The sequence below is a fragment of the Abramis brama genome (assembly GCF_963993115.1).
Source record: "Abramis brama genome assembly, chromosome: 22".
NCBI classification, from domain to species: domain Eukaryota; kingdom Metazoa; phylum Chordata; class Actinopteri; order Cypriniformes; family Leuciscidae; genus Abramis; species Abramis brama.
In genome coordinates, this window is record NC_139984.1 from 2,471,534 (window position 1) to 2,543,622 (window position 72,089).

Here is a 72,089-nt window from a genome sequence, read left to right on the forward strand (position 1 = left end):
TGGCGTCCACTATCCAGTGAGACAACCTTTGCTTGAGAGCCTTTCCCTTCAGCTTCCCACCATAACAGACAAAGAGCTGGTCTGAGGTCCTGAAACACTGCGTTCTGTCTACGTAAGCACGGAGGGCGCGTACTGGACAGAGCAGTGCCAAGGCTGGGTCTGCCTCCTCCAAGGGCAGTGCTTGCAGGTTCACCACCTGGTCTCGAAAAGGGGTGGTGGGAACCTTGGGCACATATCCAGGCCGGGGTCTCAGGATCACGTGAGAGTTAGCCGGCCTGAATTCCAGGCACGCTTCGTCAACCGAAAATGCCTGCAGGTCCCCTAGCCTCTTGATGGAGGCCAATGCAACCAGGAGCGCTGTCTTCATTGACAGGAACTTAAGCTCCACTGATTGCAGAGGCTCAAAGGGAGCACTCTGCAGGGCAGTTAAAACCACTGAGAGGTCCCAAGAGGGTACGAGAGGAGGACGAGGAGGATTCAGTCTTCTCGCTCCCCTCAGGAACCTGATGATCAGGTCGTGCTTTCCCAGAGACTTACCATCAACTGCGTCGTGATGTCGCACTTTCAGGGTGGAGGGAGACAGCCTTCGCTCCAACCATTCTTGCAGGAAGGAAAGCACGACACTGATCGGGCATTTTGTGGGTTCTTGATGTTTAGAAGAACACCAGTTGACGAAGAGGTTCCACTTCAGCGCATAGGCATGTCTCGTGGACGATGCTCTAGCAGAAGTGATGGTAGCCACCACCGCTGGTGGTAGGGTACTCAAACCTGCCTCGTCCCATCCAGGAGCCACACATGGAGGTTCCAAAGATCGGGACGAGGGTGTCATAGGGTGCCCCGTCCCTGAGAAAGCAGGTCCTTCCTCAGAGGGATTGGCCAGGGAGGTGCTGTCGCGAGGAGTACTAGTTCTGGGAACCAGGTGCGGTTGTGCCAATACGGGGCAACCAAAATGACCTGCTCCTTGTCCTCCCTGATCTTGCGCAAAGTCTGCGCAAGAAGTCTCACTGGGGGAAACGCATACTTGTGTAGGCCCCGCGGCCAGCCGTGCGCCAGTGCATCCGTGCCGAGCGTGCCCTCGGTCAGGGAATAAAACAGGTCGCAGTGGGACGAGTCGTGGGAGGCAAACAGATCTATCTGCGCGTCCCCGAACTGATCCCAAATCAGCTGGACCATCTGGGGATGGAGTCTCCATTCTCCAGCGAGAGGCTGAAGCCGAGACAGCTCGTCGGCCGCAAGGTTCAGGTCTCCCGGGATATAAACGGGATATAAACCCAGAGGGGAACAAGGGCTGCCTCGACGACTTTCGTGAAGACGCGAGGAGACAGGGCTAGCCCGAATGGGAGAACCGCGTATTGGTATGCCCGCCCCTCGAAAGCAAACCGAAGAAACGGTCTGCGCGAACTGAATCGCGTAGCCGAGCCTGATGGTTCTCGCGACCCAGCGGGACAGTCTGGGAAGCTCTTTCTATCTGGTCTAGAAACACACTATCTGTCAGATCACTGCACAGATCAGCAGGGTACTGTGCACTCACTGGAGATCGCCGTCACACCAACACCGGAGAGCTCGCTCGTCTCGAAGATGAAGAGAAAAGAGTAACTCAGGATTTTGGCTTTTGTGGAGTGAAGAAATAGCTCTCGGCTCCGAAGCGAAAAACATATCTGCATGTTGCCAGCGTACTTCCTTATATACCCCCAGGGTGGGGCGGAGTTAAGCTATGCAAATTCCGCAGACCCATGGGCATTTCATTGCCATTGGCTCATTTTATATACTCAAAGGTGATAGGCTTTCTAAGCGAAACCCCATTCGTCGTCATCTGATGTAACTCGGAGTGACCACAAAAGGGAACACAATATATTTAAAAACACCATTCTCTCTATTGCGGAGACAGGACAGTACACACAAATAAAAACAATAACATTCTTGTCATAGTTTGGTCTTATTTTTAAAAGTCTACCTTTTACTACTACTTCTACTTGAAAAGAGTGTGGGTTAAAAATTTTCGCAAAAAGAATGGCTACTCCACCACTAAGTGAAGTATTATGACTTAAAAACGAAAGACCACCCCACTCTCTAGCCCAATCAGAAGCATTTTTTAGATCACTATGAGTTTCCTGCAGCATCACCACATCTAACTTATTTTGTTTCATAAATTTCCATTCTTTTCTTAAAATCTCTTGCTCCATTAATATTCAAGGAAGCAATATTAATTTCATTCATTTTTAAAAGAAAAGAAGAAAATAAAAAACAAACAAAAGCTGATAAAAACAAAACTAGAAACCCATGTGTCATGTTTGGCTTTTTAGCTATTATCATTTACAAGATCAGGGTTCAAAATTCTTACAATTTTCTTTAACCGATAGATTTCTTTGTTTGTGAATAAGCTTTCCGCCATGAACATCTTAGTTTTGTCAACAAATTGTTTGATGTCTGGAAAATATTCACAGACACATACTCCTCTTTTATTTTTCGTTGCTTTGAGGAATATTTTAATGTCTTCTACCTCATAATCACGACTGGATGAAGCTCTTTGAGAAAAACTGGAAAAAAAATTCGTTGCCACTTTCCATCCCTTCCTTATCATCATCAACAAAATTAGTTTTTTTCTGTTTAACACTCTGAACTTCACTTGAACTTTTCCTTTTACCTGGAATCTTAAACTCAGTTGTATCTGATTCTAGATCAACATCATCACACAGTTCGAACGATTGACACTTCACATTATCACTTTTATCCTTTGTTAAAACTGACTCAGTAATGGTATCACTGACTCCTTCACTCACTACAGCAGTAGCATTCAATTTATCTTCCTGCAAAGACACTACTGGTTCAGTGATATCAGAAACTACATCCTGAGCTTCAGAAACACTACCATTATTCTCTACAACAGTCACCTTTTTCACACTCAGAATGGGAGCATTAGAAGTCCCTGCTACAACCCTGTCCTCATCATCACTGTTTAGACTAACCTCCATGTTTTGTCCATCAGTCGATGTATTATCCTCTTTACTCTTTTTAGGGCAAGTCCGAATCAGATGGCCTACCCCACCACAGTTAAAGCACTTCATCTTATCCGTTGTGGCATAGAAAACATAATCAAAGTTGTCAACCTTAATGTTAAAAGTCAAGTCAAGTCAAGTTCTTCGCTATCTTTCAAAATCATGTAGGCAAATCTTCAAAAAGAAACTACATGTTTTAACAGTGGTGAAGCAGTACCAATGAGAATTTTCTTGATCGGTGAAACCAGCTTTCCATAGCGGGAAAGGATCTTAACCAGTGTATCATCAGAAACAAAAGGTGGAATATTAGACAAAGTTACTTTTTTGAGGGTGTTGAAAGCGGAAGAACAGGTGTAAAGAGATTATTTACAACAATTCCCTTTTCCACTAGTTCGTTTGCTTTTTCGACTGACTTCAAAAAAACCACAACAGCACTATTCATTTTAGATGCTGACAAAATACTGTCATGGCCAACAACTTCTCCCATTGCCAAACAACTATCCTCAACACTCACCGCGGCCGCCACTTTAACACCGTGACGACGCGTGAGATTCTTTAGATTTACAGTGGTTCTCAACTCCAGTCCTCGGGACCCACTGCTCTGCACATTTTGTATGTCTCCCTTATTTAACACACCTGAACCAGATCATCAGCTCGTTAGGAGAGACTCCATGAACTGAACTGAGTGTGTCAGAAAAGAGAGACATACAAAATGTGCAGAGCAGCGGGTCCCGAGGACTGGAGTTGAGAACCACTGCTTTAGAACACCAACTCATGAGTCTGCCATGTCCACGCAAGGGGAAACCCCCACGCGACCCCCAAAAAACGAACTAAACAATAAAAAAAAGCAATGAGGGGTGAAAAAAAAGAAAACTCACTCAGAAAAACACGCTCCACACTCACGACGCTCCAAACGCTCACGCTGGAAACGAGAGAGAGAGAGAGAGAGAGACTGTCAAACTGTCAAAATATTTGAACAATGACAGAATCAATACCCATAACATACCCATCCAAAGCTACCAATGAGATCCTAAAGAAAAGACACAAAGAAAATCTCCTCAAGAACAGTCCAGAAAGCCTGTACTCAGACCTGTACAGGACCGGAGAGGTCAGTAACATCATATTCTATACAGAAGACCCAGAAGCCTGGCACTCAGCGATCAGACATCATTACCCCACAGTGATCAGAAAGGGCATCAGTAATGGATGGAAACTGCAGATTAAAGAAGGAGATGATTCAGATTCTGATGTCACAATAACAGCTAACCTATATAAAAATGGGACTGTAATGATTCAGGGGAAGCTGAAACAATTTGAAAAAGATTTCCTCCAAATTAAAGAGAAAGCTCAGCTGAACAAGATCAGCCCTAATACACAGAAGAGTGCAGAAGACACCTCGACCTCCAGCCATCAGTCCAGGGACGACAGTGAGGAGATCTCCCTTCTGCACAGCATCATCAGCGACATGAAGGAGAAGTTCAGGGAGATGGAGCTGGAGCTGCTGCAGCTGAGAGAGGAGATGCATCGAGCAGTGAAGGAGACTGATCCAACAGAGAAAGAAGCAGATTACAGGAAAGAAATAGAAATCCTTAAGAAAGAAACCCAAGAAATGAAAAACCAGGGAGAGGAGTACAAAAATCAGCTATCTGTAATGAGGGAAGAGTTGAGAAAGCTGAGAGAGGACAGAGAGTCAGCTGTGGAGAAGCAGCCGACACAGAGAGGAGAACAGCAGAGCTCAGAGGAGACGGCTCCTCCAGCGACCACAGAGACCCAGCCCAGCGGCCCTCCTCCATCCGACTCCTGCAGGCAGTCACAGCCTCAGATTATACTCCTCATGGACTCCAATGGCAAGTTCATCGACGAAAAGAAACTGTTTCCAAGAACAAACATAAAGAAAATATGGTGCCCAAACACACAGAAGGCCCTGGAGCTCTTGTGTGAAGAGCAGCTGGGTTCCCCCAGCCACATTATCATCCACACCGGCACCAACGACCTCAGAGCTCAGCGAGAGAGAGTAGCTACAGCTCTCATTAATGTGACAGAGAAGGCAACCTCCAACTTCCCCAACTCCAAAATCATCCTCTCCACCCTGCTACTGCGCTCTGATTTCCACCCAGACACCATCAGGCATATAAATGCTAGAGTATCCAGAGACTGTGCCCTAATGCCCAACGTACACCTGGCTCAGCACCCCACACTGAACCTCAGCAGCCTTTACGACCATGTCCATCTCCACAGAAGGGCAATCCCCATCTTCGCCAAAACCCTGAAGGACATCGCACTCAACCGCAGCTCCAGCGCACCACAGCGACCTCATGGACACCCCATAGAGCCACTGCAGGGACACCCCTCAAAACACCACCCCTTCACCTCTGACCGGAGGAGCCCCACGACAGGCCCTGTGTTTCCCCCTGGAAGACACCGCATGACCCGGCCTGCAGCCCCCTCGCCTTCTCATCCACACGAACATCAGCTGGAGCAGCAGCCGGGCAGCCGGAGCTACGCTGAAGCAGCCAGCCGATCACTGACCCACCCCAACACAGTCCACAGCCAGCCGGCCTCATCTCCATCCAGAGACCTCTCACACATCCAGCACATGCTGACTCTGCTGTGCTCACACCTCATGGGTTAGTGACGAAAAAAAAAAAAAAAAAAAAAAAGAGATACACTAGAAATTGTCTGTATGCGTGCGTGTGTATGTGTGCGGTGTGAGTGTTTTATTTCTATTTATTTTAAAACAGATTCTTAGAAACCTATTATTTATTCTTCTTGAGAAAAAAAAAAAAAAAAAAAAAAAAAAAAAAAAGTATGGATGTGTATGCATGTGTATTTATTTTTATTTTATGTCTATTTTGTATCAGATTCTTAGAAACCTCATATTAATTCTTCTAAAAAAAAAAAAATGTGTGTATATGTATATATATATGTATATATATGTATATATGTATATGAGTGTGTATGTGTGGATGCATATACATAATATGAATGTGATGTCTTTGCATATTTATTTTACTTGGTTTATGCAATTAGTTTATATTCTTAGATACATCATAATATTAATATATTCTTCTTGATTTGTCAATTCAATATACTGATGTCTGTCTTGTTTTGAAATAACAAATGTAATTATTTAATGAGCTCATATTCTCTAAAAGTCACATGTTGGAATATTCAAGGACTGAGGTCCTCTGTTTTTGGTATTAAGAGCCAACATTCAGACTTTAAAAAGGAAATTCATGATTCTGACATCATAATACTGCAGGAAACATGGAATGTTAGGGATTTGTCCACTGGCTGCCCGACTGGATTTAGGGAAGTAGTTCTACCATCAACGAAACTAAGAGGGGTGACTCAGGGCAGAGAGTCAGGGGGGATGCTGATATGGTATAGAGCAAATCTCATAGACTCAATCAAAACCATACAAATCGGAAAATTTTACATTTGGTTAAAAATCCAAAAAGACATCGTCTCCACAGACCGGGACATATTCTTGTGTGCTATATACCTCCCCCCAGCCGAGTCTCCCTATTACAGTGAAGAAACCTTCTCCATCCTGCAAGATGAGATTAGCCATTTCCAGACCAAAGGGAATGTGTTAATGTGTGGCGATTTAAACGCCAGAACTGGAAATGAACCAGACTTTGTCAGCACACAGGGAGACAAGTATACAAACACCAGCCACCCTCTGCCCTCATACCAGCTCAGAAATAATTATGACCAATTTACAAACAGAAGTGGGCGAAGTCTACTTGAGCTCTGTCGATCACTGGGCCTGTATATAGTGAACGGTCGCATACGGGGAGACTCTTTTGGTTGTTATACCTTTAATTCTTTCCTGGGCAACAGTACTGTCGATTATTTCATCACAGACATTGACCCAGTGCATCTCAGAGCATTCACAGTCAGTCCTCAAACACCTCTGTCAGACCACTGTACAATTACGCTATATTTAAGACGAACTCATACCAATGAATCACGCAGACAGCCCTCCCATTTACTGAAGCTGCAACAACCCTACAAGTGGACAAAAAACAGCACAGAAAACTATCAAAATGCAATAGAAAGCCAAACTATCAAATTATTATTAGACAAATTTATAACTAACACATATTCACAAAATAAATTGGGCATAAATCTGGCACTAAGTGACATTACCAACATTTTCCACCAAACAGCATCCATGTGCAATTTGAAAAAGAAATCATCAAAAAGAAAACCAAAAAACACCAGCGAAATGTGGTTTGACAGTGAGTGCAAACATATCCGAACAACTGTACGAAATCTGTCAAATCAAAAACACAGAGATCCTGACAATGAAGAACTCCGCCATCAATATCATGAAGCTCTTAGACTGTACAAACAAACTCTAAGAGTAAAAAAGGAAAAACACACAGAACAATTATTTCAAGAAATGGAGGAGTCCATAAATACCAGTAACTTCTGGAACAACTGGAACACTCTCTATAGACCACAGCAGGAAGAACTGGCCATTCAGAACGGGGACATATGGAGGACACACTTTGAAAATCTGTACAAAACACCTGAAACAAATCCTGCTCGAAATGAATTAAAAACCAAATTAGAAATCCTGAAAGAAAAAATTAAAGACAACCAGAACCCCCTAGATTTCCCAATCACTGTAGATGAGCTTACAGAGAGACTACATGCTTTAAAACCCAACAAGGCATGTGGCATTGATGGAACATTAAACGAAATGATCAAATACACCAACGACAAATTCAAAACCGCAATAATCAAATTATTCAATATTGTTTTGAGTGTAGGATATTTCCCCGACTCCTGGAACCAAGGCCTGATTACACCGATCTTTAAACAAGGAGACAAATATGAGCCAAACAATTACAGAGGCATATGTGTCAATAGCAACCTGGGGAAAATATTCTGTTCCATTATTAATGTAAGACTGCAGAACTTTCTTAAAACACACAAAATTCTGGACAAAAGTCAGATTGGTTTTCTGCCCAAACACAGAACATCTGACCACATCTACACCCTCCACACCATCATTGATAAACATGTTTACCAGAATAAATCTAAAGTCTTCGCTTGCTTTATTGACTTTGAGAAGGCTTTCGACTCGATCTGGCACGAAGGACTCTTCCTAAAACTACTGGAAAATGGGATTGGAGGGAAAACATTTGATCTGATAAACACCATGTATAAAAACAACACATGTGCTGTAAAAATAGGGAATAGTCGAACAGAATTTTTCCCCCAAAATCAAGGAGTCAGACAAGGTTGCCCATTGAGCCCCACTCTATTTAACATCTATATAAATGAATTAGCCAAAGCATTAAATAACTCCACTGCCCCCGGCCCAGCCCTGACGGACTCAGAGGTCAGATGTCTCCTCTTTGCAGATGATCTAGTCATTCTGTCAGAAACAAAAGAGGGACTACAACAGCTCCTCGACGTCATAGAGACATTCAGTCTAACGTGGGCTCTCAAAATTAACTTAGCTAAAACAAAAATAATGATTTTTCAAAATAGATCCAGGTGTAGGGAAAATAAATATGTCTTCAAAGCAGGAAACCAAGTCCTCCAACACACCCACGAATACACATATCTGGGACTAAGGCTGAGTTCAACAGGGAACTTTAATCTGGCTGTGAATGAACTGAAAGCAAAAGCAATGAGAGTCTTCTACATGATTAAAAACACTATTCGGCATGAAATTCCAATTCAAACCTGGCTAAAAATCCTAAAAGCAATAATTGAACCCATTGCTCTGTATGGCAGCGAGATATGGGGACCTCTGAAAACCCAAGATTTCTCAAAATGGGAAAAAGAGGAAATCGAAACTCTGCATACCCAAATTTGTAAAAGCATCCTAAAAGTAAACAGAGCGACACCAAACAACTCGTGCAGAGCTGAATTAGGACAATACCCCCTGCTGATCACTATCCAAAAAAGAGCTGTGAAGTTCTACCAGCACCTGAAGCGCAGTGACCCGAGCTCATACCAGGCTGAGGCCCTGCGGTGTCAGGAGCAGAACCGGCACCGGAGCGCACTCTCACAGCTCATGCTGAAACTACAGCCAGACCAGCACTGCACTATCTGGCCCAACCAAATTATTAAATTACAAAAACAAAATTACATTACCTATTGGAAAGATGCTACTAAATCACAAAAGAAGATGGAACTCTATTTACACCTGAAAAGAGACTATACACCAGCAGAATACCTGAGCTGTGTGAAAGAGCATAAAATGAGAAAGACCCTGACCAAGTACAGGCTGAGTGACCACAGTCTGGCTGTAGAGAGAGGTGTGTGTGTGTGTGTGTGTGTGTGTGTGTGTGTGTGTGTGTGTGTGTGTGTGTGTGTGTGTGTGTGTGTGAGTGACCACAGTCTGGCTGTAGAGAGAGGCCGGCACAGGCAGAGATGGCAGCCGAGAGAGCAGAGGCTGTGTTCACTGTGCTCTCAGGGAGAGGTGGAGACAGAAGAACACTTCCTGATACACTGTGATCACTATCACAGCATTAGATCAGACTATTTCACTAGATTCCAACAACTAGAACCAAATTTTATGGCACTACCAAATTCAGAAAAATTAAATCATATTTTGGGTGAGGACTCCAGCTCAATCACAACAGCAGCAAAATATGTGACAGCCTGCCACAAACTACGAGAGTCAGCCAGTGGACAAAACCAAAGTCAGAATCATCCTTATCTCGTCTGAATGTTGGTACTAATGTACAAAGGTGTTTTTTTTTCTTTTTTTTTTTCTTGTTTATATAAATATATTCATACATTTGTTTACTGATTGATTTATTGAATTTATTGATTATTTGTGTATGTAATGTCCATTTATGTAATGGCCAATGCTTTGGCAATACTGTACAAGTCATGCCAATAAAGCTCATTGAATTTGAATTTGAGAGAGAGAGAGAGAGAGAGAGAGAGAGAGAGAGAGAGAGAGAGAGAGAGAGAGCAGAGGCTGTGTTCACTGTGCTCTCAGGGAGAGGTGGAGACAGAAGAACACTTCCTGATACACTGTGATCACTATCACAGCATTAGATCGGACTATTTCACTAGATTTCAACAACTAGAACCAAATTTTATGGCATTACCAAATTCAGAAAAATTAAATCATATTTTGGGAGAGAACTCTAGCTCAATCACAACAGCAGCAAAATATGTAACAGCCTGCCACAAACTACGAGAGTCAGCCAGTGGACAAAACTGAAGTCACAATCATTCTTATCTTGTCTGAATGTTGGTACTAATGTACAAAGGTGTTTTTTTGTTTTGTTTTTTTTTCTTCTTGTTTATATACATGTATTCATGCAATTGTTTACTGATTGATTTATTGACTGTTGATTATTTGTTCATTGCTTATGTAATGGCCAATGCTTTGGCAATACTGTACAAGTCATGCCAATAAAGCTCATTTGAATTTGAATTTGAGAGAGAGAGAGAGAGAGAGAGAGAGAGAGAGAGAGAGACTTTTTTTTTTTTTTACTTTTAGGTCTTCTTTAATTATTCAATATAAACATAAGTGACCTATATTTTTAAGGTAAAAACCATTAAAACATTCATACATTTATATTTTCCACAAAATAATTAATATAAAATAAAATAAAATAAAAAAATAAAAAATCACTCCTGAACACTCATAAATTAAATACAAAATCTCCATGAACATCAGCATCACATATAAAACCATCAACTCCCCACACATGAAAAAAAGAATTAACATCATTAATAAGGCTGAAATATGCATATTCCATCATTAATCTCTTCTTTATAAACCTCTCATCATCAAAACAGTGTCCACGCTTTCCCTCCCTTCTACTTTATTTCTTCTGGTACACCAAATTGCCAACTTTGCTGTTCCAAACAAGAAGTTTAATAACACCACTTTGGATTTATATTTTGTTGAATAATTAGGACCAAAAATAAACAATTCTTGATTAAACCTGCCCATAAGCTGCATACTCCAGCTTTCCATTAAACTCAAAATTTGATCCAAACGTGGACACTCAATAAAAAGATGAAAAACAGTTTCAGATACCCCACAAAAAGGACAACCTTCATCATCTGAGACATTAAGGAGTGCTTTGTGTCTGTTCGTAGCTAAAATCCCATGCACAATTCTCCACTGAAGATCCCCCACCCTCTTTTCAATGGGTCTTTTGTACAGGGACCGCCAGCTACCTTTCGGGGAAGAGCCTGATTCAAACACCATTGTCCATTTAGTGTCTCTCACATCCTTAAGATGTTGGAAGTTGATGTTTTTTACACAAACTCTGTAAAGTGTTTGTCTGCTCAAAATACTAAAAATATTCAGTTCTGGTGTATCCATAGAAAGCAATTGTCTGTCATCTTCCTGCCAGTCTCCTTTTTTTATAGAAACAGTTCAGGAAAATGGGCATTATCTGTAGCATCACAGTTCTCCACAGGATAAACTTCCATAAAATCCCTTATAGGATCAGGGAGGGCCTCCTCAAGATCATCCAGTATCCTCTTGATAAAACATTCAGACCTGAAGCCCACCTTTTGTATCAGTTCCTCTACCGATATCCAGCTCAGTCCCCTGCGTAGGTGGCATATTTTGGAGACTCCTGCTTTCAACATTGCCGACCTCACAGAGGCAGATCTCAACACCTCAACAGAGAGAAGTGGATTGAAAAACAAAGGCTCTCCTTCCCATTCTCTTGAAAATGATAGAGTCTGCCAAGCTTGCAATACACTCTGGTAGAAGACAGTCAATCCTTCCAATGCTACACTGTAAAAAAATGCTGTAAATTTACAGCAGAAATTTACAGTACTGACCCGTTTTCTAAAATTACAGTTTCTTACCGTTAATTAGCACGTGATCTGTGGGGGAGGGAATGAACCGCGAACGACGCACTTTGGCAGTTGGCAAGAGTGACTGACACACGTCTTTCTCGGTGGAAGCACAGCTTTCATGTTGAAACTCATTTACAGGTACCAGACCACGGGTGAATCTAAAATAATTGTGTTCACTGTTAATCTTATTAATTTCGTGCTTTAAGACAGTGGATGTATGTAGCTAAATTTATTGTTCCTCAAAGTTAAACGCGCGCGCGCGCGTGTGTGTGTGTGTGTGTGTGTGTCCGTCTCCGAGCTCGCGCGTGCTTGCAGCTTTGCATATTTGTGTTCTTTCATTGTACAAGTTACCCTAATATAGAGGGAAATGTAAAATAAGTGCGTTCGTTGGATTATTGTATTAAGTAACGTTAGGTTTTTAAATTTACCGCCTTTCGCCAGTATGTTTTTTTTACGCTGTGGGGGATGGTGGAACAGCTAACGTTAGGTTCTTCTTTAGCACGAGACGAGTGAATTGCACACGTCTGTCTCATTGGAAGTTATATGAACTTATTAAATGTCAGTGTTATTATTTTGGCTTTTTTTACAGTATATGAGCACAATAATTTTAACAGCATACTTTTGCACTCGATACATTTGCTCCAACTAACGTTACATACATTAAGTCGTCGTCGATATAACAGAGGAAATTCACTTAAGTTTAATTTTAACTTGTTTCTCAAAGTTAAAACACACATGTGTGTGTTTTATAGCTGGATTGTGCTCTTCCATAGTGTAAAATGTTTACTTGCAAACTTTGTTCACACACATGCAGTACTTTACCTGCATTTGTGAGACACATGCGCATTCATATTCATGTTGCGAATGTCAGGTTTAATTGTGCATTACCTGCTTGTAATAAGAGTTTCAAAAAGTTTTCAGCTTTCAAAACTCACTGTTATCGACACAAAGAGGGGAAATCTAAGCTCAAATCTATGCCATTGACTTCATTTGAATTGACGTGTCATGTTGACTTGTGTCAAGTCAGGTGTGACACTATGAGTAGATTTTATCAGCATCTTAAAACTCACATTAGAGAGGGGAGAAGCGTTTCATGTCCATTTCAGCAATGTGACAAGTCTTTTTCAATTGTGTCCACTTTTACAGCGCATGTATCTAGAAAACACAGTGATTGTTCAGAGGTAAACCTGATTGATTCAGTTGCGCTTCCTCATAGCATGCATGAGTGCTCTGAACAGCATCATGAAATGCCACAGGACTTTCTTTGCAGTGATACTGATACTGATGGTGTGGAACAAGACACCTTTGGTGAAAGTGTGGACGAAGATCAGTTTTTGAGACATCTAGCTCTATTTTATCTCAAATTGCAATCAAAATGTCTGATTCCATCCTCCACTGTTCAAATAATTGTTGATCACCTTCAGGAAATTCATGAAATGAGTCACTCGCACCTGCTTTTTAAATTGAGAGAAAAATTGAGTGCATTGGAGGTTGCAGAAGCAGACATAAATGCTATTTTGGGAATTTTGCACAGTGAAAATCTCTTTGAGACTTGTAATTCACAAAAACTTAAAACTGATCAAAAAAGAAAGACATTTTTCAAGAATACATTCAACTATGTAGCACCAGTTCCACTTTGTCTTGGGACAAATGAGGCAGGCAAAGAGTGTTTTGCTCAATATGTTCCGATTAAAGATACAATTGGTTCTCTATTACAGATTGACACAGTTACAGAACATCGCAAACAAGTATTTTCTGGTGTCCGTCCTCACAATGTTCTTCATGATGTATGGGATGGTAGCAACTTAAAAGGTAATGAGCTGCTCAATACAGACACCTCATCCTTTAGTTTAATCCTTTATCAGGATGCGTTGGAAGTAGCCAACCCACTGGGATCTGGCAGGAAAAAACATAAATTACTCTGTGTATATGCAACTCTTGCAGATATTCCTCCACATCATAGATCACGCATTGACCAGATGCAGCTTGTTTTGCTTTGCAGGGAGCAAGACTTCAAGTATTTTGGCCAGGACAAAGTGTTTAGCCCTCTCATCAAAGACCTTAAAGACATTGAGGTAAGTGGCATTAATTTGCCTGATGGAACAGTGTACAGGGGAACGCTGTCTGCAATTTGTGGGGATAATCTGGGCTCCCATGGCATTGGTGGATTTGTGGAAAATTTCACAAAAAGTGTGCATTTTTGCAGATACTGCAATATAGAAAGGGAAACGTTTAAAAAAGATCCCTTGTTCAAAGTAAGTAAACGCACTGTACAGTCGTATAGGGATCTTGTTCAAAGTCAGACAAGTAATGCCACATCCAATGCCACTGGAGGTGTCAAATTTGACTCCGTGTTTAATGGACTACGTTACTTTCATGTGTGTCAGCCTGGGCTACCCCCCTGTCTGGGACATGATATTTTTGAAGGTGTTGCATCATATGATTTAGCATTGTACATTAATAATTTTGTCACAGTGGAGAAGCTGTTCACTTACCAGGAGTTAAATCGACGAATAAATAATTTAACATACTTTGGTAATGATGCAAACAACAAACCCAGTGATGTTGTTCCTGGGAGTGAAAAACTTTCTGGCCATGCAGTTCAAAATTGGTATTTTCTTAGGATGTTGCCAGGATTGATTGGAGACAAAATTGTAAACCCATCTGAAAATGAGACTTGGCAGCTGGTTTTGCAACTACGAGAAATAGTAGAACTTGTATGTGCACCAGCTGTGTCCACTGGTCAGATAGCTTACTTGCAGGTTCTAATTGATGAGTATTTGCATACTCGATGGCAGTCTTTTCCCAGTCATCCACTCAGACCAAAACACCATTACATCAGTCACTATCCTGACCTGATTTTTCACTTTGGCCCTCTAATTCGTTTGTGGACACTGCGATTTGAGAGCAAACACTCCTATTTTAAACAGTGTGCTCGCAAATCACATAACTTTAAGAATTTGTGTCGAACACTCGCTGAGAAGCATCAGCTTCTTCAGGCATATCTGTATGCTGGCAGCTACTTCCCACAAGACATTGAAGTAGAAAAAAGCACAGAGTTTTACCCAGGTGATTACAATGAAGACATCAGACGCTCAGTTTCAAATATGAACTTTGAGCCTATGAACACTGAGGTAGCCAGTGATGTTACAGTGAGAGGCACAAAATACAAAAAGAACATGTTTGTATTGATCAGTGACTCTGATGAGGGGCTTGTAGTTGGAAAGATCAAGCTAATTCTCATTCATCAGGGTGTGTCTTTACATTTTGTTACTCAGGAATATCAGGCTGTTCGCCTTCCAAATATGGGCGTTTACAGAATTACACCAGCAGAAAGAACATGCTGTGTAGATCTAAGGAATATTTTGGATTATTACCCATTGTTTGAGTACACTGTGTGTGGCATGCCTGTACTAATTCTGCACCACTCTTTTCTTTTCTCTTTTTTGTAGAAAAATGTCTACCTGGTTTGAGGAGGTTAAATGTATAATTCTTCAGGCATTGCCCAGCCTGCCTCCTGACATTCTCCACCAGATCATTTCCAGTCTTCAAAGCTCAGGACTAGAATGCAAAGACGACCTCAAATATGTTCAGCAAGAAGACCTTAAGGACATTTTACCTGTCATTCAAATCAGAAAGCTTCTTCAAATTTTTAAATCAGGTATGATGACATTTTAATCTTAATCTAAACTAAATAAGTATCTATTTTAGTGTACAACATTTTTCCAACAAAATACATTAACTAAATTAGGCTATTCTACATAGTTCGAGCCATTGAAATCTTTTAGTGGTCAGAAATGTAACTTAATTATTTTAATCTCTTTACTAAACTTTATTGCTTTTCTCTATGCTGTGATATTTGAAACCCTTTCAGAAACAGAGATGGTTACTCTGAATTTAGATGTACTACCAGCTCCATCAGTGTGTTCTTCATCTTCGTCTTGCCTTGCATCTCACTCAGAGGCTTCCAGGCCAAGCCTGACCTTCACACAAATGCCCAGCATTTCCAAGACATGGGCTGAAACTTTTCAAGTCCCTTGGGACAACATGCCTCCTGAAATCCGAACGGCAATCTCTACAGGAAAAAGACCGAAACCTGCAGAAAGGCGCCAGATGGTTAGAGTTCTGGTTGACGAAATGCGCAAGTTTGAACTTTGCCCAACACGTGCCCAGTGTCTTACAATCTGTCAAAAGATTGTAAGGGAGAACCCTAACACTTTTGGAGACAAATTTCCAAATGGCTCATTAATAGGAGCGGGATATACATCACTCCTAATTCAAGTGAAGACGAGGGTTGAAAATTTGAACCGTGAGAGCAGCTTTGTCTGTCATCGAGCAAAGCCAAACTCAGGATGCAAAAGAGGACCAACGGACACCTATGGCTGTGTGAGATTTGAACCGCACCTTCCCCCTGAAGAGACTGCAGAGACAATAGAGTCCAAACGTCAAAGACTGCATGACATTTACAGCCATGAGGGAATTGTCAGTGTAGAGAGAGCAGAAGTAAACACTCTTATGGAGACTACATTCTGTCTTTTGCGTCAGAAACTAAATTCCATACCAGCACCTTCAGTAGAAGACATTAGGAGCCAGTGGCCATACCTCTTCCATCAGAAGTCTATTTGTGCCCACTTCAAGTTGCTAACTGACATTGATGTGCTGAAAGCCTTTGACATGTCCATGAAAGAATGCGGAAAGGCTATCGTTGAGTACTTCAAGAGCAAATCAAAGAATGAAAAGGTGAAGGATGTCCTGTCCCACTCCCAGCCTGAAAACACAGAGATGGCACACCTGCATATCAAGCTTCTAATGTCCCATTTTCAGGAACATGAAGATGGACTGGTGTTGCATGCAGATGTGAGTATTTAGTTTTCTTCTTTTTTACTTTATTAAGTGATGATATGTATTCTGATTTGTGTATTGTGTCCTCTTCAGGTTGCTGCATCTGCAGCTGATGTTGAGAAGAAACTTATTCTACCTGGAAGTCCTCGTCTTATTTTACTGGGTTAGTATGTTAAGAAGAAACATTGACAAATGGGGAAGATACAATAAAATAAAATAAAACATTTCTATTGTATACAGTTGTTAAAGAATAGTTCACCCAAAAATTAAAATTGTCATCGTTTACTTAACCACATGTTGTTCCAAACCTGTATAAATTGATTTGCTCTTGAATACTCCACACTGTTGTATTTTTTTCCTACTATGGAAAGCAATGGTGCCTCACAACTGTTGGGTTACAAACATGCTTCCAAATATATTCGTTTGTGTTCAGCAGTAAATTAAGACAGAATAACATTTTGGGGTGAACTATCCATATCCATTTACAATGAAGTCTTCTCAAAGGCAGATATTTAAATGAGTTGCACCAATGTTTTCGTTATTGTTATATATTTATGGTTGGTTGGTTTATTTATTTTGTTTGTTTGTTTTTGCTGTTTTTATTTTAGGTATGGGAGAGCAGACAAATGCTGTCCGATGGATGATAAGCCTAGAAGGCCGTGTTATTTGTGAGTGTGTCCAGTCATCATTTTTGACTGCACTTTCAACACTGTTTGCCGTGTACTACGTCTTCAACCTGCAGTATCAAGAGGAGGCTTGTTGCACATTGGAGTTTCTTCAAAGGTATGACACTTAAGTCCTTATTGCTTTGTTTTTTGGTGGGTTTTTTTACCTTTCAGAATCATCTTCATAAGAATTTTGATGCATCATTATTGCATTCAATGGTAATTTGTTATATAACTGTCTTTAGACGCTTCGTCGGAATAAACCCAGAAAGAGGCTCAAAGACCTGCAGAGGCAAGGTGGTCTCCAAGAAGACGGGCAAGGTGGTGAATAAAAAGTCTTCCACAGTTAATCCAAAGGTTGCCTCTCTACTGAGAAATCTTGCGGATTTCGAGTGGGATTTCATCTAGGTAAGTAAATTTGCACATACACACTAATTTATGTACCTGCTTCCCATTAAAGTTGTTACAGTATACCAGCTTTTTTGTAGAACAGTTTACAATACACTACTAAAAGCTCTTTTCACTTTAATTTCAGATGTGCTTTACAATGTATTACTAAAGTGTGTGTCTTTCCAAACCCGTAAGACTTGTTCATCTTCAGAACTCAAATGAAGATATTTTTAATGAAATCTTTCTGTCTACACAGCCTACAAAACTACTACTTTTAGGGCCGGTTTCACAGACAGGGCTTAGATTAAGTCAGGATTAGGCCTTAGTTCAATTAGGGTATTTAAGTAGCTTTTATAAACATGCCTTAGATAAAAAACCTTTACTGGTGTGTAAGGGTGTCACGAATTTTCTCTCTTTTCATATTCCTCTTTAACCAGAACTTGAAACTGCAAAAAAAAGTGAACTTGTTTTTTTTTTGTGAACTTGAATGTCATCATGTTACAATAGAGAAATTAGATGGCAGGTTATTTTGTTTAAGTTTCCAATTGACTGAAGATATATTGTTACATTATGTTGTTAATAAACGTGACAATGTAGTGTGTGGTACATTGCAAACAAAGGTCAGATATTATTATATTGCTTAAAAGTCTAAAAATGGCATAGCTTGTGCTTTAAAAAAAAAATTTAAATCAAGAATCGAATCGAACCGTGACTTTAGAATCGAAAATGTAATCGAATCGAGGATTTGGAGAATCGTGACACCCTTACTGGTGTGCATCTTGAGACAAAACAATGGCTCTGACATATTTTAAGAAATTTCAGTGCAAGTTTCTTTCAGTTAAAACAGCTCAAACATGCATTTTAGTCTGGGAATAACTTAAGGCTTGTCTGTGAAACTGGGGGTTAAGGTCTTTAAAGTAATCCAGGAGACTCCAGCGGTTTAACTTCAGTTTGATGAAGAAACGCAAGTGCTTTTTGTGTGCAGGGGAAAAAAAAATTAACACTTGCGCCATGACGCATGCGTGTTAAACATACTTTGTGTGGGCTTTTTTGCTTCAGAAAATTGAGGTTAAACCCTGGAGTCACATGGAGTATTTTAATGATGCCTTTACTACCTTTCTGATGCTTGAAAGTGCTGTGAAGGCTGTCCGTGGAGTGACCGAAAGTTCTCAGATTTCATTAAAAGATATTCGTTTGTTTTCTGAAGATAAACAAAAGTGTTACGAGTTTTGAAAGTCATGAGGATGAGTAATTAATGACAGTTTCCATTATTTGGGTAAACTAGCCATTTAACCCTGGGCCTTTTCTAAACCCCAGATAAACAGCATCCTATGTTATATTGATTAATGTTTAGCATTGCTCATAATATACCCAGGGTTTATTTGCATATTTGTCATTGCCATTGATTTTTGAATGCTGCTCATGACCCAAAGGCTATGATTTTTGTAGTGTAGCATTATGTTGCTTTTTGACATGTTCTTCTGACACTTTATTTTCAAGCAAACAACATACAAATTTATTTAAAGTTTTTTCCCCCCATTTTTTTTTTTATCTTTCAGACTACACCTGCATCAGTTTGAAGATTACGGCATATTCCTGGCCTCTCCCTGGCCTGTTCCTGTTCCAAATATTTGCCAGGTTTTGACTTCGATTGACTGACTGTTATTAAACTAAATTGTGCAAAAATGTTCACACCATTTACTATTTCATAAAGGCTGTTTTTAGGGGAATGGGCACCCCAAGCACATTCTTGGCCTGGTCCTGTACCAAATACAGGTTTTGACTTTTATTAAACTAAAATAAATTTGCACCGTTTACTATTTCTTAAAGGCTGCTTTTAAAACACAAAAAGACTGCTTATTCTATTGGACGTGGTTCAGTTGTTATGATTTGCTTTTTTTTTTCTAAGCATTCAGATTATTTGTCACTAAACTGTCAATAAATTGTGTGCTATAAGAAATACCCTCTTGAGCTGTTTTTTTTTTCTTGGGAAAATCTTCTAAATGAAATATTACAATACCAGCTTATTTGTACAAGTATAGATATTAAAGTTAATAAAGAATATGTATCTTAGAATACAGTAATGAAACTGCAGGATTACGGTACAAAGCTGGAAACCCTGCTGCCAGTATTTTACTGTTAAATTATAGAAAAGCTGTAATTTAGATTACGGTAATGAAAATGTAAAATTACGGTACACAGCTGGAAACCCTGCTGCCAGTATTTTACCGTTAATTTACATGTACAATTTTTTACAGTGTAGTCCATCAAAAGACATGACAAACTATTGCTTATCCAACCCCATTCTTCTGTTTTTTTGCAACAAAGCACATGCTACGTCCATCCACTGCTGATGCTGATGATATAGGAGACGCTGTGCCACTTGCAAACGGAAAACAGCAATCCTAGAACAAATGTCAATTAGTCCTTGTCCTCCCTCATGAATGGGAAGGTATAGGACAGCAGCTTTTAGTCTTTTGACTAAGTCTTCTATTATATTTCTTGGAGGATCCAAAACCATCAACTTATGCAAAAGGGTGGAAGCTATAAGATTGTTGGCTATCAGGACTCTTCCCCTGTAGGATAACTGGGGTAGCAGCCATTTCCATTTAGACAACTTTACAAGCACTCCATCTACTAACCCCTCCCAATTCTTCATCCTACATTCATCTTTACCAAGATATACTCCTAAAAATTTAAAACCGGACTTCCCCCACTTAACATTTTCTGGTAATTCTGGTAAAGAGCTTTCTTTAGAGCCACACCATAAGGCTTCTGTTTTGCCAATTAAGTTTGACTGATGATGCCCCTTCATAAATCTTTAGAGCTTCCTTTATAACTTGAACATCATGTGTATTCCTAACCATAACAGTTACATCGTCTGCATAAGCAGAAAGTTTAATAGCTTCAGCTTCTGGCTTATTACTTACTAGAATACCTGTCAATTTAATTCTTAATAAACAAAGTAGAGGCTCTATTGCCAAGGTATATAACTGACCCGACATAGGGCATCCTTGCCTTATCCCTCTTTTCATTTGGATTGGTACACTTAAACCTCCTCCTATTTTAACCATGCTTACAGCATCAGTATATAATATTCTTATCCATGCTAAAAAAAATTCTCCAAACCCATAACACTTAAGAACCTTGAAAAGATAGTGATGATCTACACAATCAAAAGCTTTCTCCTGATCCAGAGAAAGCAGACCAAAATCAACATTATATATTCCAGCATAATCCATAATATCTCTCATTAAAAACAAATTATCATAAATAGACCTTTTTGGTATACAATATGTTTGGTCTTTCTGTACTAACACATCAAGAACACCTTTAAGTCTGTTTGCCAAATATTTAGATATGATTTTATAATCGGAACATAAAACAGCTACTGGTCTCCAGTTCTTAAGCAGACAAAGATCTCCCTTCTTTGGGATCAAAGAGAGCACTGCTCGTTGACAGCTTTTTGGTAGAGCCTCAGCTTTATAGCTTTCTTGTAAAACTTTAAAAAAAGTCTCTTCCGATTATTCCCCAAAAAGTTTTATAAAATTCTGCTGGTAATCCATCGATTCCTGGTGCACGACCAGATGAAAGTTGATTCACTGCTTTTGTAACTTCCTCAAATGTCAGATCAGAGTCCAAATTCTTTACATTTTCTTCATCCAGCACAGGCAAATTGTTAAAAAGTTCATCTACGACTGCATTTCCTGTGCACTCTTTAGCATATAAGTCCATATAGAAATCAACAGCAAGTCTCCGCATTTCCAAAGGATCAGAAGTAACATTCCCATCAGGTGTGCGTAATGCATGCATATAATTAATATGAAAACACTTCTTATTCAAATTAAAAAAGAATTTTGTGGGAGCATCCATATCATGTAATGAAACAAAATGTGATTTCACAAGAGCTCTTTTTACCTTTTCATTTAACATATTACTTAACTCTTGTCTCTTCTGAATAAGATCATCTTGTAAATTTACATCATTTTGATCAATTAACATATTTTGAATTTTTAAAATATCTTTCTCTAATTTTGCCATTTCATGTTTAATTTGACATGCAGTATGTGCCATAAATTGTTGACAGAAAAGCTTAATCTGCGTTTTACCTATATTTCCCACCACTGAAGCAGGTTTTCATAATTTTTTTCTTCAACCCAACAATTCCAAAACATATGAAAATTCTCATAAAAATTAACATCTTGAATTAATTTAATATCAAAACGCCAGTAAAAGAATTGTGGTTTTGTTTCTGATAAAACAACTGTCACGGATGCATCAGCGTCAGCGCCAGACCTCTACTCTCCGACCACTCGTTCAGCATCCCCTGAGTTCTGATCACCTGCACCTGTCATCATCACCTGTCGCCAATCTCCTGTCACTTCACTCACTGTTTAACCCTTGTATGGTGTTCGGGTCTGTTGGACCCGTTTTCATTTTTTATCAAAAGAAAAATGATACAATTAATTATTTTTTCAAACTGAGACTCATTGGCCTTGGCTCATTTTCTGTGAGGAATATATATCAGAACACATTTTCAATGAAAACACACTGTACACCCCCCCTACACATTTATATTACACACAGGATGTTCGGGTCCACTGGACCCGGGGCTAATAAAAGTGTGGGAATTGTTGGTCCTGTGTACCTTTACTCTGTTCTCCTCCTGTCAGGGCCTGCTGTTAGTGTGTGTATGTTCTTGTATATGGTTTATGAGGACACAAATGTGTATAATGACATGGGTATTACAACGTAAACATGGTTTATGACGACATCTGTGTCCTCATACTAAAACATACTAAATGGTGTTTTTTGAAATGCAAAAAATGCCAAAAGTTTTCTGTGATTGGTAGGTTTAGTGGTAGGGTTAGTGTAGGGGGATAGATTATACAGTTTGTACAGTTAGAAAAACCATTATGCCTATGGAGAGTGACCGTACACCACATATCCAAGTGAGTGTGTGTGTGTGTGTGTGTGTGTGCATGTGTGTGTGTGTGTGTGTGTGTTTTGTGTGTGTCTGTGTGTGTGTTGTGGGTGTATGTATGTGTGTGCTTGAGTGTGTGTGTGCGTGCGTGTGAGAGAGAGATTGTGTGTAAGTGTGAAAAAGTGCAAGAGTGAGTTTTGTGTTTCTACTCCTGCCGTTCCCACACGAGGTTGCAATTCTTAAATGTGATCTAACAAAGGTAAAGAGAAAATATTAACCATATATGCTGTTTATATTGCTTGTAATTGGGATGAAGTAAACATCTGTTGAGTATTTTAACATAACATGTTTGATTGTGTTGAATTAAAAACCCAAAAATGCAGCGGGTCCACCAGACCCACGAACGCTGGCTGAGTAACAAAAATATGAACACCACACAAGGGTTAAATACACCACCAGTTCTCTCATTCAGTTGTCAGGTCTCGTTGATTCTACATCGACATTCTGACTCACTCAACTTGAGATGAAGACTTAACCACTTACCTGCTTTGTATACTCACCTGCATCTTCGGATTACTCAGCCTGTCCACCGAATCTTCAGTCTTCATCTGCCAGCCTTCTTCAGCCCGTCTGACTTCTTCCGTTCTACCTTCATCTACCAACCTGTAACAGATAAGAGACTTTGTCAGATCTACTTCCATCCACTGCCTCATTCCTAAATTACCACTACTCGTCTACTTACCTGCCGTGACTATTCCTCAGTACTTAATAAACACCATTGCAAACTTTACCTGTTTGTGTTGTTCTGATTCCTGACAACAACATTCACTGTAATGAGCTGATGATCAGAGACAATACAAGGTGTGATATATTGCATATATATGTTGCATAGTGTTCATTGCATAGCAGAGTTGGATCACTTAGTCAAACTATATTTTAGACTTTCTTTCAGTAACAAAGAAATACTATCAACTTTAGCTAATTATGACAGAAGAATAATTAGCATACGAACTTTAAAGAGAATTTGCAAGCGGCTAGGTCTTTTTAGAAGAAAAAATCAGTCCAATTTGCGCGATGTACTCGCTTTTGTCCAACATGAAATGACAAGTGGACAAATAAGTTTATCGCTGGCTTCACCTACGTGCGATTCATCGAGGTTTCGTGGTTTCCCAGGATATCATAAGACGCATTATTAAACTTGTTGATCCTCAAGGTGTGGAATTTCGACGAAAGAGACGCTTGAGAAGACGCCAGTACACTTGCGCTGGCCCATATGCACTCTGGCATATGCACAGCTATGATAAATTAAAACCGTACGCATTGCCATTAATGTCTGTATACATAGGCATCGATTTCGTCATGAGTTATTTTGTACCCATCACTTTTTTTTTGAAAACCTCGAGTTCAATTTAGCCGTTCTGCTGCTGCGCTGGCTACACGCTTCTCTGTTCATAACACTGCAACAACTGTAACATTGGGATACGTTCTAGGTTGGGGGAGGGGTGGGTCATCGTGTGCCTGACTGGACAATTTTGTTCGTGGTGCTGCTGGCCGCCTGCATGAACATGTGGAGGAGGTAACATATTAATTGATTCTTGACAATCAGTAAAAACTCCTTTCTCATAGTTTTGACCAAAAGCAGCACGTTAGATTGATAGCTTTTAGCAGCTAAATTCTATCATTGACGTTAGCCGGCAACATCAGCTTCCAGAAGCCAAGTAGCTGCTAGCTGCCACAGTAAAGTTGCAAACTCTGGTCACAAATATAAAAGGAAATAAAAGAAAGAGTACAAAAGTCGGTAGAGTGGTTATCTCTTCTCCTCACCTGTCAAATCTATAACTGACACTCACGCACATGCGCAGTTATCATTTTACCTCTGATTAAAATCAAAGCACAAAGTGACCGTTACACAGTTCGCAGCATCTTCGGTGTCGCGTTATTTGGAGGTCAGACCACAGGAGTTTAAAAGGAATTCTCTATGCTACCTTCTGCCAGTCTTCCCATATGTTGTATTTTTAACAAAGTAAAATTTATGGAATTGCGGCATTTGCATGTTATTTTATGTAAACTGTGAATTATTAGTGGTTAACTTAAACCAGGTAGGATCAGACGGTCGATTCAAACATGTAAGCGAGAGAGAGGAGGATTTATAAGAGCTTGTTATGACGGGTCACTGATGCCAATCCAATATATTTTATTATGGTCCTTCCTTCTTTATGCCAGCCAGCCAGTGTTGAGCTCCAGACCGGCTGCCTTTGTGTGTGGACTGGACTGAAAAGAGGTGGCCAAATCTGACCAGGTGTGGATGTTAATTCAGCAGATTTTGAATCGGTTGCGAAAGAGAAATTAAGTGCTGTTTTTTAATTAGGCTACTATTTCTAGCAGAACACTGTGTGTGTGTGTGTGTGTGTGTGTGTGTGTGTGTGTATGTGTGTGTGTGTGTGTAATTGAACGTAAAAAAAAAAAAACAGAAATTAAGTGCATGTGAATTCAGCAGATTTTTTAATGATTGCAAAATAGAAATTACGTACTGCTTTTTAATTGCTATCTCTAGCAGAACACAAAATGCACTTGTGTGAGTGACAAGCTGGACAACTGTCTACTGAGTACATGCATTGAACCAATTAACAACTGGATGTACCAGAACTTTCTTATATTAAATGAAGAAAAACTGAGGTGGTCGTTTTTGGAGCAAAAGAGGAACGATTAAAAGACAATTAAAAAGTCAGCCTATTATCAGCTTAAAAATATAGCAAGGGTTAAAGGACTTATGTCTCAGCAGGATGTGGAAAAAACTTGTCCATGCTGTTATCTTCATTAGAACACTAAAAATCCACTAAAATTTTCCAAAGAGATGTGAACGCCTCTCGGATGTTCCAATGAAGGCCACAGCTATTTCTTTTCTGCCAATTTTTTGCAGTTTCTCCCTGTGGACATGGCAGACTGATACGCTGTTGAGCCGTGACTGTGCCATTGTGGAGCGGAGCCAGGTCTTCAAACGTCGCAGGGCACTGAAACTCCGCTCAGCTTCGCAAGAAGACACAGGGACCACAAGCAACAGCCTAACCAGAGCCTCCACTTGGTGAAACAGCCGTCTCACTTCTGGCACCATGGTCTTCAGGATCTGACTGACCTCCTGGCAAGAATGGAACTGGTAGCTTGCTTTCAGCATAGCCAGTTGCACTTGCAGCAACTCCGGGTACAGCTCCACTGCCTCACTCGCCTCACCTGTCCGAAGGTGTTCCTCCAACTTGGCCAGGTAGCCAAGGCCCTCCTGGCTAAATCTGTCATCCAGCTGAGTGACAGCTGTATCGGTGGCACAGAAAAACTGTACTTGGAAGTACTCCTCCGCAGAAGACGGGATGTGACTGTTTGCTGGCCCACCATATCGGTTGGATGCTTTCCTAATATGTGGCAGCTTTATTGGCTCGAGATCAAAAGATGAGGCGAGTTCTACCGCTCTCGAGTAAAGACTCGCTTGTTCTCTTCGCCACGAAGGCTTTCTTGGTGCAATCTACAGCCTGTAACATCCCGCCAATTGATACTGCTCTCCCCTGCAAGCTTTTATTGAGACCTTCCAGCTTCAGCAGGATATCCTGCCCCATTACAAGGCCAAGGACGGTGGTGCCTTTGTGAAAATGGCCAAGAAGGCCTCTTGCTCGAGGAGCTGAGACACTCCCTTTATCTGAAGCAATCTCCTCCAGTGCAGCCAGGACCACCTCATACTGTGTGAGGACCGACTTGATGGCTGGTGTGTGCACAGTCCATCTTGTGGCACACAATGGCTTAATAGTGGTGATCTGTTTGAAGATGGTCTTGAACTTCCCAGACTGGCCAAACAAACAACCCAGGTCATGGATCCATGTGAGGGCATCGCTCACAACTGGTGCGGATGAGGAGACTGCCTGAGAGACCAGGCTCACACAATGGGGCCCACAGTGGACAAAAATGGCAAGCGGCTGTACTCTGCGGACCAAAGCTTGCATCCAAGATATGTGCCCCGACATGTTTGCCGCTCCGTCATGTTTGGCCACGAAGAGTGGGAGGTTGAGGCGGAGCAGCACATCGGAGGAAATTTTCCAAAGATGTGCGCCAGTTGTGGAAGAGGCCTCGACCATTCCCACAAACTCCTCCCTTGGCTCCAGGTCTTTGTCAACATAGCGGAGGCAGATGGAGATCTGCTTCGTTCCACTGATGTCCTGGGTTCCATCCATTATGAGGGAGTACTGCAGTACAGGTAAGGCAGAAATTTCTTCAGCAACCCCCCTAATTATGGTGTTTCCCATAATGCTCAACATTTTGTTCTGTATTTCAGGGCTGGTGTAGGTGTGATGCTTCTGCAGCCAGCTTGCCAGGTTGGGGTCATCCTCTGCCTTATCCCTGAGATAAGTCTGGAAGTTTCCTTCCTCGTTGGAATGGCCTCTAAGAGCCTAACCCTGTTTGGAGAGATACCTCAGAGCACCTACAATTTGTAAGAGAGCAGACCTGGCTGCCTCTTGAGCACTTGCTGATGGGCTGTATAATTGCATTCTTACAGAATTTTGTAGATGCGTATGTGTGTTGACAGCTATAATGTGTGCCTTGCTGATCTCATGCCTACTGAAAGCTTCCCTACCCTTTCTTCAGTTTCTGAAGCCTGCCGATATGAAGGTTGGTTCAGCACTTTTGGCCAAGATGGAGGTTTTCTGTGCAAAGGTATTCATGCAATGAATACACAAAACCCCCTTTATTTGATGGCTGTAGTGTAGCCAGGGGAACGCTTTGTACCAGCTGTCCTGGAACCTTAGTGTCCGATTTGATTGGGTAAGTGGCTCAATATCCCTTGCACTGGGCTGGTGCGGGCAGTCCAAAGGATGTTTGAGGTGGATCCCCTCATTTTGAGTAGCTGGCTGCTCCTGAAATGTAATTAGTTCATTGGATATGAAGGGAGGGGTAATTGAGTAGTAGTTTAGTTAATGGCATCATTTTTGTAAATAGTTAATTGTGTAAATAATGTAGTAGTTTAGTAAGTGGAATTATTTTTGTCAAACAGTAATGTTGCTTGTTTTAAGATTATTGTTGCTGTCTGTTTATTTGAATTGTATAGGTTTTTTCTCCAGATATATGCAGACCTCACCTCGTCATGCTCATCGGTCTGTTCCTGCCTGTCTTTCTTTCTTTCAGATGGACCTGGGACCTGTTCCTGATATAAACCATGTGTAATGTAACTTGTTTTTCATTATTGTTGTTCATTAACCTGTACCTGTCATTTTTTTTCAGTTGTGTGTTGACCTCACCTCTCTATTGTCCACCAGTTCCTGACGTTCAGTAAGTTCTTGTCCCTAATAATGTAAACAATACAGTGAAGATGGATGGTAACTTGACTGATTTTGCCCTGTCTAATTTTTATTGTGCTTTTTAAACAAAAACTTTTTTTATAATGCCTGGATTTCTCCTTTTAGGACTTTGTTTTTGAACTACCTCACCTCTTCACTGTCTTCCACCAGTTCCTGCCTTTCATTTACTTCTGCACTTAGTTCCTGTTCCTAATAAAACAAATTAAAAAAGATTGTGGTTTTATGTGGTGTACACCCAACAGTCTACAGCAGTTCTTGTAATATCTTCTCTTCTTTTCTCCAAACCGTAAATGTAATAATTAATATTAAGTAATTGGAAATTGAAGGCATGATTCCAGCAGGCTAAGTGGTCGTACACAAATTTGTCACACTTTTGCTCTTCGACCGACCATAGGAAATGAATGGGAAAATGATAAAAACACAAATATTCTCTACAAATCGGCCACGATGCAGAAAAAAAAAGTGCTCAGCAATGAAGGGGTGACCCTTTAAAACATCAATAGTAAAAAACATAACATAATTAATAATTATAATTAATATAATTATAAAATGAATATGTTTATTAATAATAATAATATAAATAATAATAAGCTGTGATAAAGCATTACTTAAAAAATATGTGTTTATTTTTTTATTGAATTGTAATGTTACCTCTGTATTCAGGTTTGACTGTAGTAATGCAAAAACGTGTAAACTTCACATCAAATTTATTTAAAAAAAAATGTATAAACTTTGGCAAAAAGTGTTATTTGAGAATTTATCTAAAAAATACATTCAAATCCACATCTTAAAAGTAAGTAATTTGGTTCAAAAACAACTAGAGATTTCACAAAACTTTCCATAGAGAGCTATACAGGCATCTAGTGGAAAACCCATGAAATAACAAGTTTTATTTAATTTTCTATCAACAGATGGCAGCATTTTTAGGTGTCCGGTCACTTCTGACCAGGAAGATAACAAGTGGTACACCCAAATGAAGAGCACCTGAGGGTTAAGCAAACTGTGTGCTGCAGGTAACTGCTAGCTAGCTAGCTACCTAATAACATTGTTTGTCAAAAAGAGTGACAGGTTGGGTTATTCATTTAGCCGATAATAAGATACCGGCACTTACTGTGCATGTCTGCTTGGCTTTAAAAAAAGCTCTGATGTCCTGTCCACTTCTTTTTGACATAATGCTGGTATAATTCTCTCTATATGACTATCGCACTTCTTTTTTTTTAAAGAATGTTTTTCAAATGAGCTGACAGTTTGGCATGGACAGTGAACAAGCGGGAACGAGGCTACCTAGTCTTTGCTGGGATTGGCCAGAATTTCTGGCCAAGGTATCATAGACGAGCAAGTCATTTTAGCCTTCATACAGTATAAAGCACCATACTAGGTTGCTAGTGCCATGGACTATAACATATCAAAGTGATAACCTGTAGAACAAATGGATGTTGTTGTACACAGCATGGATCTGCAGACCATTGACACAAAGGTAAGACGCGATATGTTTATTAAGATTTGCTGGTATTATGGCTAGGTCTTGTGCATTTGCTGTTTTAACTCTTCTCTTGCAATCAGAGGTGGACGAAGTACACAACTTCCTTACTTGAGTGAAAGTATAGATACTACTGGTCAAATATTACTCCGTTACAAGTAAAAGTTGTAAAGACCTATTTTTACTTAAGTAAAAGTACAGAAGTACTCGATTTTAAAAGTACTTCAGTATCAAAAGTAAAATGTAAATGTCAATGCATTGTTTTGTTGCATTGTTGTATGTAAGTAGGCTACCGTATGCCTCTGAATCTATGCCTGCATACCTAACCTCATATCAATATCAAATTTATTTCTAGAACACAGTTCCAGTAGTGGGATTGAATGTGAGATTGAATAAGTCACTCAATAACGTCCACAATGGTTTCGGACACCCAAATGGCTGTTCTCTCAAATATTGCCCTATTTAAAGTTTTTTGGCTTTTAGTATGAATATGTTAGCCTTACTGTTATCTATAAGCAAGGGTGCTCCAAAAAAGTGACAAAATTCGCATTTAGAAGAATTTTGAAAATCAGGTTTATGTCAGAATCCAATGTCAGATTGACGTTGATCTCCAACGTTGGACAGACGTTGTATTGTGGTTGAAAATGAAAATCGGGTTGACGTCAGAAACCAACATCAGTCGGGTTCTGACGTCAACCCGACTTTTATTTTCAAACAATATCCAACGTAAATCTGACGTCGGGTTCTGATGTCAATCAGATGCAGGGTTCTGACGTCAACCCGACTTTCATTTCCAACCAAAATGCAACCCCTGCAACCAAAATCATCCACTGACTGATGTTACTTTCTACTCAAGGACCTTGACAGAATTGTAGTGGAGTAAAAAGTACGATATTTATCTTTCAAATGTAGTGAAGTCAAAGTAAAAAGTTTCCAGAAAAAATAATACTCAAGTAAAGTACAGATACTCAAAAAGTGTACTTAAGTACAGTACTCAAGTAAATGTACTTTGTTACTGTCCACCTCTGCTTGCAATTAATGTTAGCCTTCCTTAGCCACCAACTTAATTAGCTACTTACGGTTTGCGTTCGTACAGCAAGCATTGGTGGGGATGATCGTGGAATAGTCAGTATCTTGTTTAATTATTGCTTGAATCTATTGCTGATGAATGTTCAGAGATTCAGGTCAAATGATTGTGAAATAATGATTGTTAAAACATAACCAACACCATCAGATCACCTTTTCTCTTTGTTCATCTGGCTGTTATAACTCAGGTACAGCAGCCAAACAAAATCTAAAGTCAATGATTTAAGGTCAAGAGCCCAACTAAAACAAACACTGATCACCATAATGGTGACTTAAAATTACGGTTTTCTCCTTCAGTGATTCTGCTTGTTAACATCAGGTGTCTTCAATGTTGGCAATAAAAAAAATAATGTTAAAAAAAAAAAAAAAGTACATTTTGCTCATTTTAAATGGTTAACTTTTAAGGAATTAATTTGATTAATTATTACTCAATTCTAATTTGTTAAATTTAATTAATAATATTGCTTGTAATCTGTTGCCACAATTTTATTGATTAGCTATAGCGTATTCATTTTTACAGTGTAGTGTTGTAGCCATTAAATAAGCGCATTTAGTTTCATATTTGTTAAAATATTATAATGTTTTGTTTTGTTTTTCATTTATGTTGATTATGAAAAGTGAACAGCACGAGTAAGATAGGATGCGCAATATATCGAGAGACATGGAGTGGGTCAGACATGATTTTGACCACTTCATTAAGTTTTGTTTTGTAGAAAACCTTTCTTTAAAGTGAATTTCGTTTTGTATAAATTGTATCTTAATTTTAATCATTTTTTCATCAACCAGTTGCCTGGATTTAATGAATAAGAAGCAAATATAACAGACAATATAATCATGGAGGCGCCCTGCTTGCACTGCACGTTAACTGGAGCGCATCTCATCCTAACTTAACGAAACTCAGTGTATGCCTCACACAGACATGAGAAATACATCGAATACACAAAGCTTGAAATGTCTTTAAATGAAATAATTCAAAACGAAAAGAAAAAGGCTACTCTCTGATTATGTAATCCATTATGTGCATTTCTCTCTATAGGCGCGTTCACTACGGAGATGGCGATCGACAACCTCATCTTTGCAGCCGACACTGTCAGAAAACACTAGTTTATTAATAAAAATCAATGCACGCGTCACCGGATTTTCAAATGCACAGCTTGTTGCACGCACACATATTATGTCGAAATAACAAGATATTATGTTGAAATAACATTATTATTAATAGGCTAGTTGCACGTGGCTGCCATTTTGGATTTCGGATCTGCAAGTGTGTGTGTACACTGAAAAAAATGATACTTTGGATTAACTTAAAAAAATTGATGTAATTTGTTACAGCTAATTTTTTTAGATTTTCTCAAATTGTATTTATGATTTAGTTAAAACCATTCATTTTGATTTAATGTCAAACCAAAATGTATGGTTTTAACTAAATCATAAATACAATTTGAGAAAATCTAAAAAAATTAGCTGTAACAACATTACATCAATTGTTTTAAATTAATCCAAAGTATAATTTTTTTCAGTGATACACTTACTTTGAGGCAAAGTGAAAACAGAAGGTATAAACTGAAAATCACAATTTTCCATTGGACCAATGTAAATATATATTTTGAATGAATTGCACTGATGTTTCACTTTTTTCAGTGTACACTTCCGGTTTCGCATTACGCCCGGTGCAGGGAGCCAGAGAAAGCCGAAAATTATCTTTTATAGTTGTTTATAGAATCACTTATCACTTAAAATACTACTAAGATCCATATTACTATCACACAAGCCAATGGCAATTAAGTGCACGGATGCATAGTCAGATTAATGAATTAAATCTGTTCACGAACAGAAGATTGTATTTGACTCATGCTGCATACACATACGCAATGACAATTATGCCTACTGTAAATATTGAGTTACAACTACGATCAGAGTTGTTTGCATAAAATGCATCGTGAACATTCACATGTTTGCCCTGTGATAGGCTACAATTTATCTCCATAAATACTATTTTCTCAATTTTGCGCATATATTTTCACTTACTTGCATCAATTGCTCGATCAATATTATCATCACATATTTACATTTACGTTTTTAACTGTAGGTACCACAAACAATTTAATATAGGTAAGTTTGTGCATATTTTACACGTAGTACAATACTGTATGTGCTGCTTATAAACACCAGACAGATAATGATTTATAAAACAGATCTTTACTCATCTCACTTGCACAAAATAAATGCAGCAATAGAAAGCATAGAAACGCACAGGTGAAATACACTGAAAATGATATGCATTTAAACATTTGGTCGGGTTGAAGTCATCCCTCCGGACCTTCTGCATCCACTCATGCCCGTATCGCAGCATCAACGGGGAATGCATGAAAGCTGACTTCTCTGTTGTTACGTGACGAAACAGTACATAACGGCACACAATGATGTTCTGAGGCTGTCACCCTCTGAAAGGCAAGTCGCCTCTCTTGAATCCTAAAAACACTCATTGTGAAAAAATATCTCTGTGGTAATGGAACTCGGTCGCTGTTGTCTCTCGCTCTCGCTGTCTCCCGCTCTTGCTGTCAGATCACTGGAAGTTTTCACCGGAAGTACTGGCCCACACACTCAAGTTCGAGCGCCAACGGTCGCCATATTGTGCACGGAGCGAATAATAGCCTACATATTTTAGAATATTTGATTGAATGCTGAATGTTGCACCTGTTCAATTTAATAAAAATTAAATTAATTAAGTTTTGCTCATTTATTAATAGTATATATATATATATATATATATATATATATATATATATATATATATATATATATATATATATAGGCTATAATTGCGCAGCTCCCCATCAATGATCTAGAACCCCTTCAGCACATGGGTTAAAAATTCTCTGGCGCAGCCCCTGCATGTGGGTTACAAAAAACAGTTCCATACCTAGCCGCTAACAGCCAAGATAAACAATGAACTAGTAGCTAGTAGGCTAACAACACCAACGGATTTTAGAACGAGTATTGATATAGTAGCACTGCTAAACTATATCTTCTAAATAGCTTTATTACCTGGCTTGGTTGAATTCCAATGTAGAATGCGGTGTGTTACTTCTTGATAACAGACCGCTGCGAAGTATAACGCACCGTTGCTATGGACGCAGGATTCTAACCGTAGAGACGGAACAGACTATTTTCTTTAGCGGAAGCAATACAATCATTTTAAAATCAATAAACTCCTTTTTAAATCAATATTTTAAATCAGTCAAATTATTGATTTATTTGGTAGGTAGCCATGAAATAAGCGGGATAATGTAGAGCGAGGCGGTTGTTATAGTGAATACAACCCCTTCAGGCTGATTCAAGCTCCGCTTCGCGTCGGGGTCCTGATCAGCCTGCGGGGTTGTATTCGCTATAACAACCGCCTCGCTCTACATTATCCCTTACATATAATTACGCATACAACACACTATTGTGCAATATACCTAAAGTATGCTTTTATTTTTTATTTCTTTATTCTTTACAGGACGAACTTGATGAGGTTGTAAATACATGGAATTCCCACAAAATCAGAGCACGATCTGGAAATGATGCAGCATCAGGACGTCCGATAGTGATGTTCTCTCTTCCAGGATTACACAATCCGAAGATAGACTCAAATGAATTGACATGGACGAAGCGGCCTTGTGTCAGGAAGAGTGCACCCCCAAGGGTCAGTTCCCTTGTGATGAAACAGTTTTTGATCCGTGCTGTCTGTTAATGGAGGAAAATGGATGGGATGCTCCTACAGATCCATTCAGTGCAGCTAATCTCTACATATTGTTGAGAGCAGAAATACAGCAAAATATTTGATGGTCCTTAATCCAAAGAAAAGTTTGTTAGCTGGGCACCTATCTGTCATAACTCATATTTATTTGTCTTATCTGTAGTTCATGCTGCATATCAATGCAAATTAGAGCAGGTGTGTTAAAATGAGTGTGACTTTTCAATATCAACAGCAAAAGTTTAATACACAATGCTTACTTAACCCTTTGTAGGTAAACTATACATGTATTCAACGTATCTCTATATAGTGCATTATGGATTGCACAGCCTTTATTTAGCTAAACTGCATGTTGCTGTGTGCCATGTTAAAAATAAGAGTATTTGATGTTTTTTATGATACTGAATTACCAACATTATGTCTGATTTATGCACAGTTTTTGTATATGCACATTTCATCTTTAAGAAAAAAAAATTATTTAGTACAAAATGTGGACAATGAACAGCACTGCTTATTGAAACATGAAAACATTTTGAAATTTCAAAATCTGTTAAATTGGCACAAAACTCCTTGGATTTTAACAGAAACATATTTTCTAAAGGAACTTTGAGTCTGCACTGAAAATTAACAATAAAACATTTCAGCATACAATTACAAGTATCAGTGTATGTATGACAATAGTGTCTTTTTATCTGTGTCTGTATCTTAAAATGTGATCAAGCAGTTACATTCTTAACAATTCACAGCATGATTAAAACTGGGATTTAAACTACATTTTATTTTATTTTTCAAGCATTTGCTTGTATAATTGCAATCTTCAAGCTAAGATTTCTAAGGCAACATTGCTAAAACCAAACAAACAAGGGGAAATGTGTGTTAACTCATCTTTAACGTATGCTAAACTTTTGATTTCTGTAACTGAAAATCAAATCAAACAGAAATCAAAATGATTTTTCAGATATTCTGAATGAGGTGGACAACTACATGTTAAACTATGTCCATTACCCAAATGTTGCTCTCCAAAACAGCATTAAATTCAGCACGGAAGTCTGGAGAATTCTCATAGTTCTCACACAGCTGAAGGAACATCCCACATGTACGACCAATAGGGCGCCTTGTGAAATCTGACATCACTGCAAACTCAGCAGAGATGTGGTCTGACACAATCAAGTGACATCCTGTGTAGAACCTCAGAAACTTTCCTAGTTTCTCATCATCCATTTCTCTGATGTACCTTTTCAGATGATGTGCTACTTCTCTTTGCTTTGCTGTCATATCAGCAGGGAACTTCAAAAGTCCTAAGACCTTTTTAGTTGTTGGTAAGAGTTTAGCATACATTTTTTTTAGCTCCTCAAAAGTAAGGGAGATTTGTGATTGTGTGATGTCCTTCCAACAGTCTAACACAAACATTGGCTTTTGGACAAGCTCTTTGTGGGAAATCTCCTTCAAAATTTCGGAGAAGTTTTCTGCAGAGACTCTTCTGCGGCATTCATAGCTGTCAAGAACTTCCAACAGTTCATCAAGTTCAACAGAAGAGAAATCCTGTAATGCACGTTGAAGAATTTCTCGTTCTTGGGTGCTTACAAACTGAAGGAAGCACTCTATCAGGTCACTGTATACTGTACCAAAAAGCATCTCCTCCATAAAAGGGGGGGCCAGCTTTATTGGAATGTACTGGCAGTCTTTGTAACCTTTCAGGAAAATTCTGCCAACAGCTTTCCAAGAGTCAGCTTGGAAATCATGTCTAATGAAAGGAACTTTCATTGTAGTTCCAAGTGTACAATGATCATAGAATTCTTGCCAGAAGGTACTATATATACATCTCGGAGAACCCCTGACCCACAGCCAGCTTCCTCTGAATTGTCTGGCAATAAGCGTCTAAATGCCAGTTACCTGGTCAAAGTCTTCGGGTCAGAAAATTAATTGATCATGTCCTGGAGGCAGTTTCCATGACGTATAATTATTTGTTTTGTTTGAATGCCAATTTCAGTGGTTTCTGGAGGCACATAAACTAATGTGTTCTCCAGGTCAGATTCATCTCCTGAGTAAGGGCCAAATGTGATTTCAGGGTCAGAAATATTAAGTGGGTCATTCACTACATCATCTGCCATGATGAAAACTTCCTCAGCTAATGTAATATTCAGGCCTGGTACCACTGGAAGATCTGTGACAACTGAGGAATCTGTATAGTTGTTAGTGGGCATTGTAGAAGAGTCTGCTAAATCTTCACTATGATCACTTTGTAGTGAGATGATGCTGGTCTCATCATTATTTTCACTTTCAGACTCAGTATTTGAAGTACTGTCAGCTGACTCGTTTGGCCTAGTAGCTATAAAGAAGCGCAAATTTGGCAGTTTCACTGTTCCATTGTGCCAATGGAGACATCACTGGGAAGAACATTTTGTCTGAAGTCCCAAACTTCAAATGTGAAGTCACATTCATCACCCTTACAAGAATTTCCATCTGGGAAGAAAAGTTCTTTACCTTCTTTAAGGATCTTATTGTATCCTGCATTAATGTCCATTGTAACCTTTCTAGTACCCCCTCCTTGTTTTGTTCTGACCTGTTTTGTTTCTTTGTTTTCTGTATGAATCCAGCCAATTTCAATCTGTCACTTACTTGCTTTGGCTCTGGATTTGGGTTTAGAAGTCTCAGGTGTCTCTTCAGATTGGGGTTCAGTTGTAGATTGCTTTCTCAGTTTCATCTTTTCTCTCAGTCTTTCAAACAGACCCAACTTCCTTTTGGAAGCAGGGTTTTGATTGCGGCAAAAATTGAAAAGAGCAAGTCTATCTCCATATGAGGGAATATAGTTGGCCAGAGCTGAATCCTCCATTAGCAAGATAACATCTCTGTCAATCTGTGGATTAAAAAAAATAATATGCCATTTGCCTTTCAAAAGTACAATCAAGGTCAGGTTAAAGGTATAAACTAATGATTTAAAAAATATATTTTACTAAAGACAGCGGCTGACCATATTGCATGTGCATTTTTAGGAGTTTCCCTTTCAGACACATCATTTATGGGAGCAGAATATTTAAATTAATCCTGCAAGGTGATTTACTAAGGTTTGTGCCATTATTTAACGGCCAAAAAAGCCTCAAACCACCTTAAATCAGCTAATTTGCGCTGCTCTTTCGGTATTGCGTTGGTCGTTATAGAAATTATCACCACGAATTCATGAAATTGCGTATCTATAGCATGAATTTATTTATCGTGCCATTTTTACGCCAAAAAATGTTTTTCATGAGATCGGGCTGAAATTATCCGACTGCGTCTGTGTTGTTTAATTTGTGCGTCATCAGTAGATCACACGCATAACTGTCCACTCCCATCGGCGCTTTTGTGGAATTGCGCTCTTACGCTATTTGCCCTGCTTAGTAAATCTGGGCCTATAATACAGTGGGTTCACTGAAAGGCAAACAACACTGACTTTTCAAGAAAGCACTAAATATTAATGTGTTATTTTTAATCAGCTGTTCCAATCGTGTTGAATATACATACCTTTTCTTCGTCCAGAAGTGAAAGTAGCCTATGTCTTCTGAAATACCGCGGCATCGTAGAAATTATTCTACGAGATAATTGTGCACATAATTGTGCAGTCTGCTCCCTCTGGGCCTTTCAAATTGATATTACGTTAGAAAAAGCTTGGTCGTGTAAATGTGACTCACTTAAACATATATAAATAATAAATGGGTCTAGCATTAAAGCTACAACAATCATTATAATAGATTTGTGCTAGACTATACGAAGAAAGCAATGTGGAGCTATAATCAGGTTTGTAAAGGGTTCGTTCTTGGACCATTTAGGAACTGATACGGTATATAGCACTATTGCAGCGCACATGGTATACAAAGTCACCAATAATCAACAAGATACATGCATGAAGTCAAAATTCACTCACTCGCTCTCGTGTCGATGGCTGAAACGCATGCAGTAGGCTCGATGTTAGGGTGAATGTGGCCTCAAATCGATCTAAAAATTTAACACGTTCATTCTCGAAATTTAATGAGTTTATTCTCAAGATTGTATTTCGACTTTTGTTTCTCAAAATTTAATGAGTTTAATCTTGCATTATAATGACTTTAATCTCGAGATGGTTTTAGTTTTTTATTATTGCTTGGCCCTAATCCTCTTAAAAAAGAAAAAAATATTTATATTTAAAAAAATATTTCAGTATGTGTGAAACGGGCGTAATATGGTCATACTTCCTGGTTCTGGTAAGAACTCGAGCTGCTGCGTTTTGAACTAGCTGTAGTTTGTTTATTAAGCGTGCAGGGCAACCACCCAGTAGAGCATTACAATAATCTAGCCTTGAGGTCATGAACGCATGGACTAATTGTTCTGCATTTGTCATTGAGAGCATATGACGTAATTTAGATATATTTTTAAGATGTAGGAATGCGGTTTTACAGATACTAGACACGTGACTTTCAAATGAAAGATTGGTATCAAAGAGCACACCCAGGTTCCTAACCGACGACAAAGACTTAACAGAGCAGCCATCAAGTGTTAGACAGTATTCTAGGTTATTACGTGAGGAAGTTTTTTGTCCAATAGTTAGAATCTCTGTTTTTTCAGAATTAAGTAGTAGGAAATTACTAGTCATCCAGTTTTTCATATCACCTATGCATTCCGTTAATTTTGTGAATTGGAAAGTTTCGTCTGGGCATGAAGAAATATAGAGCTGAGTATCATCAGCATAACAGTGAACAGCAGCGGTCCTAGTACTGAGCCTTGTGGTACGCCATACTGAACTTGTGATTGATAAGACATCTCTTCATTTCCTGCTACAAACTAATGCCAACATCATTTTCATTCACGGCCAGCAGCCATATCACCCTGTAGCCCAAGACTGGTTGCCCACTGAAGCTAAGCAGGGCTGAGTCTGGTTAGTACCTGGATGGGAGACCTCCTGGGAAAACCAGGTTGCTGCTGGAAGAGGTGTTAGTGAGGCCAGCAGGGGGCGCTCACCCTGTGATCTGTGTGGGTCCTAATGCCCCAGTATAGTAACGGGGACACTATACTGCCAAAAGAGCACCGTCCTTCGGATGAGATGTTAAACCGAGGTCCTGACTCTCTGTGGTCATTAAAAATCCCAAATTTCCCCCTTGCCCTCTGTCCATCATGGCCTCCTAATCATCCCCATATACTAGCTGTGTCCCAAAGTGAAGGCTGCGTCCTTCGAAGGCCATATTTGAAGGCCGGATGGCCGTATTTGAAGGCCGATTGCGTCACCGCGGCGAGACGAAACGTCACAGCGGCGCGACGAAGGACGTCCCAATTCAAAGGCTGCATCCTTGGAAGGTCGCATTTGAAGGCCGATTGCGTCACCGCGGCTCGATGAAGGCTGTCCCAATTCAATTCTGCATCATCCGAAGGCCATGTTCGAAGGACGGTTGCGTCATCACGCCGCGACGAAGGCTACCCTGATTCAAAAGCGACGCCAAATGCGCCCTTCGTTTCCCCGTGAAAAGAAGGATACATAAATGGACACTTAGCGGCCTATCCTACCCCATAAGTCATTGCGCGCCGTTGACGACAGGCCGGCGGCCGAGACTAGAGATCGGTGGTGGACAGCAAATTCACATTTAAATGTAAGTATCCTATTATGTTTTCATTTACTCAAATAGCTAGCGAAACCACAGTTAAAGTTTATTATAAACTTCATCTTAACTCCTTCGTCATCATTGCATGGCTTCATTTGTCAGGTAGTTTTAGGCAAAACTTAAAGTAAAGTTATTAGTTAATAAAGTTATTAGTTTAACGACCTATTTGTAATATTTGCACTTGTCTATCTCACTTGTGTATTATAAGAAATATCACTCACCCTAAAGCCTAAAACAACCAACCCCCAAATTTGGTTTTTAATGTTGGTCTAAATTGGTCTTGATGTGTCATATTTTGCAGTGTTAACAATGCACTTAAGATTGCACCCCTGTGTTAAGTACCCTTTTCTGCTTTTTTAGAACAATTCAGGGAAAAATGGGTCTGGGGAATGTAACTCCCATACAGGCACAAAATAATATATATTTTTTTTATATATATATATATATATATATATATATATATATATATATATATTATTTTGTGCCTGTATGGGAGTTACATTCCCCAGACCCATTTTTATATGGGTATATAATTTTATATATATAAGAAAATGAATACACACATCTTTGCTGAAATGTATTGTGCTGTTGTTGTTAACAAGCCATGGTTAATTTGCTCTGCCTTAGATTGCACGTGTCCTGGGACAGGAGAGGGTGTGAGTGGGAAACCCACTGCTGAAACTTGGCCCTGGTTTGTCCTCATGGATGAGGTGTTGGGACAGAGGCGTTGCACCAACCCTGCTGTCCTCATGGCCTCAATCCCCGAGGACAGACCAGGGCCGAGTTCAGCAGTGTGTGACCAAGAAGAGGAGGAGGAAGGACCAGCACCAGCACCAGCACCAGCACCCGCAACAGCACCAGCATCAGCACCAGCATCAGCATCAGCATCAGCACCAGCATCAGCATCAGCACCAGCACCCGCAACAGCACCCGCATCAGCACCCGCACCAGCACCAGCACCAGCACCAGCACCACGAAGAAGGCGAGACAGAGAGGATGAGTTTTTGGACTTGATTAGAGAAGACATGCGACTGCAGAGGCGAGGAGAGCACAGGAGAGTAGGGAGAGGATGGACAGGCTGTTTTCTCTTCTTGAAAGAATTATTGAGAAATATATATATATTCTTGTTTAACTTTTTTTTTCACCTATATTTTTTAAAAGGAAAAAAAATCTGTACATTTATTTATTTTTATGCAACTTTAAATGTGTAAATAAAAGAGAATTCATTGCTCTGGACATTGTTTATTTTTGTAATGACAGTCATAATTTCTACATGAAACAAATTCTTCTATACCTTTTTTCCCCCCAACTATTTACAACATACGTTAAACATATCAAATTCAACATAAACATTTAAATTTACAGTACATAAAATAAGAAAAATTATGTAGACTTCTATTCAGCTGAGTGGGAGACCCTGGTGAGCCGCTGGACCGGGATGGGCTCCACAATAGAGACACTGGTAAGGCCTCCTGCTGGTGGGACATCATCTGGGATGCTCTCCAGAGTGTTTGACTGCATATTTACACTATCCACTAAGTTGTCTACCAACAGGTTTGCAGGGCTGACTCATGGAATAAATATTGAGATACTTTATTACACTAAAGTACTTTTAATAACCACTAATACCACATTGGCGAAAAACTACTAGTCATATATTTTAAGCATTTTTTTTATTTTATTTTTTCATTATCTTGCATACTCTAATGTACTTAAGGTATCAAGAGTAAAAGTAAAGGAATTCTGCATTTCTATTACTGCATGTTGCGTTTTACTTCAGAATATTTTCAAGGTTGATACATTTAAACTATATACTTTTGTGTAGTTTAATGTAAAACAATGCATCATGTTGTAAAATAACAGTTTTGTAGTGTTGCTGTCCCGTGTGGGAAAATTACTTTGAGTATTAACGAAGTACAGTACCAGTCAAAAGTTTGGAAACACTACTATTTTTAATGTTTTTGAAAGAAGTCTCTTATGCTCATCAAGCCTGCAGTTAAAAACAAAAAAAAACAAAAAAAACAGTAATATTATGAAATATTATTACAATTTAAAATAATGGTTCTCTTTTTTAATATACTTTAAAATGTAATTTATTTTTGTGATGCAAAGCTGAATTTTCATCAGCAAGTACTCCAGTCTTTGGTGTCTTATGATCCTTCAGAAATCATTCTAATATGCTGATTTATGATCAATGTTGGAAACAGTTGTGCTGCTTAATATTTTTTTATAACCTGAGATACTTTTTTCAGGATTATTTGATGAATAAAAAGTTAAAAAGAACTGTATTTATTTAGAATAGAAATCTTTTGTAACAATATACACTACCGTTCAAAAGTTTGGGAACAATAACTATTTTTTTTTTAAAGAAATTAGTACTTTAATTCAACAAGGATGCGTTAAATTGATAAAAGGTGATGGTAACGATTTATATTGTTAGAAATGTTTTTATTTTGAATAAATGCTGTTTTTATGAATAAATGCTGTTAACGTTTTACTCATCAATGAATCCTGAAAAAAGTATTCCAAAAAAATATATTAAACAGCACAACTGTTTCCATCATTGATAATAACTGAGTATCAAATCATCATATTAGAATGATTTCTGAAGGATCATAAGACACCAAAGACTGGAGTACTTGCTGATGAAAATTCAGCTTTGCATCACAAAAATAAATTACATTTTAAAGTATATTAAAAAAGAGAACCATTATTTTAAATTGTAATAATATTTCATAATATTACTGTTTTTTTTTTTTTTTTTTTTTTTTTAACTGCAGGCTTGATGAGCATAAGAGACTTCTTGCATAAGCATTAAAAATAGTAATGTTTCCAAACTTTTGACTGGTACTGTATGTAGTTCCTTACATACCACCACTGGTTATTTTGAAAATTAAAGTAACAAAATGTAGGCCTATTGTCACAATATTAACAAATTGTTGCTAACTACAGCTCCGTCCCATTTCAAAGGGCGCATCTGAAGCGCTCGGACTGGTCTAGCCTACAGAGGATTGTTCTTGTCGCCTAGCAACAGTGACTGACAGCTGCCGATGACGAGCGGGAGTAACATTCGCACTGGACTTTTTATATTCAACTGAGTTTTATATTCAAATGGGGTTAAAACCTGTGTAAATATATTTACCATGGTCCATTTATGTGCATAATAAAAAGAATACACTAGCCTACAAAATCGCATCAAGGTAAGATATAGGCTAAATGAACATTTTAATCTTCGGCTAAGCCGAAAGTATGACCTGAAACATCCTTAATACCATGTCCTCCAGTAAAATATAAAACATAAAAATGACAATAGCCAGTTCTGGCTCCATAGCATATCAAATGAATTGTCAGGATGGCAGCATACTCTCGCAGCGTTGCTTGGCGCCTGGAGCGGTGATCGGGAACACCTGGCTGCGCAATTAGGAAATCCTACAGAGGCTACATGGTGCGTCCTTCGGAGGACGCATAGGCTGCATCCTTGAAGTCTTCAGTCCTTCGAAGGATGCAGCCTTCACATTGGGACACAGCTACAGATTGGCTTCATCACTGTCTCCTCTCCACCAGTAAGCTGGTGTGTGGTGGGCGTTCTGGCGCAATATGGCTGCCATCGCATCATCCAGGTGGATGCTGCACATTGGTGGTGGTTGAGGAGATTCCCCCCTTCTATGTACAGCGCTTTGAGGTCTCAGAAAAAGCGCTATATAAATGTAACAAATTATTATTATTATTTTCTAGTCTATTTAAAAGAATGTTGTGGTCAATGGTGTCAAATGCAGCACTAAGATCGAGTAACAGTAATAGAGAGATACAACCACGATCGGATGATAAGAGCAAATCATTTGTGACTCTAATGAGAGCAGTCTCGGTACTATGGTACGGTCTAAATCCGGACTGGAAATCCTTGCAGATATAATTTCTTTCTGAAAAGGAACATAGATGTGAGGATACTGCCTTTTCTAGTATCTTTGACAGAAAAGGTAGATTCAAGATCAGCCTGTAACTACAGTGCTGTGATATTCTGAAGGATTTTATGAAGTTATTAGACAGAAAATGTTTTGACAGGATCATATAGACTCACACAGACATCAAGAATCAGCATATAAATCGCAACAATGGTGACAATGAAAAAAAAATTCAGATCAACTCTGAACTCATTTTCATTTTCATTTTATTATTCATTTGAACAGGGACAATGTAAAATATACATTAACCTTAAAAAGGAGAGATGCATTTTACCAGGTTGTAGCACATGTGCTAATTTCCACCTGTAGTCCCTGGGCAGGCTGATGTCAACATATAAAGTTAATAATACATCTATCTCAAAATAGCATTAAAAAGATCACACCCTTCATTCATTCCTCAGCATTCATTTACAAGTACACTCTCACATTCACATCAATTACAATACATTATGTGAACATGTTTGTTTTAAAAGAAGCCATTTTTTGGCCCGATGTGAAAAGGTGTTAAAATTTACACATGTGGTCAGCTCTGTTGGCAATTTATTCCATTGTCTGATGGCCACACTCGAGAAAGCTGAGCTGCCGATGCTGTTTTACACTGAGGAATCCTACACTCACCCCGAACAGCTGACCGAGTGGCTCGAGATGTAATTTCTGAGCTCAGTGAAATAAACTTTTTTAACGGAGGAGCTGCAGTACCATTTATTATCTTAAACAAAAGACAGAGATTTGAATATATGATTATGTTTTCAAAACTTAATATACCATGTTTTTTAAGAATATGACAGTGGTGAAATAGCCGAGATTTCTTGTCATGAACCTTAAGAGAACTTTTGTACAATGATTCCAGGGGCCGTAATGCTGTTTTACATGCCTGTGACCAACTCGTCATGCAGTAACGAAAGTGCGGAATTATCATCGCATTTAGATATAAATTAGATGCATCTATGGTCAAAGAGTTCCTAATATACCTAAAATGTGCTATGTTAATTCTCAACGTGTTGGTTATCTTTTTAATATGTTTTTTGAAATTTAAATTTGAGTCAAGAATGACTCCTAAATATTTAATTTGGTCAACCCTTGAAATTTCCTGACCTTCAATTATGATTTTTGGTTCAGTTTTACATAGCGAGAACTTACGGCGGTTTGTGAAAAACATAGAAACCGTTTTGTCAACATTCAAAGTTAAATGAGAGTTTTTCAGCCAAATGGAAATCTTTTCCATTTCCTCAGTTAACTTTCGGGCAACATCCTTAACAGTTTTGCCATGAATATACACCACTGTGTCATCAGCGTACATTATCATTTTAGCATTAATACACACAGATGGAAAATCATTAATATAAAGAGAAAACAACAAGGGCCCTAATATAGAGCCCTGCGGCACACCCATAGTGCATGCTCGTAAGGGAGATGATACATTATTTATCGATACACACTGCTGCCTTGCACTGAGAAAAGAATCCAATTAATTGTACTTATACTAATAGAGAAATTTGTTAATTTATCTATCAGTAGTTCATGGTTTACTGTATCGAAGGCCTTACGCAAGTCAAGAAAGACCGCCCCTACAACTCCTCCACTATCCAAACTTGATTTTATTTCCTCTATTAAATAGCAACATGCTGTCTCCGTTGAGTATCGTTTTCTGAAGCCAAACTGGAGAGGATGTAATGCAGCATTGTAATCAAGATGTTCCACTAGCTGCGCTGCAACTACTTTTTCAAAGACTTTGGAGATAGTGGGAAGGATGCTTATAGGTCGATAGTTAGAGACCTGGAGCTTGTCTCCTGACTTGTGTATAGGCTTTACTATAGCTGTTTTCAAAGCTGTAGGGAAGATACTTTCATTTATAGACTGATTTATAACTTTAGTTAGCACTGGAGTTAAAATTTCCTTGTGCTCTTTTAAAAACACAGAATCAATGGCAAAAATGTCTTTAGATTTACTATTATTTAAGTGTGATATTACTTTTAAAACTGTCCCTTCATCTAAATGACTCATCACAATTAAAGTTATATACACAAATTGATTTCGGGAATGTATCTGCCAGATCCCGCACAGAATCTAAAAAATAATCATTAAAATGTGTTGCCACCTCTGTATTGTCATTTTGAATAACTCCATTTATTTTAAGTTGTACATGATCACAATTTGTTGTTTCTTTTCCAAGTAATTTATCCATACTCTTCCAAAGAAGTTTACTATTGCCTTTTGCATCTTTAATCAGATTTAAATAAAAGTTTGCCTTGGCTTTTCTAAGCTGCGTGGTAACCTTGTTCCTTAGACTTTTATATACATAATGATCAGTGGTCAATTTTAATTTAAGAAAGGTTTTAAGTGCCAGAAGACTGTAGGAAGGAGAGCACTTGCGGAACCCCACATGTGCGTGGATCAAAGCTCTTAGTAGCGCACCATTTAGAGAACACAGACCACTTAGACGCATAGAGCCGTCTCGTGGAGGGAGCTCTAGACTGCGTGATCGTGTTCACGACCCCTTCTGGCAGGTCAACGGATATCCCTTGTTAAAACCTGAGGTAACAGGGAGATCGGGGGAAAAGCGTACAGCTGGGCCAGGTCTGGGACAGCGCGTCCTCGCTTTTCGAGAAAAATATCGGGCAGTGAGCGTTGTCTTTCGACGCAAAAAGGTCGACCTCCGCCCTGCCGAATAGGCGCCAGAGGAGCTGGACTGTCTGAGGATGCAGGGACCAATCTCCCGGGGGAATGATGTCCCTGGACAGTCTGTCTGTTCCCACATTCAAGTGGCCCGGCACGTGCGCGGCTCTCAGCGAGCGCAACGAGCGGTGAGCCCACACAAGAAGGCGTTCTGTCAGTTTGCACAGGCTCTTGGATCTGACACCGCCCTGTCGGTTCACATAGGATACCACTGACATGTTGTCCGAGCGGACTAACACATGGTGATCCCGTATGAATGGGAGGAAGCGCTTGAGCGCGTTCTCGACTGCTATCATCTCCAAACAATTTATGTGGAGGCATTTCTCCTGGTCCGACCACAGGCCAAATGCCGGCTTGCCCTCGAAAAGAGCGCCCCAGCCTGAGGTGGAAGCGTCCGTCGAGATAACTTTGCGGCGCGAGACGGCTCCCATTGTCACTCCCCGCTGGTACCAGTCGGCCGCTAACCAGGGCTTCAGTGCTGAAACGCAGCTCTGAGTCACTCTGATTCGAATGCCGCCGGAAGCCCAGGCTCTGTGAGGCACTCGGGCGTTCAACCAGCGTTGAAGCGGGCGCATACGCAATAGACCCAGCTGAAGCACTGCTGCAGCTGAGGCCATGCAACCCAGCATCCTCTGAAATGTCTTTAGAGGAGCGGTGCTGCCCGACCGGAAGGAAGCGGCCAGGCGTCGAATGCAGCGCGCGCGCTGTGTCGACAGACGGGCCGTCATTGCCACAGAGTCCAGTTCCAAACCCAGAAAGGAGGTTGAACGACTGGGCACCAATGAGCTCTTGGTCCAGTTGACCGTAAGCCCCAGGCTTTCCAGGTGGCTGAGGAGCACTGTTCTGTGAGCGATGAGCTCGGCCTCTGACTGTGCTAGAATCAGCCAATCGTCCAAATAATTCAAAATCCGCATTCCCCGACCTCTCAGGGGAGCGAGAGCCATGTCCATGCACTTCGTGAATGTAAGGGGTGCTAGAGACAGGCCGAATGGTAGGACGGTGTATTGATATACCTGACCGTCGAAGGCGAATCTCAAGAATGGCCTGTGACGGGGTATTATCTGGATCTGAAAGTATGCGTCTTTTAGATCGAGAGAGATAAACCAGTCCCTCGGGCGAATTTGCGCGAGGATCTGCCTGGTTGTGAGCATTTTGAACGGTCTTCGCATGAGAGCTTTGTTCAAATATCTCAGATCCAAAATCGGTCTGAGAGCTCCGTCCTTCTTGGGAACGAGGAAATAACGGCTGTAAAAGCCCGACTCGCTCATAAAAGGGGGAACCGGTTCTATAGCCCCTTTGCACAGAAGTGTCGCTATTTCTGCTCGAAGCAGATGTGCTACTTCCCCATTCACTCTCGTCTCGGTACGCGCCTGAAAGCGCGGGGGCGGCGAGCGAACTGCAGAGTATAGCCCTGTTTTACTGTGTTTAGCACCCATTCTGATGCACCTGGGATACCCTCCCACACTTCTGCGTGTGCAGCCAAGGGCAGGATGGCCTCCGGGCTCTGATCGCCGCGTATCGCGGGCTCGAGAGCTCGAAACGGAGGGGCGGGTGCAGCGCGCGCGCTCTCTGTGCTTAGACACGGCGGATCGCACACAGCGATAACTGGCCGTTTTACACGTGGTGTCCCGGTGGCTTTGGACGGGGAACATACAGCGTGAGGCGCGATGCGCGAGGGCGGCGTCGGGGGCGAAATGTTCGTTAGTATGTGTGAGCGCAGGGGAGCGGGCACAGCATTTATATTTAGAACATGACCGGTTGAGAATGGCCGTGTGACAGAGCGGGCAGAGAGTAGACGGGGGCACCGTGAGGTGGACACGTGACCTACTTTCAACACTCGAGCGGATTCTACTCGCTTTATGAGAGTGGGCTCTGTGAGAGACACGGGATTTATAGTGCTTGTGTGCAGGGGTGAACACAGAAACGTGGGCACATTCACTGCATTTGAAACACATGCGGCGCGAGCCGTGCAACCAGACATAATGCTCTTTTTGAGATTTCTCTGGGTCGCCGTGAAAACGGCGGTTGTATGCAGGCGAGAGGGTGAGATTACCGGCTCGTTGGCTGCGAAATGAGTGTCCGCAGTAACCGTGGCCACGGGGACTGACAGGACATGAAGCTTTAGCGGTGGTCCGGCCGCAGCGGGACACAGCCGTCGCTTCTTTCCTCGGGCTAGGAGGTCTTAGCGGGCTCCGGTTTCACCGTAATCCTCTGCCGGGGTCCCCGGGGAGGAGGCGGTCTGTTTCGGCTGGAAGAGCGCGATCTAGGGCGGCCGCCCTGTCGTCGCTGCGATGACGGAGGTCGAGCTGGACGCTGGGTGGAACTTTGCGCAGGCTGGTCGCGAGGACGGCGTGCAGCAGAGCTAGAGCGTCGAGGCAGGAAGAGATTCATAGCCTGTGTAGTCTTCTGTACCTCCGAAAAACGGTCAACGATCCCGCTAACCGCTGGGCCGAACAGGCCGGTGGGAGAGAGAGGGGCGTTGAGAAACACCGCACGCTCAGACTCTCTCATGTTGGCGAGCGTCAACCAGAGATGCCTCTCTGTAACGGTCAGAGAAGCCATGCACCGTCCGATGGCCTGGGCAGCGGATTTCGTAGCGCGAAGGGACAGGTCCGTCGCGCTTCTCAGATCCGTAATGGAAGCAGATTCCAGACCTTTCTCGTCCATATCACGGAGGAGATTGGCCTGGAGAATCTGCAGCACGGCCATGGAGTGAAGGACAGAAGCAGCTTGACCGGCGGCGGAGAAAGCGCGGCCGACAAGGGCTGATGTGGTCCTGCAGGGCTTAGACGGGAGGGCAGCCTTTGAGCGCCAACGAGAAGGCGGGCAAAGGTGCGCTGCTACCGCCTCTTCCACAGGGGGAATGGCATTATACCCCTTCTCAGCGGCGCCGTCAACCTGTGAGAGCGTCGATGAGGCGTGTGAAGAGACCCTCGCGGAAACCGGTGCATTCCACGACTTAGAAAGCTCGCTGTGGAGCTCAGGCAGGAAAGGCGTGATTCTGGAAGCTGGCGATCGGCGGCGGCGATGGAGAAAGCAGCCGTCGAGCCTGTTTGGTGCTGGCTCCTTAGGAGGAGACCACTCGAGGCCTAACTGGTCAACAGCCCGGGTAAGGAGGCGCAAAAGCTCCGCGTCCTCGCCCGCTCGAGAACGGCCAGAATCCTGGACTGTAGAGGAGGCGGTGGACCAGTCCTCACTGTCAGACGCCAGGATGGAGCAGCTGTCAGCGGCGCGTCCATCAGACTCATCCGCCTCGTCCCCTGAAACGGCGGCGGCGCGGGTGAGAGCCGGCGGTTGAGCGGCCGGGAGGGGGGGCGGAGAGGGCGAGAGAGAAGCTCGAGGGAGAGGTTCCGGCGAGCTTCTGAACGCCGCATCGGTCTCCGGTGGTCGCTGCGAGCGGCGCTTTTTCTTGCGCGGCCCAACAGGGACATGCGGAGCGACAGCTTGGTCAAAAACCTCAAGTCGAGCCCGCAGGGTCGACATTGAGAGTTCTTCGCACTCGGGGCAGCCGCCCGTAGAGAGTGCGGCGGCGGCGTGATCGCTGCCCAGGCAGAGAGCGCAGATGAGATGGCGGTCTCCGTTGCTGAGCGGGGCGCGGCACGAACCGCAGGAGAAACGAGGCATTTTGATAAAAACGCCTCGCGCTCTTTTAGAAGAGAAAGTGCGTGTCGCAGGGCGAACACACACAACACAGAATAAGCAGAGAAAAAAGGATATGTCGCCGGATAGCGTAGCAGGCACGGATGGCTGAAGGCGGCGAAGGTGGCCGGCTTCCTCAGGCGCTGTCCTAGGCTTGCTGGTCGCTGGTTTCAACGGCGGCGGCTTCTCAAGATCCAGCGATGCGAAGAGCTTCGCTGAAGACAAGAAAATCAGAGTTCAGCCTGTGAGCCCGCAATATATACACACTGGCCACACCCTTCTTGACGGTTAGAAGGGTGTGGAGGGCGCATTGGGTGTGACGTCACACCGGGCTCACTGATAGGCTTAAGCAGTTGCCGCCTGGCAGCCAATGAGCACGCTTATACAGCTTGCTTCGGTCTGCCTGCTGCTGCACTGCGTTGACAATAAATGCAAAATTAAGGATAATTTTTTGGCTTCAGATCTCGAAGAAAGAGAACTTTCCCGAAGCGTAAGCTACTTACGCAATACGAGAGAACCTCTCGGAAGAGAACAAAGATTCTCAGGATTAACTTCCCACACCACAAGTATTTTTGTCAGTAACAGCTTCTTCTTTTTTCAGTAATGATAGACCAAGACTCAAACTAGTAACTGTAATCTGCAAACATTTAGTATTCTTGAGATTGGCAGCTTATAACTGTGTCTGCTTAGCTGATTAACAGAAGTCAGTCGGGCTAGTTTCTGCTTTCAGATTGTTATTATTTAAATATTTTGTGATAATTAAAATTTGCTATCGTTTAATTGTATTTAATTTGACTATAAACTATTCTTGGAGCTCAATAGCAGCTGGACAGAACTGCCAGGAGCCAAACATTCAGATGTGGATGAAAATAAATAAATATATTAATTTATTCAAAGTATGTTTAAATAATTTACAGAAAATGGAAAATTATTGTAACTTGTTTAATTTAAGCCTAAATGAACCTAAATGAATAAATCTGCATTTATTCAGTATTTGTCTTAATTGGGGCAGAAGGTCATGTGACCTGTTATTGACATCACCTGCCAGCCAGCTGAAGATTGAACCCACACACACACACACACACACACGGACGGTGCGTCCCAATTCGCATACTATCCGTCCTAAATAGTATTCGAAAATAGAATTAGTACGTCCCAAATCGTAGTATGTTGAAATGAGTGTTCCAAAGATACCCGGATGGTCTACTATCTCCGGTCAGAATCCGAAGTGGAGATCGATGCACACTCTAACGGCTAATATTGCCCACAACCCATCGCGCGTTGGACGAGGAATCGGTTAGAACTACAAACACGAGTGAAAAGTGTTAAAAAACTTCAGACATGGAGGACGCGCGAGTCCGGCGGTTATGTAGAGAGGTTTAGATAAAGGGGTGTGTCGTTCATGAACGATTCGACTCGGGACTACCGAGTTGTCTCAGAGAGTGATTCGTTCATTTTGTGTTGACCGCGCATGCGCATTACGCAACATATGGGTTCTGAACATAGACAGTATATAAAATGGACACAGCGACCCCATTGGATTCAACGGAGAAAAGTGAAGTCAATTAGAAGCACTCACTTCCTGATGGCTGAGCGACTGCACAGACTCACACTGAGCTTGATGTGATGTGTGGCGTGAGCAACCTGTCTGTCTTCTAGTAGCTGTGCCAAGAGAAATCTGAATCATTCCCTTCCGAAACTTGCCGAGACGGAGAGTGTGAGTAGGAGCTGTCCATGAGCTGGAGCAGGAGAAACTCTTGCTAAGTATTCTGATTAATTACTTTGTCATTTTGCCTCCACGTCCCCCCGATTGCCCACGAGCTTCTCCTCCTGTCTATACGGTAATCTCTCTACTGTGCGACAGAGAGTCGCGTGGTTATGATGCAATCGTTAGCCTGTTTTTACAAAAATTGCTTCTACTGGGCCATAACGTAAGATACAAGGTAATGGAGCATTTTATACATTGTCGTGTTTCTTTAGAAATAAATAATGGACAAATGGAGTCTTTAAACGCCTCAGATGTAAAGTTATTCGCTGTTAAAGTGACACCAAAATGAATGGGAGTCAATGGGATGCTAACAGCAGGTGGGGGTCCGCTAGCCAATGGCGGCGCCCGGGGGTGGTACGGAAATCGAGCGCTCAATTACCCCACTGGTTCTGAATCTGTACTGGAAACAACAGAAATGATTAGTTCATCTCTCGAGTCTTCGGGTTTGGGTCCGAGTCTTTCGTTCTTCCTGTCAGTCCCATAGAGGCTATGCTGTCAGTAACGGAAAGAGAAATGATTAGTTAATCTCTCGAGTCTTCGGGTTTGAGTCCTTCGTTAATTTGTCACGTGACTTGTCACCGTATTGAATACTAATTCACAACCTTTTTACAAACAAGCGCGTACTTATTTTTATAACTTATTTATTTTTTTACTTTTATAGTTACGTGATGCGTTTCTGTTCTCAAATGTATATAGGCTATATTTGTGAATTTCTGTCATGAAGATTATTTTCTATAATATATCTATAGATGGAACTTTTATTTTTCAGATGATGTTTATTGCACATATTTTGTATTTTAATTCCTAAATATAAAACAATATACATTTAGACGCACTCAATAATATGAATCTAATGTCGTATTTGATGCGAGATACCAGCGGTCACGTGACAAAAGAACGAAGGACTCAAACCCAAAGCCTAGAAAAAAATGAACTAATCATTTCTGTTTCTGCATAGTGCTATGGGTTTGTGGCTTGGAGAACGAACGACTCGAACCCGAAGTCTCGAGAGATGAACGAATCATTTCGCTTTCCGGTACTGACAGCATATCCTCTATGGGACTGACCATAGATATCATATATAAACGCTAGATGTCTTATGGCGCAGTCACTTCCGGCATCACCGTTCGGTCATCTTACCGCAGTGAAGCTGTGCATTAGGTGAGTCAGGGATGGGCAACTTCGGTCCTGGAGGGCCACTGTCCTACAGAGTTTAGCTCCAACCCTGAAAAAATCACCTGCCTGTAATTTTCTAGTAATCCTGAGGACCTTGATTAGCTTGTTAAGGTGTGTTTGATTAGGGTTGAAGCTAAACTCTGTAGGACAGTGGCCCTCCAGGACCGAAGTTGCCCATCCCTGAGGTGAGTGATCAGCATGCACACAAATCCTCTTATCTCGCTGAAATCTTGACGGATTTACAAACGGTTTGGTTTCTTACAAACGTTATTAACGTGGCTATAATTCCGAATGCTTGAACATGTATGTTATAATTATTCATATGTATGCAGTGTATGTATGCAGTGTCATAACTACATCTCTGACGTTTATAACAAACCAAACCGTTTGAAAATCGGTAGAAAATTTAGCAAGTTATGGTTATTTAAAAGTACATTTTAAAAACGAGTGAGCGAGCTGCCTGTGGCAAGATGGCCGCCACGTGCGGACATTGATCTCCATTGGCCAGCAGCGCGCACGAGACATCTAGCCTTTATATATGATATCCATAGATATCGCAAAAAGAGTACATACTTTTAGGGCGTAGTATAAGTAGGCGAATTGAGACGCAGCTACAGAGTGTGTGTTTGTCCTCGGGGTTCACCTCACACAGCAGGATTACTGATCGTAAATATTCATATTGGATATTTTACGATTTGAGATCGTTGTTTCAATATTGTTATGATTAATCTGTAACATTCTTTCAAAGGCATATGCCATTTTTAATTTCCTTACCTGAAGTGAAAGGGCCCAACTTCACTCTTTATAAATATCTTTGTAACTTTTCTGGTGAAAGGAAACAATATAAAACCAACTCAAAGTGGTTTGCTATAGTCAGTTGCTATAGTAAACTGGTTTAGCTGGTCTCTCAACCCAAACCCCTCTAAACCATTAAAACTGTTTGGCCAGACTGTGAGACCAGTTTAGGGTGTTCTTCTTAAAAGGTTTCTTTCTTTTTTCTTTCAGGAACTCAAAGTGCATCAGTAAACTTAGACCATGCAGGACAACTACGACTACGACAGTTATTTAATCAACTCTACTGCAGTTTATGATTATTCTGATATCTATTACCATGATCCAAGCTATTCTAATTCTTCTGAAATCGGACTGTCCATCTTCCTCATCGCTGCTCTGTGTGTGGGGGTGCCGTGTCTGATTTGGGCTTTTTATTTAGTGCATCTTCAGAGAAAGACCAGAGTCCGGATCTCAGCCTTCATCATCCTCCTCCTCCTCTGTGACCTGTTGCAACTGCTCCTGTATATATATACAGTGTCAAAATTTATTTCTTCAGGTATTTTCTATGACTTTTACTCAATCATTATAGATCTTGGATATTTTTGTCTGAAATTGTGTGGCGTTCACCTGCAACAGCTGGTGTCTCTGGAGGGGGTTCTGACACTGAAATATCCACTGATCTCTGCTCAGATTTTCTCAACCCCCTGTTACATCATAATTTCCATCATTATACTAATTTTTCCTGTAATGTGTGCATTATTGGTGATTTTTGACGGCAGTGGTGTTGGTTTTTATCTCGCTGTTGGCTCAATTCTGGTACCTGTGTGTTTATTGGTTGTCACAGGCATAATCACATGCAAAGCCCCGCCCACTCCTGCCAGAACACCTGTCAGTGACAACAGACCAGGCGCATCGTTGTTTCTTGTTACCATGGTTACCTTAGTTGTGCTCTATTTACCATGTGTGTTGGTTTACTGTTTCCCCACCTTTCTCAGGCCAATGTCTTGGTCCTTGCAGTCTTGGTACATGATGTCTCTCTGCTTGTTGAGTTTGACAGTGATTTCAGAGCCTCTCCAGTGTGTGCTGGTCTGTAGAGAGAATCTCAGCACTCAGACCAAACAAACACACACAGAGCTCAACTCTGAACAGACATCAGTCTGAACTGAATATCCAGACGAGGCTCATGTCTATAAAAAAGAAAATTGGTTAAACTTTATTTTGATGGTCCCTTTAACACATTCTGTTGACTATAAGTAATGTTGCACCTACATGTCTACTAACTCTCATTAGAGTGTTAGTAGAGTATTAGTAGACTGGTAGGGTCATGGTTAGAATAAGTTGACATGTAGTTGCAAAGTTACTTATAGTCAGAAGAATGTTCGAAAGGAACCATCAAAATAAAGTATTACTAAAAGTTTTAAAGAAATATAATCACAAATGCTTATTAAATTTTTCTCTTGTGCTGAAGTTAGCAAAATGGCTTAAAATGGCTTATCAGGATCACGTCAGTTAGAAATAATAACAGTGGTTCACTCAAAGCAAGGAGAGTCTGCTGAGTCTGGAGCTTCCAGAAGAGATCAGACGTGCTTTAACAGTAACATTCAAATCCAGACTCAAAACACTCTGTGCGTTTACTGACTGAACACTAGCTGTGCCACTGTGTGTTCGACTGATTGCATTTTATCTTATGTAACATATTTTTATTCTTTTAATTCTTTTTACAACTGTTTTACTTATGCTTATGTTTTGATTTTTGGTTAGGGTTGTCTGGTTGGAAGAGTTGAGAGGATTGGGAAGTGAGACGGTGATTACCGAAAGCCATCAGAGGCGACAGTCACTAGGAAGTCGGGAATTGTTACTAGTGTGTCTCGCGATCCGAAGCTCTCCGACTCTTCCATTCAGACAGAGGCGCAACTTTTATTGTTATTTTTGTATCTTATACATTATATTTTTACCTTATGCATCTGTTGTGATTATTTTATGTCAATTAAAATTCCTTCTCTGTGTAAAGCATTTTGAATTACCATTGTGTCTGAAATGTGCTATATGAATAAACTTGCCTTGCCTATTGTGTTTATATACAGCTAGTTATAAATACTGTTTAAAAAAATACAAATGAGGATATCCCCAAAAGGATCCCATGTTTCACACTAACACAATTTATATATAAAAAATAACATGAATAGTTTTCTCAGCCTTGAATCTGTGTGACTGTCAGGGTTCCTGAGTTTCATTGTGTGTTTCTCCCACTACTTCCCAAAGAACACTGAGCGTCTCATTTAATTCCTGGATGACCTCTGTGTGTTTGGGTGTGGAAATGTGGGAACTCCCATGCCGTCACTGTGAGTGCTTTAGGATGCGTTCCCAGGATGCTGTCACATTTTCTCCCACTTTACCTTCCACTCCTCATCCCCATAGAGGAATTCTTTCACATGATCAAATGTCCCACCTGAACGCAATGCTGGATGTTTGCCCCTTACAGAACAAAAATATATGGGAATATACTGAAAAATATAATGTGATATATTACATAATACATTTCCATTTATGGGAAACTAGTGCTTATATTTTTCAATATACTGCAATATATGCTTTGACCATGTATGGTTATATGTTAATGAATATAAAATAATTATAAATGAAGACAATGTTCCCATATAAATGTGAATGTAATTACATATTGACATTACAATAATGTAATGTCATATAGCGCCCCCTACCGTATAAGAGTGGATGGCTGGAAAATTCATGCAATGGTGGGGAAAGAAAAGTAGAATTAAAGTAAATTCTAAAAGTAATCTACCAGTGGACTAGCCTACACAAAAATTCAGATACGCAGAATTACAAACATATCTGTTTTATATCAATATTCTAATCAATATTTTCAAACAATGTAAGTTTCATAAGACTGTATATGAAAAACTATGCAAAAAAAAAAAGAAGGTATATTTAATATGCTACTCGATCAAAGTGTAAACACAACTACAAGCCAAGCCAATTACTTGTCTGGCCTTGTAATTTATAATAGTCAAGTCACGTCACCTTTATTTATATAGCGCTTTTTACAATACAGAGTGTTCCAAAGCAGCTTTACAGATAAAACAGGAAAATGCAACAAAGTTTGTGTCCAGAAGAAAATAGCGTCACAGTCCAGCTTAAAGGGAAACTCCACCTCTGGAAAGATGAATGTGTATTTAAATTGGGTCATTTATGTAGAAGAAATGTGAAATTATTTTTGAATTTGGAGCTTTCTAGACTGAGAAAAGCCAGAAAATGTATTTTTGGCTCATGTGGATGAAAGACAACAACTCCCAGAATGCACTTGCTTCGCTGCTCTACGAGGCCACTCCCAAGCCACGCCTACCGGTTAGAGAGCAGTTGTAAACAATAAAGCTAAGCTAAGTTACTAGTCTTGAGTCTGCCCGGGTTTTTGAGATCGCATCGCACAAAATGTCCGGGATTCGGCTTTTGCGTTCTACAGTCGCCATTCATCATGTTTACTGTGGCGAGCAGGACGAGACTAGGGCCGCAGGAGAACGACGCGAGGCCGGTGGCGTGATTACTGATTAGCGACACCTGTGAGACGCACCGGTCTCGTATCTCTCACGGAGGAGCGGGTATTTTCTTAGCAAAGGTAAAACGCACATTAACCGATCACGCCACCGGCCTCGCGTCTTTCTCCCGCGGCCCTAGCCTCGTCCTGCTCGCCACAGTAAACATGATGAATGGCGACTGTAGTACAAAAAAGCCGGTGGCGTGATTACTGATGAGCGGCGCCTGTGAGATGCACCGGTCTCGTGGGCTATCATTGAGGAGCGGGTATTTTCTTAGCAATGGTAAAACGCACATCAACCGATCACTTGTTTAGCGTTCATGTAAACACTACATTCAGATTCACCAATCGGAATGAATTCAGTTAGATTGAAACAAAAGGTGTGCATGTAAACAATGAATGGCGACCGTAGAAAGCCAAGCCGAATCCCGGACATTTTGGACGATCTCGACGGCCGGACATGCAGGTTTCTGCCGGTGAAATCAAACGCACTGGCACTGATCTGTGATAGGTCTGTTATCGCATTAGGTCCAACCCCCTATGGGCGGGTTTGAAAGGGTGGGAACGACGATTTTTGCGTCATTGTAGGAGGAAGTGTAAAGAGGTAAATACAGATTTCTCTCGTCTCAGGGGAAAATGAGAAAATGTTGTACGACTATTCAATAGTATGACTGGGTTTCTAACATTGCAAAGCTTAATGCAAATGGGTGGAGTGTTCCTTTAAGTAGGTTCAGTGATGTTCCCTTTCGTAGTCACTCCGAGTTACGTCGGATGACGATGAATGGGGTTTCGCTTAGAAAGCCTATCATCTTCGAGTATATAAAATGAGCCAATGGCAATGAAATGCCATGGGTCTGCGGAATTTGCATAGCGTAACTCTGCCCCACCCTGGGGGTATATAAGGAAGTACGCTGGCAACATGCAGATATGTTTTCGCTTCGGAGGCAAGTTATTCACTTCATTCCACAGCCAATTCTGAGTTTCATCTCTTCTATCTCTTTGAGACGAGCCTCTCTACAGCGAGTTCCAGCGAGTGCACATTCCCTGCTTATCTGTGCAGTGATTTGCCAGTGTTTGTGTGTTCATCTCCATGGTCGCTTCAACACTCTGCGGAGAAATCTCCTTTCACAAAAGAGCATTGCACACGGCACGTCTTTTTAAAGATGCCTCGCCCGTGCACTTCTGGTTGCGGTCGCATCATTTCGGGATTCTGATGGGCACAACCACTGTACAGCCCGTGGTACAGTCTCTCGGCGTGCCGCGGATCTCATTCGGCGCTCCAGATGAAGATGAGATGTCGGCTGCTGCATCACAAGGTGGGCAGGAGTCCTTGGGAAGTGACGATTCAGCTGTGCTGCCGCCTTCGGGCGCGCCAGCATTGTCCGTGTCTGATCCCAAGCTGACGGCCATGCTTTCCCGGGCAGCCGTGGCCATTGGCCTCGAGTGGTCTCCACCACCCGGTCCAGTGCGCTCGCGGCTGGACGATTGGTTTTTGGGTGCGGCTGCTGATCCCCGTCAGCGTCCAACCCCAATGCCATTCTTCCCGGATGTGCATGAGGAGGTCACGAGGTCCTGGAAGGCACCCCTGTCTTCCCGTGATCGCTCGGCGACCTCCTCCGCCTTGCCTCCTCTCGATCAGGTGGCTGCCAAAGGGTACACTGGGGTTCCCCAGGTTGAACGCTCTGTTGCCATGCTACTATGTCCTCAGAGTGCTTCTTCCCGCGGCGACCCTAAGCACCCCTCCAAGGCCTGTAGGTTCTCCTCCACCCTTGTGGTGAAGGCCTATAGAGCTGCGGGGCAGGCAGCCTCCTCACTGCATGCCATGGCAACACTGCAGGTCTACCAGGCCCAGTTATTGCATGACATGCACGAGGGGAGGACTGACCCAGGGCTCTTTGATGAGCTGCGTGCCACCACCGACCTTGCTCTCCGAGCGACGAAGGTGACCGCACGCTCCCTGGGTCTGGATGTACAGTTCCTGGGAGCCTGGTTAGAGCTCCCCAGGCTGTCCCGCTGGGTCGCGAGGACCATCAGGCTCGGCTACGCGATTCAGTTCGCGCGATCTCCTCCCCGCTTCAGGGGAGTCCGCTTCACTATGGTCGGTGGCAATGCCCCTGTCATGAGAGTGGAGGTCGCGACCCTACTGGCGAAGGGTGCGATAGAGGTTGTCCCTCCAGCCAAAATGAAGTCCGGCTTCTACAGCCCTTACTTCATTGTACCGAAGAAATCCGGTTGGTTACGACTAATCCTGGACCTGCGCGTCTTGAACCGCTCCCTTCACAGGATGCCGTTCAAGATGCTCACGGCCAAACATATTTTCGAATGCGTGCGGCCGCAGAATTGGTTTGCAGCGATCGACCTGAAGGACGTCTACTTCCATGTCTCCATTCTTCCTCGACACAGACCATTCCTACGGTTTGCTTTCGAGGGGCAGGCATACCAGTACGCGGTTCTCCCTTTCGGGCTAGCCCTGTCTCCTCACGTCTTCACGAAGGTCGTCGAGGCAGCCCTTGTTCCTCTACGGGAACACGGGGTTCGCATCCTGAACTATCTCGACGACTGGCTGATCCTAGCTCACTCTCGAGACCAGGTTTGTGAACACAGGGACCTAGTGCTCCGGCACCTAGCTCGTCTGGGCCTTCGGGTCAACTGGGAGAAGAGCAAACTCTGCCCCGTGCAGAGGATCTCTTTTCTCGGTATGGAAATCGACTCGGTCGCCATGTGCGCGCAGCTTACGAGTGAGCGCGCGCAGTAACTGCTGACTTGTCTTGCCAGTTCGAGGGCAAGAGTGTGCTTCGAGCCATTTATATCCCGGGAGACCTGAACCGTGCGGCCGACGAGCTGTCTCGGCTTCAGCCTCTCCCTGGAGAATGGAGACTCCATCCCCAGACGGTTCAGCTGATTTGGGATCAGTTCGGGGACGCACAGGTAGATCTGTTTGCCTCCCACGACTCGTCCCACTGCGACCTGTTTTATTCCCTGACCGAGGGCACGCTCGGCACGGATGCACTGGCGCACAGCTGGCCACGGGGCCTCCGCAAGTATGCGTTTCCCCCAGTGAGCCTTCTTGCGCAGACCTTGCGCAAGATCAGGGAGGACGAGGAGCAGGTCATTTTGGTTGCCCCGTATTGGCACAACCGCACCTGGTTCCCAGAACTAGTACTCCTCGTGACAGCACCTCCCTGGCCTATCCCCCTGAGGAAAGACCTGCTTTCTCAGGGACGGGGCACCCTATGGCACCCTCGTCCCGATCTTTGGAACCTCCACGTGTGGCTCCTGGACGGGATGAGGCAGGTTTGAGTAACCAGCGGTGGTGGCTACCATCACTTCCGCTAGAGCATCGTCCACGAGACATGCCTATGCGTTGAAGTGGAACCTCTTCGTCAACTGGTGTTCTTCTAAACAACAAGAACTCACGAAATGCCCGATCAGTGTCGTGCTTTCCTTCCTGCAAGAAGGGTTGGAGCGAAGGCTGTCTCTCTCCACCCTGAAAGTGTATGTTGCCGCCATTGCCGCACATCACGACGCAGTTGATGGTAAGTCTCTGGGAAAGCACGACCTGATCGTCAGGTTCCTGAGGGGAGCGAGGAGAACCCCTCGTCCTCCCCTCGTACCCTCTTGGGACCTCTCAGTGGTTTTAACTGCCCTGCAGAGTGCTCCCTTTGAGCCTCTGCAATCAGTGGAGCTTAAGTTCCTGTCAATGAAGACAGCGTTCCTGGTTGCATTGGCCTCCATCAAGAGGGTAGGGGACCTGCAGGCATTTTCGGTTGACGAAGCGTGCCTGGAGTTCGGACCGGCTAACTCTCACGTGATCCTGAGACCCCGGCCTGGATATGTGCCCAAGGTTCCCACCACACCCTTTCGAGACCAGGTGGTGAACCTGCAAGCGCTGCCCTTGGAGGAGGCAGACCCAGCCTTGGCACTGCTCTGTCCAGTACGCGCCCTCCGTGCTTACGTAGACAGAACGCAGTGTTTCAGGACCTCAGATCAGCTTTTTGTCTGTCATGGTGGGAAGCTGAAGGGAAAGGCTCTCAAGCAAAGGTTGTCTCACTGGATAGTGGACGCCATTGCTTTGGCTTACCAGCAGCAAGGTCGACCATGCCCCCTTGGTGTGACGGCCCACTCCACCCGGAGTGTGGCATCCTCTTGGGCTCTAGCGCATGGCGCCTCGCTAACAGACATCTGCAGAGCTGCAGGCTGGGCAACACCTAACACATTCGCGAGATTCTACAATCTCCGAGTGGAGCCAGTTTCTTCTCATGTACTCGCTTCAACCAGCCGGTACTAGATTCTGCTCAGGTGTCTTCGCTTGCTCACCATTCCTCTCCACGGACGGGATACGTGCAATATTTCTTCAGGTGAGCCTAATAAGCCCTGAGTGTCTCCTCCACTGCTGACGTCAACGCCAGAGTTATGCCACCGGCAGCTTTCGCGCTTGGCTAGGTGCCTCCATGTGCATGGTTCCCCCTCTGGGCGACCCCCACATGTGTATTTCCACTGTAAGCCTCTCTGAGCATGTGTCTTTCCCTCGGCAAGCCACCTTGCCACCCCTGGGGTTGAAATATTCCACCTGCGGCTGGACACCCCAGTGATACTCCATATGCAGCCCTTCTGGGTCATATGTGTATTCCAAGTCTCCCCCTTTGGGCTGGGCATAATTGCATATTTCCACTGAGATATGCTTCCCAGTGTACCTTGGTATTCCTGTGTTAAGTAGGAGTCCTTCGTCCGTGCCAGTCTCACGACAGGGAGCTCAGACTTACGCAGGGCACTGGAAGACAGCCGAGGTGGCGTGATTAGACTAGGAACCCCATTCGACGCCATCCGACGTAACTCGGAGTGACTACGAAAGGGAACGTATCGGTTACGTATGTAACCCTAGTTCCCTGAGTAGGGAACGGAGACGTTACGTCTCCCTGCCACTTCCGCTGTACCACTGGAACGCCTGAGTTCAGTTTCGGCTCCTCAGCGAAGACATATCTGAATGTTGCCAGCGTACTTCCTTATATACCCCCAGGGTGGGGCGGAGTTACGCTATGCAAATTCTGCAGACCCGTGGCATTTCATTGCCATTGGCTCGTTTTATATACTCGAAGATGATAGGCTTTCTAAGCGAAACCCCATTCGTCGTCATCCGACGTAACGTCTCTGTTCCCTACTCAGGGAACGAGGATTACATACGTAACCGAGACATTTAATTTTGTTGTAAAGAAGTTATTAATTTAGTTCATTTATATATATATAGCTGCAAAACTGTGATGTCCAGCTCAGTTCAGTTCTCATATAATGGTGTCAATGCAGGCAGATCAATATTATTGTTGAATATTAAATTAAATGTAAAATTTAATGTCCCCAACTAAGCAAGCCAAAAGCCAAAGGCAACAAAGGTGAAAAAAGGCGAAAAAGGCGACAATGGCGACAATGGCAAGGAACCAAAACTCCAGGTCGGGGGCCAGTTCTCCTCTGGTCAATGAGCGAACGGTGTTTGATTATGATTCATGTAATCCAATCCAGGTTGGATTGGAACATTCAGAATATTATAAAATGCGAAATACCTCTAGTTTTGTTTTCTTCCAGTTGCGCTCCATTTTTCTGGCTGCTCTTTTAAGGGCCTGAGTGTGCTAGTTGTACCACGGCGTTGGACTATTTTCTTTAATCTTCTTTAAGTGCAACAGAGCAACTGTGTCTAAAGTGCTGGAAAAGAGAGAGTCAATAATTTCTGTTACAAAATTGAGTTCTTCTAAGCTATCTGGGATGCTGAGATGATGAAACTGATCAGGAAGATTATTAATGAAGCAATCTTTAGTGGCAGAAGTGATAGGTCTAACATATTTGTAACATGGAGTCGGCTTTGCAGCCTTGGCTAAATGAAGTTTACACGAGACTAGATAATGATCTGAGATGTCATCGCTCTGCTGCAGAATTTCAACGGCATCAACATCTATTCCGTGTGATAATATTAGATCTAGAGTATGATTACGACAATGAGTGGGTCCTGACACTGTTGTCTAACTCCAATAGAGTTATTAATGTCTGTAAATGCTAATCATCTTTTTCGTTATCTACATGTATATTAAAATCACCAACAATTAGGACTTTATCTGCAGCCAGTACTAACTCTGATAGAAAGTCAGCAAATTCTTTGATAAAGTCTGTATGGTGCCCTGGTGGCCTGTAGACAGTAGCCAGCACAAATCTTAAACTGGATTTATCATTTACACTAGATAGTGTTACATTAAAGGGTTAGTTCACCCAAAAATGAAAATTATGTCATTAATGACTCACCCTCATGTTGTTCCAAGCCCGTAAGACCTTCGTTCATCTTCGGAACACAGTTTAAGATATTTTAGATTTAGTCCGAGAGCTTTCTGTTCCTCCATTGAAAGTCAATGGACGGCATACTGTTCACGTCCAGAAAGGCAATACAGACATCATCAAAGTAGTCCATGTGACATCAGTGGCTCGATCTTAAGTTTATCAAGCGACGAGAATACTTTTTGTGCGCAAAAAGTAAACAAAAATAACGACTTTATTCCACTATTCATTTCCTTCTCTCTGGTCTCGAGCTATTTTACGTAGTGTAACTGCGTAGCCCGTCTGTGTTGTACGTCACACGTAGGCTCACTATTGGCCGACGCTGGTCATGTGTGATGCGTGTGACGTACAACACAGACACGCTACGCAGTTACACTACGTGAAATAGCTCGCGACCAGAGAGAAGGAAATGAATAGTGGAATAAAGTCGTTATTTTTGTTTACTTTTTGCGCACAAAAAGTATTCTCGTCGCTTGATAAACTTAAGATCGAGCCACTGATGTCACATGGACTACTTTGATGATGTCTGTATTGCCTTTCTGGACGTGAACAGCAGTGATGGGAATAACGGCGTTATAAATAAACGGCGTTGTAACATTCAGATCATATCAGTAAACTTGCACGTACTGTTTATGTCATTACGTTGGAATAGATATCAGGCGGAGGGATATGGGCACTTGGTTGGGAGCGAGGGCTGTTTTGGGTGGCCCAGTAATAAAGCACTGTATGCAACGTTCGGTCTGATTACTTGTAGGCTAACCAAAAGCTACTCATAAAATACTACACTGGCGACGAGGGTCCACAATAACGAAAACGTCTCCTGGACAGCGGACGTTTGCGTGCGGAAGAAAGTTCAGAGTGAAAGCAACCGGCTGTAAAGTAAGTGAGCTAGCTAGTTAGCAACCGGACAGTTAGCATGGCGCTAGCACACAGCCCGTCCGTACCACCGTTTGATACAGAGAGCGAACCCAGCTCTGTCGGACCGAGGTGGAATAAGTGGCTTCAGCGGTTCGAGAACTACACTACAGCTGTGAATATAACCGGGGACCCAAGACTGAAAGCCCTCCTGTTGCATCTGGCTGGCGAAAGAGTGCACGACATATACGACACAGTGGCGGCGGAGGCAGACAAGTATGCAGACGTGAAAGCAAAACTCACCGAGTACTTCTCGCCCAAAAAGAATGTCCAGTACGAAGTGTACGTCTTCAGGAAAGCTGCACAACAGCCCGGTGAGAATCTAGATGCATATAATACGAGACTTCGCATGCTGGCAAAATACTGTGAGTTTAGAGACGTAGACAACGAAATAAAGTCACAGATCATCCAAAGCTGCACGTAGTCCAGGGTGCGCAAATACGGTTTGAGGGAGGCAAACAAGACATTAAAAGAACTGCTTGAATACGGCAGGACTCTAGAACTTTCTGAACTGCAGTCAAAGGGAATCGAAGAGGGTTCTAATCCCACTACAGCTGTGAATAAAATACACAGAAAACTCCACAAGAAGTCATACCAAAAACATCCAACAGGTGGCAGCAACACGCAATGCAGAAACTGCGGGGGTGAGTGGCCACACAAAAATGAATGCCCTGCAAAGGGTAAACAATGTAAAGCATGTGGGAAGCAAAACCACTTCGCAAGACAGTGCAGGTCAAAACCACAACACACAGAGCAGCAAGCAGAGACACGGGGATACAAGAAAAGCTATAGAAAGAAAATCAATCAGGTGGAAACACAAAGTGAACCAGCTCAACCCAAGTCATCTTCAAGCAGCGATGAATCCTATGCATACACTTTTAAAAGCAATAGCAACAGTAAGCAGCCGCTAACACAAATCAAGCTATATGGAGACACAGTGCCAGCTCTGATTGACTCTGGTGCTGCTGTAAACATCATCAGTGAAATGACATACAACAAGCTGAGTATCCAGCCCCGCCTCCTACACACAGATCTCAAAATACTTGCCTATGGGTCCAAAGACGCACTGCCCATCCTAGGGAAATTCACAGGCTGCGTGGAGGCGAAGAACAAGACCAAAACAGATGGGACGTTCTATGTAATTAAAGGTGATGGCTGCTCCCTGCTCAGCTACCAGACAGCTGACGAATTGGGGTTGATCAAAATTATACGCTCTATCAGCCCTCCCTCAGTGAACCTCACAGTAGCAGATGAGCTTGTGAACAGCCACCCTGAGCTGTTTGATGGCATTGGTAAGCTGAAAGACTTTCAAGTGACACTACATATAAACTCAGACATACAGCCCACATGCCAGCCACACCGCAGAGTTCCTTTTCATGTACGTCAAAAAGTTGAAGCTGAGCTACAGAGACTGGAAGACGAGGATTTCATAGAAAAAGTGACAGGCCCAACACCCTGGGTCTCGCCCATCGTAACGCCACCAAAGCCCAAAGATCCAGACAAGGTACGCATATGTGTCGACATGCGACAGGCAAACACAGCCATCCAAAGAGAACGTCACCTGACTCCCACTATGGATGACGTTATTCATGAACTGAATGGAGCGACCATATTCTCAAAGCTGGATCTGACATCAGGATATCACCAGCTGGAACTACATCCCAACAGCAGGTACATTACCACATTCACAACGCACCTGGGCCTGAGAAGATACAAGCGCCTCAACTTTGGCATCTCTTCAGCCACGGAGGTGTTTCAAAACACAATCCATCAGACACTTCAGGGCATCGCAGGGGTGAAGAATCTCAGCGATGACATCATCGTCTACGTAGCGACACAGGCTGATCATGACAAGAGCTTAACAGCTGTGTTCCAGCGACTCAAAGAACGTAGCCTCACACTAAACCGAAAGAAGTGTGAGTTCAACAAGACGCGACTTGAGTTCTTCGGGTTCATTTTCTCTGCTGGCGGTGTCTCAGCAGATCCCAAGAAGGTCGACGCCATACACCAAGCTGACAAGCCGAAGGATGCTGCGGAGGTCAGAAGTCTTTTGGGCATGGCAAACTACTGCTCACGCTTCATCCCTAATTTTGCCACAGTAACAGAGCCCCTCAGAAAGCTCACGAGGAAGAACACGACCTGGCAGTGGGGCGCAGAACAGGATGCAGCACTGAGCACACTGAGAGAGAGTCTCACCAGCGAGACCACGATGGCATACTTTAACCCGAACAGAGAAACAGAGCTCATTGTCGACGCTAGTCCAGTCGGGCTAGGGGCAATACTGCTGCAAAAAGACCAAGAAAAGAAACACATAATCGCATATGCAAGCAGAGCACTAAGCGACGTCGAGAGGCGCTACTCTCAAACAGAGCGTGAAGCGCTCGCAATTGTATGGAGCTGCGAACATTTTCATCTCTACATCTACGGCAAAGAGTTCACAATGGTGACGGATCATAAGCCACTCGAACTAATCTGGAACAACCCAAGGTCCAAGCCGCCTGCCCGCATCGAGCGGTGGGGACTCCGGCTGCAGCCATACAACCTCAAAATAGAATATAGGAAAGGGACTGATAATCCAGCAGACTACATGTCCCGCCATCCAATCCCAGCACAGACACCTACCAAAAACACCCGTGCCACAAAAGTGGCTGAAGAATATGTAAACTTCATCATGCAGAACAACACACCAAAAGCGATGACTCTGGATGAAATCAAATCTGAGACACTCAAGGATGCAACATTACAAAAAGTTAGTGTTCTCATACGCAACAATGCATGGCACACAGTCACAAAAGTCGCTGCGCTAAGACAGTATGAACATGTGAAAAGCGAGCTCACAGTATCACACGAAAATGACATCATACTTAAGGGCTCCAGAATCGTCATTCCCTCCTCCCTCGAGTACAGAGTACTTCAGCTTGCCCATGAGGCACATCAGGGAATCACAAAAACGAAGGCCCTCCTGAGAGAGAAGGTGTGGTTCCCTGGCATTGACCGACAGGCCGAGGCAATGGTCAGAAACTGTCTAGCATGTCAAGCCACCACACCTGAAACACACACAGAACCTCTGCAGATGTCAGACCTCCCTGACACAGTCTGGCAAGATGTAAGTGCAGACTTCTACGGCCCACTACCAACAGGTGAACACCTGCAAGTCATCATAGATGAATACTCCCGATACCCCGTGGTGGAAGTTATACACTCCACCTCTGCAAACTCTGTCATCCCTGTCATAGATAAAATCTTTTCCATGTTTGGCATCCCCAGATCTGTGAAAACGGATAACGGCCCCCCATTCAACAGTGAGCAGTTCAGCAAGTTTGCAGCCTACATGGGATTTCACCATCGAAAGACCACACCACTATGGCCCCAGGCAAACGCCACTGCAGAGAGGTTTATGAGAACACTTGGAAAATGCCCCCGTGTTGCCTACATGGAGAACATCCCCTGGAAGCAGCATCTCTACACATTCCTACGTGAGTACCGTTCAACACCACACAGCACAACAACAACATCACCCGCTGAGTTGTTGCTCAAACGCAGGATACACACAAAGATGCCTTCTGTGAGCACACCCACTGGATCGGACAAGGATCTTCGCAGGAGAGACCACAAGGCCAAAGCCAAAATGAAGGCGTACTCAGACACTTGCCGACACGCTGCACATTACTCTCTCCAACCTGGTGACATGGTGTTGTGCTCTCAACCCAGGCGCAATAAACTCACAGCACCATACAACCACAAGCCGTACAAAGTAACCACAGTCAAAGGCTCCATGGTCACCGCTGAGTGGAATGGACACCGAGTGACAAGAAATTCATCCTTCTTCAAAAGCTTGACCCTGGCCTGCGTGACACATCGACAGCAGAAGAGGATGAAGAAGTCACTGCCGACACAGAAGTCACTGCTGACACAGTCCCAGTGTTGTCAAGATACCCTGCTAGGCACCGACAGCCTCCACAATGCCTCAGAGACTTTGTCACAGCCTGAAAAACGGGTAACATGGACTGAGTAGGACTGTGAAATGGACCTAATGCACTAGAGGTGATATGGACTAGGTGACACAACCGTTATGTGTTAAATGCATTAAGTGTTAAGTGAAGAGAATGTGTCTTTAAAAAAAAAAAGAAAAAAAGTTTGTTCAGAATCGAGAATGTATATGAAGGCAGCTCTATATCCTACATCTGAAATTGTTTCTGAGTAGGCACTTAACTGATTTATTACACTGAAGCAATCTGTTTGTTTACTTCATAGAGTTTTGTTTTTTTGACCAAGTGAATGTTTTGTTTTGATTACAGACCAAGGGAATATGTTTAGTTGTTGATTACTCAAGTAACTTAAAGTGGAAACAACGTAACTGAGTTCATGAGTTCAAAGAGAAGAAAAAAAAGAAGTGATGTAACATTCAGATCATATCAGTAAACTTGCACGTACTGTTTACGTCATTACGTTGGAATAGATATCAGGCGGAGGGATATGGGCACTTGGTTGGGAGCGAGGGCTGTTTTGGGTGGCCCAGTAATAAAGCACTGTATGCAACGTTCGGTCTGATTACTTGTAGGCTAACCAAAAGCTACTCATAAAATACTACAGGCGTTACTAACGGCGTTATTTTTTTCAGTAACGAGTAATCAAACTAATTACTGCTTCCTCCATTACAACGCCGTTACCGTTACTGTCAATAAAAATGCGGCGTTACTATAGTTGAGCTCACTGAAGCAGTTTTAGGCTCTCTCTCAGCCATAGGACCTGCAAAGTTTTTTCTCTGGTGTGTGAGTGTTTATGAGGCGCCAGACTGTACAAAAGCGAGGCGAATGCCGCGAGCGCGCTCGACAGTGCGCGAGAGAGACTGAGGGCCCTATCTTGCACCCAGCGCAATTGACTTTGTACGCTGACGCATGTATCATTCCTATTTTGCACCCGCGCAAAGCGCGCTTTTCCCTCCACAGAAGCACGTCGCTAAACTAGGGAATGAACTTGCGCTCCCTGGGCGGTTCAGCGCAAAAAAGGAGGCGTGTTCCGGCGCAAACGTTCCTTCATGCTATTTTGCAGGTTTAGAAAACAATTGCGCCACTAACCAGGAAAAAATAGTTTAAAGTCAGTGGCGCGTTGCGCATGTTATTCATATGCTATTTTAAGGGCGCATGCTTGGCCATAATGAATGTAGCGTGTGCACAACGCGCATACACTTTGATTCTCTCATCTACACAGAAGCAGCAGTTTTCATTTTTGCAAATCATACATTATTATGATAGATAGATAGATAGATAGATAGATAGATAGATAGATAGACAATTTATTATAAAAGCATACATCTAGCTTACACATTTACCCAAATTATCATACACCTTTTTAACCGAAGTTAATTTGGGTGGGTTTCTCCATCCCCAACGTCCCTGACGAGAGCGTTGCTCTCCTTGGCTGTGAACCGCTCCTGGCGCGCGCCTGGCAAATCCGCTGTTATAATAGGAATCCGCTTTAGAGCAAAGCGCGTCTGCTCTTAAAGGGAATGTGAGATGACGCTCTGATTGGTTTATTTCACGTTACGCCCAAACCACACCTATGAATAATGAAGCTACTTCAGACCAACCCATTTTAGATTTGCGCCTGGCGCAAGAGTTATTTATTCCGCTGGGAAAATAGCAACAGCGCCAAGACCCGCCCACAAAGTTACTTGCGCTTTGCGCTTTGACACTTGCGTTTCAGATCGTTAAAATAGGGCCCTGAGTGTGTCCGAGAACGCGCTTGACAGTGCGCGGCAGAGACCGAATGTGTCCGAGAACGCGTTTGACATTGCGCGAGAGAGACCGAGGGCCCTATTTTAACGATCTGAAACGCAAGTGTCAAAGCGCAAAGCGCAAGTAACTTTGTGGGCGGGTCTTGGCGCTGTTGCTATTTTCCCGGCGGGATAAATGACTCTTGCGCCAGGCGCAAATCTAAAATGGGTTGGTCTGAAGTAGCTTCATTATTCATAGGTGTGGTTTGGGCGTAACGTGAAATAAACCAATCAGAGCGTCATCTCACATTCCCTTTAAGAGCAGGCGCGCTTTTTCTAAAGCGGATTCCTATTGTAACGGCGGATTTGCCAGGCGCGCGCCAGGAGCGGTTCACATCCGAGGAGAGCAACGCTCTCGTCAGGGACGTTGGGGATGGAGAAACCCACCCAAATTAACTTCGGTTAAAAGGGCGTATGATAATTTGGGTAAATGTGTAAGCTAGATGTATGCTTTTATAATAAATTGTCTATCTATCTATCTATCTATCTATCTATCTATCTATCTATCGTAATAATGTATGATTTGCAAAAATGAAAACTGCTGCTTCTGTGTAGATAAGAGAATCAAAGTGTATGCGCATTGTGCTCACGCTACATTGATTATGGCCCAGCATGTGCCCTTAAAATAGCATATGAATAACATGCGCAACGCGCCACTGACTTTAAACTATTTTTTCCTGGTTAGTGGCGCAATTGTTTTCTAAACCTGCAAAATAGCATGAAGGAACGTTTGCGCCGGAACACGCCTCCTTTTTTGCGCTGAACCGCCCAGGGAGCGCAAGTTCATTCCCAAGTTTAGCGACGTGCTTCTGTGGAGGGAAAAGCGCGCTTTGCGCGGGTGCAAAATAGGAATGATACATGCGTCGGTGTACAAAGTCAATTGCGCTGGGTGCAAGATAGGGCCCCGAGTGTGTCCGAGAACGCGCTCGACAGTGCGCGAGAGAGAACGAGGGCCCTATTTTAACGATCTGAAACGCAAGTGTCAAAGCGCAAAGCGCAAGTAACTTTGTGGGCGGGTCTTGGCGCTGTTGCTAGTTTCCCGGCGGGATAAATGACTCTTGCGCCAGGCGCAAATCTAAAATGGGTTGGTCTGAAGCAGCTTCATTATTCATAGGTGTGGTTTGGGCGTAACGTGAAATAAACCAATCAGAGCGTCATCTCACATTCCCTTTAAGAGCAGGCGCGTTTGTTCTAAAGCGGATTCCTATTATAACGGCGGATTTGCCAGGCGCGCGCCAGGAGCGGTTCACAGCCGAGGAGAGCAACGCTCTCGTCAGGGAGGTTGGGGATGGAGAAACCCACCCAAATTAACTTCGGTTAAAAAGGCGTATGATAATTTGGGTAAATGTGTAAGCTAGATGTATGCTTTTATAATAAATTGTCTACCTATCTATCTATCTATCTATCTATCTATCTATCTATCTATCTATCGTAATAATGTATGATTTGCAAAAATGAAAACTGCTGCTTCTGTGTAGATGAGAGAATCAAAGTGTATGCGCGTTGTGCACACGCTTCATTGATTATGGCCAAGCATGCGCCCTTAAAATAGCATATGAATAACATTCGCAACGCGCCACTGACTTTAAACTATTTTTTCCTGGTTAGTGGCGCAATTGTTTTCTAAACCTGCAAAATAGCATGAAGGAACGTTTGC

General features: G+C 42.2%; 2 protein-coding genes across 2 annotated transcripts; both read left to right on the forward strand.

The window, feature by feature from the left end:
* Positions 1-8,457: 8,457 nt before the first annotated feature.
* On the forward strand, positions 8,458-9,918 carry LOC311073563 (uncharacterized protein). Its single transcript, XM_084099422.1, has 2 exons — positions 8,458-9,283; positions 9,383-9,918. The coding sequence occupies exons 1-2, from the start codon at positions 8,491-8,493 to the stop codon at positions 9,694-9,696; spliced, it is 1,107 nt and encodes a 368-aa protein (XP_083955548.1). The 5' UTR covers positions 8,458-8,490; the 3' UTR covers positions 9,697-9,918.
* A 3,616-nt stretch (positions 9,919-13,534) lies between these two features.
* On the forward strand, positions 13,535-19,576 carry LOC311073558 (uncharacterized protein). The gene is made up of 8 exons (XM_084099417.1): positions 13,535-13,622; positions 13,813-13,885; positions 15,263-15,471; positions 15,685-16,667; positions 16,746-16,815; positions 17,261-17,435; positions 17,563-17,725; positions 19,267-19,576. The coding sequence occupies exons 3-7, from the start codon at positions 15,267-15,269 to the stop codon at positions 17,723-17,725; spliced, it is 1,596 nt and encodes a 531-aa protein (XP_083955543.1). The 5' UTR covers positions 13,535-13,622; positions 13,813-13,885; positions 15,263-15,266; the 3' UTR covers positions 19,267-19,576.
* The last annotated feature ends 52,513 nt before the right edge of the window (positions 19,577-72,089 follow it).

Excerpts from the sequence above, each read along its gene's own strand:
- LOC311073558 (XM_084099417.1), top strand. The coding sequence starts at position 15,267 with ATGTCTACCTGGTTTGAGGAGGTTAAATGTATAATTCTTCAGGCATTG. Across the intron at positions 16,668-16,745 it reads GACTGGTGTTGCATGCAGAT|GTTGCTGCATCTGCAGCTGA; the intron begins GTGAGTATTTAG and ends TGTCCTCTTCAG. Across the intron at positions 16,816-17,260 it reads TCCTCGTCTTATTTTACTGG|GTATGGGAGAGCAGACAAAT; the intron begins GTTAGTATGTTA and ends TTTTTATTTTAG.
- LOC311073563 (XM_084099422.1), top strand. The coding sequence starts at position 8,491 with ATGATTTTTCAAAATAGATCCAGGTGTAGGGAAAATAAATATGTCTTC. Across the intron at positions 9,284-9,382 it reads CAGTCTGGCTGTAGAGAGAG|GCCGGCACAGGCAGAGATGG; the intron begins GTGTGTGTGTGT and ends CTGTAGAGAGAG.